This window comes from Ascaphus truei, chromosome 20 (assembly GCF_040206685.1).
Source record: "Ascaphus truei isolate aAscTru1 chromosome 20, aAscTru1.hap1, whole genome shotgun sequence".
Classification (NCBI taxonomy): domain Eukaryota; kingdom Metazoa; phylum Chordata; class Amphibia; order Anura; family Ascaphidae; genus Ascaphus; species Ascaphus truei.
Window position 1 is genome coordinate 14471807 of NC_134502.1, and position 72089 is coordinate 14543895.

At 45.8% G+C, this 72089-nt stretch overlaps 1 protein-coding gene across 1 annotated transcript; it reads left to right on the plus strand.

Moving 5' to 3' along the window:
• Nucleotides 1-9549: 9549 nt before the first annotated feature.
• LOC142470688 (uncharacterized) lies at nt 9550-54564 on the plus strand. The gene is made up of 7 exons (XM_075577310.1): nt 9550-9580; nt 20429-20667; nt 38668-41684; nt 42271-42365; nt 48572-48698; nt 48902-49021; nt 50729-54564. The coding sequence occupies exons 4-7, from the start codon at nt 42363-42365 to the stop codon at nt 52150-52152; spliced, it is 1674 nt and encodes a 557-aa protein (XP_075433425.1). The 5' UTR covers nt 9550-9580; nt 20429-20667; nt 38668-41684; nt 42271-42362; the 3' UTR covers nt 52153-54564.
• Nucleotides 54565-72089: the final 17525 nt, after the last annotated feature.

Sequence of the window (72089 nt, forward strand, 5' to 3'; positions counted from 1 at the left end):
ACGCCTATATATGGTAGCACTGGAGGTATATGGAGCACCCAATTAAGGGAGTTTCCCTTATCCACTGATTGCTCTCAGCCTGGTGCAGCCCTGACATTGGCTGTCACTCCCTTATATGCTCAGCCTTCCCTCTTCCAAGTTGGCTGAGCATAACCATTGCTTTGTGACGATATGCATGCCTCATGCATCGTGCTGTTTCCTTGCCCTGCGCATCCTGCCTGTTATCTGCCTCTGACCTCTGCCTTCTCTGAACCTTGACCTCGGCTTGATTTTTGGATTCCAACCTTCTATATCCCTAGACCCTGCTACGCACAATGACCATCTGACTTCTCCAACCCCAGACCACAGTGAGTATTACAACTGCTCTGACCTCTCCTACCCTGACCCGGCTACACTACTACTCTGCAATCTGGACGCGGTTGTAGATCGGTGTATTCTGACATCCCCACCTCAGCCTTCCAGTCCCTTACTGTTTCTGGTGAGCACCCATTACACAGACAGTGATAAATCTTCCAAATATAACATTGTAATGCGTAGCTCACCACAAACTAAATGTGACCGTGGTGCTGAGGTAGGGAATTGAGAAAAGCCAACCCACAGCCACGCGGGCGCTCCTAGGATGTAGATTAGTCTTTCAAGCTGGGTCAGGAGAACGGAAGGTAGAGTAAACGTTATACTTGTCAGGTCTGGATTGGAGAGCAGCGGATCGTTGGAGTACTTTAACAAAGTCAGGATTGGAGAGTAGCGGATCGTTGGGGTACTTTGCCAAGGTCAGGATTGTAGAAGACAGGATGAATGCAGCAAGGCACGGCGTCACACAAGGTTATGCTCAGCAATGATAGTCTAGGCTGAGCAGGTATTTAAGGAACCTCCCTCCAATGGGAATTGGGCGGAACCAGAGAGAACGTGCTGATAGGCTGCTGGGTCGCGCAGGTGCGCACTATTGTGCAGCCTAATTCAGTCTAGGGGCGGAGCTACATCCCGCGCTCATCACCAACGATAGGGGTTGGCGATCAGATCACGTGCCACTCACACACCAAGCATGCCCATCATCCGAATAGGAACGACGCCTGAAGGCTGTAACGCGTAGCTCACCACAAACGAAGCGTGACCACGGTGCTGAGGCAGGGAATTGAGATAGCTGACCCACAGCCATGCGGGCGCGCCTAGAGTGTAGAGTAGTCATTCAGACCAGGTCAGGACTATAGATATTAGAGTAGTTCAGGTACTTGCCAGGTGCAGGAGTGGTGAGTTGTGGATCGTCAGTGTGCATAGCCAGGTTCAGGATTGGAGAGTATCGGATGGTTGGGGTACATAGCCAGGTGCAGGATAGGAGATAGTCGGATCGTAGGAGTACTTCAGCCAAGGTCAGGACATGAGCCAGGAGAAAGGTCAACAAGCCGGATCAGGAGTAGAGAGAGTCGAAGTCCAAGGTACAAGCAGGGTTCAGGCAACGGGAGGTTAACAGAAACAAGGTCAGGCAAGGCAAGGTTCAGGAACTAGAAATGGCAAGGCACGGCATCACAACGACTATGCTCAGCAAAGGTAAGCTGTAAGTGAAGGGTATATAAAGGAGGAGGCTCCAATAGCAAGCAGGGGAGTAACCAGGAAGTGAAACCTAATAGGCTGCTGGTGCACGCAGGTGTGCCCGATGATGCAGCCTGAACAGGTACAGTAGGAGGTTGCTTGCAGGCTGCGCGTGTCACAGATTTCAGAGGGCAGGGTTTAGAGAGAGTGCTACTCCCACGCCGATTCTGCGAGACGTGAGAGCGGGGGCGGAGCCTAGAATGCGCGTCACTGCCACGCTTGTTCTGTTGATCAACAGAGCGGGGGCAGAGTTTATCGCGTGTGTCAGCGGGAAGGCTGGATGAGCGCCCGCGTCGCAAGAGGGGCGGGATCAGGATCCGCAGATGCCAGAGCAGACTGCGCAAGGTCCGCGCGCACGCACGTCACAGGACCAGCACGATGCGCATCTTGAGTGTCTGTCACCGGAGGGCCAGTAAGGTGAGGAGATGGTCCTTGAACGCCAGGATGGTGAATCCTCACAAAGGCGGGTCCAGGGGAAGCCTGTCTTCCGTTCGTCACTGACATCAAGGGATGGCGACTCGATCTCACGCCATGTCCATCTTCGGAGCAGGGGCAGAGACTGTGTATGGATCTGGGTGGACAGGCTGACCGAGCGTCGCGCGCTTGCAGTGGAACCGCTGTGGGAACGCAATACTTGAGTGCCAGATGTAGAAGGCTGAATAGGTGCGTTCCGGCCATCAGGATGGCGAATCCTCACAAACATATCCATAGATAATTTACACAGAGATCATATGTTTTCTGTTTTTGAATTTCTTGTAAATAGACCACAAGTCGGGGCATTGATCTTCCAGTATATTATACACTCTGATAGTTTAGCAAATTTTTTAAAATGTAATTATTATTATATGCTTTTTCCATAAAGATAAACATGGGGCACAGGTTTTATCATTGCGGCAAAATATTACACCTTTCAATACATATGGTGTTATCTATTGTTTATTATACAGGTGGATAGTTAGCTATAAATTATGTCAGGCTGTGATTAGTATTTATTTAGTGACCCATTGTTAATAATAATAATAGCATGTTCTTGTATAGCGCTGCTAGTTTTACGTAGCGCTTTACAGAGACATTTTGCAGACAGTCCCTGCCCCGTGGAGCTTACAATCTATGTTTTTGGTGCCTGAGTCTGACCCAGCGTCTTGTTGCTGGTTGGAAATTGAGGCCTCCTACGTCTCTCCCCTCTCTCTCGGGGCAATCCTTTGGTCTGGAAGGGGCGGGGAGATAATGTCGGGCAGAACAGGCCTGGGAGTCATGAGATGCACGTGGAATATATGGTCTAAAAGCCAAGATAGACATGGTTTGACGTCTTCCAATTCCAATTCCGGGAGTCAAACTTAAAAACAGCTTCAGACCTATTGAACAAGGGGTCCATGATCCCATTCCTGGAACTGCATGAAAAACAATAACCGGAACATTTCCTCTTTTCGGGTTCCTCCAGATCAGACACTTCCTCTGGGCAATATCCCATAAGTCTAAGTTTAGTGGCCCAACGTCCTTCGAAGGGATCTGTGCAGTTGGCACATACCGGAGGGGTCTGATCCCGAGGATCTACTCGGAGCTAGCACGGTCCATGATTCCTGACAACAACAAATACATCATGAAATGGGCTGAGGACCTCAATCTAGATATAGATAGAGAAGACTGGGAGGACATATGGGAAGTAGCAGCTAAAACCTCTATTTGCACTTCCATTAAGGAAAACACCTACAAAATTCTATTCCAATGGTACCTGTCCCCGAGTAGGCTGAGCCAGATCTTCCCTGGCCTTCCCGATCTCTGCTGGAGGGGGTGTGGCCAGTGAGGAGATCTGGCGCACATATTGTGGACATGCCCTGGAATCCAGGTATTCTGGAGCATGGTCCGCTCTCTAATAGAGGAGTTGACTGAAGTCGAGGTCCGCTTGGATCCGCTGGTGTTCCTCTTGGCGAAACCTGTCGAAGAGGCCTCGGCCCCCCTTAAAAAATTGATCTAACTCGTCCTCACTGCGGCCCGCTGCTCACTAACCGCTAATTGGAAAAAGCTTAGGCGCATAACGGGTAATGTCAAACTAATGGAATACCTGTCGGCTCTTCTGAGTCAGAAAATCGATCAGTTCAATAGGGTTTGGGAAGTCTGGTCATACAACTAAAAGCGTACAAATCTGGCTTGTAAGAGATTCTGAAAGGCCTCGCCTCCGGCACGTCGAATCTTGGGGCTGTTTTCCGGCCTGGAAGGGGGTCGCTGGTGGGGTGGGGGACACTACCCCCTTCTCATCTCTGTCCCTCTTCTTAACTACACCACCCCTCCCTCCCACTCTCCTCTCTTCTCCCCCCCCTCTTTTTCCTTCTGTCCTTTTTTTACCATCTCTGAGGAGTTAGACGGGTGATTCTCTCAAGTTGGATATCAACCTGGCTGGGTTCACAAAGGAACGTCACACATTGTCCCGTTTGCACTCGAGGTCGCCATAGACAATGAGCCGTTCATATGCTTCTGTTCGTATACCTGTCATACCTTACTGTTTATGTTTTGGAATTTTTGACTCCTGTACATGTTGTGTACAATTGGCTCTGTATCATCCTGTTACTGCTCACAGAAAAACAATAAAAACGTTTGTTATAAAAAAAGAAATTCCCCACTCTGAGTTTTTTAGATACCTCTAAATCAGAGCCCTCCATACAAAAATGTACCCTTTACCCCCATTAACACATTTTGAGACGCTCTGTCTTTTGAGAACAGACACATGTGGACTCACATCTCAACTGTATAAGGAAGTAATCTGTTCTGGTCCTGAATATGCATGTCCGTTACAGTTTGTCACACAGTGAGAAAGGAAACTAGGGGAAACATTAGATGCAGAGGAATGGGATGAGATATTTACGGCTGTGGCAAAGAGTTCAATCTGCACGACACTGAAGGAGAATGCATATAAAGTTATGATGAGATGGTATCTCACCCCACTAAAACTAACAAAATTTGTGTAAGGGCCATTGTGTCCTAAACAATTCAGTGAGCAAGCAGACTTGTTACACATGCTGTGGTCTTGCCCTTGGATTTGGCCCCTCTGGCAGAAAATTCACATTTGGCTACAGAGGATTTTAGACCTCAAGTTACCGTTTGATCCGTGGCTGTTCCTGCTAAACAGGCCAGCACAACAGTTGTCCAGAGAACAGAACAAACTTATTGCACATTTTGCAATGGCAACGAGGTCCGAGATCGCAGCATTGTGGAAACAAAGGGATTCTCCAGTAACTAAAAAAATTAGAAACAGAATTTGGTTAATTTGTCAGATGGAGAAACTTACAAGCCTAGTGAATAATACTGGCGCTAAATTCCAAAAGGTATGGCTCCCATGGTTAGTTCAATCGTTTATATCAGGGGTGGACATAACCTCAATTATGCTCTGATAGAGTTAGGTGCATTCTCATCTATTAGCGGATAGAAGAGGATACTGGTGGTTGTTATTATGGTGCTTACATGGACACTAAGTGGGCAGTCCCAGGTGTTCAGAGGAACGGATGCAGGAATGCAGCATGTGCGTGTGGGAATTTAGCCAGGGTCTGGGGTTAGAAGGGCGAGAATGGCAGAGAGAAAGCGGGGCATGTAGATAAAGAGAGGATAGGGCAAAGATGTCGTTCATGACCAGGTTGTCAGGGTCTGAAGCATGGCTGAGAGAGGAGAAGGAGGAGCGTAAAGTGGAATCAGAAGCTGGTAGGTTAATAGAGTGCAGGTCTCTGCAGAAACGAGGGGAAGATGGAGGCAAGACCGCCAACAGGGGGAGCAGCCAGAATTGATGTCCCGGGCCCACCCAGTCAATGGGCCCGGCCTCGGCAACACTACTGTTTCCATTCTGTGCAGGCAAGCCGGGCCCTCCCCAATTCCTGGCTTCTGCCCTCCTCCTTTCTCTCCTGTAGTACTGCAGGGCCCTCCCCTCTCAGCACCGACTCCCTGTAAGGATTCTGCTAGATCCGCGCCAGGTTTTCACTACGGTTCAGGTTTTCTGTCTCTCCTGACCTTTCTGCTCTCTGTGGTCAATTTGGGTACTGGCAGCCTGCTTTATGAGGCTACAGTTACCATGGGGAGTCACCGAGCAAAGTTCTGTGTGTTTGCAGCTCCTGTCGGTCTTTGCAGTTACGCCTTACCTTCTTGCCTGTTTTGAATTCCTGTTGCTGACCCTGGACCGTGACCCCGACCTCGCTGCCTTCTGCCTGTCTCCTGGACTCCTGAGCCTTCCATGTGGCTTGCCTATTGCTGTGACGTGCCTATCCCTGTGGCTTCCCTGTTCATTGTATTTCCCAGTTGCTGACCCCGGACCGTGACCTCGCTGCCTTCCACCTGCACTAATCTCTGCCTGTCTGTACTTTGCAACTCTGCTGCCAGCCCTGACCCCTGCTTCCATATCGACAACGGATACTCTTACAGGACTCAGTCCCTGGGATGTGGTCGGTTCATTTGTATCCCTACCTCAGCCCTGCGGGTCCATCTCCTGATTTAAGACGAGCACCGTCAAACTCCCTCCCTTCTCTACTGCAATACTGCAGGGCCCTCCCCTTCCCTCAGCACTGCCTCCCTCCCTTCTCTCCTGCAGTACTCTCCCCTTTCCTCAGCACCGCCCTCCCCTCAGCACCGCCTCCCTTCTCTCCTGCAGGACTGCAGGGCCCACCCCTTCACTCTGCACTTCCCCTCTATCCCTCCTTCCCCAGGCCACCACGGGCCTGCTGGGCTCTCCTGTGCACCGGCCATGTGGCTCCAGCAAGCCCATCCACGGGCCTCAAGTAAATCCACATGACCCAGGCCCCCTTTATACCACCCTTTCCAGGCACCTTACCCACCTCAAGGCGGGAGAGGACTTATTTTTATGTGTGTGTTTGGGGAAGGGGGCTTATTGTGTGTGAGTCACTGTCTGTGTGTGGGTCACTGTCTGTGTGTGTGGGGGTCACTGTCTGTGTGTCTCACTGTATGTCTGTCACTATGTGTGTTGTGTCACTGTCTGTGTGCGTGCGTCAATGTTTGTGTGTGTGACACTGTGTGTTTCACTGTCTGTGTGTGTGCGTCACTCTATGTGTTTGTTCGTGTGTCACTGTGCGTGTGCGTATATTGGGGAGGGAGGCTATTGAGGGTGGAGAGGGGGGAAAAATACATGGGAGTGGGAGAGATGGGGGTGTAAGGGGAGTGTAAGGCCCATAATATAGTGCGCGTGCTTGCTCCGCTGTGCGCTCGGCACTTATAATTGGCTGTTCTATACTAGGGAGGCGCACAAGTATATTTTCGCACTTCTGCCCAATGCACGTTACACACTATTACCCAATTAGAGTGAGGCTGCAATTTCATTGGCAAGTTCATTATATGTGTGTGTGTGTGTGTGTGTGTGTGTGTGTGTATATATATATATATATCTATAGCAAATGGAAATATTCCTGTATGCTCATTTACATGTCTTAGGCTAAGGCCCCGCTCCCTCCGTCAGCGCTCCCGTACTGCAGACAGGCGGGGCGCTGACATACACAGACCGCGATATGCGGTCTGTAGGGAGCGGGAGCCGGAGCGGGAGGTGGGCAGGAGTGGGAGGCCTGAGCGGGAGGGGGGCGTGGCTTGAGCGGAGGGACCCGCTACTCTCCCTCCCCTCCCTCCCTCCACGGGCTCAGGCTGGAGCTGCTGATGGAAGTAATCACAAGCAACACACACACTCATACACACACGCAGGCACTCATACACACACGCAGGCACTCTCTCACACACACGCACGCAGGCAGGCACTCATACACATACACACACACACACACAGGCAAGCAAGCACTCACGCACTCAGGCACACACATACACAAATACAGATAGGCACTGAGACACGCACTCACGCTGCTTTCCCTCCACACTCCTCCCCGCTCCCCGAAGCATCTCCTCGTCCCGAAGCCTCCCCTCCTCATTGGCTCACAGCCACACCACGTGACGCGTCGAAGCTAGGGATCACAATTCTCTTGTATCCCGTAACGGCTGACGCGCCACAGCGTGTAGTGAGCTGTGCAGCCAGGGGGGACCGGGACCGGCTCGGGAGGATTCCCCTGCTGGTGGGGAAAGCCCGTGCAGCCGCCCGCGCCGCCGGGCGCAGCGGGTCCCAGCCCTTACACAGGTCTGCATAATATGATATAATGATGAATAAGGTGATCACCTTGACAAAGGTCCCGTTTGAGGAACGAAACGTTGGATATGATGTTTTGTTGAATAATACAGGATTTTTTATATTCATTTGGAGTGCTGCCTCTGATATTCGTCCACGTAGGGTATCGTATTGCCTATTTATTTGTACAGGATTTGCACCCATTTTTTCTATTCAGACGGAGTGCCTATGGTTCTTTATTACTTGCTATATATATATATATATGAATCTTCTTCCCCTGAAATAGGTGATCTCTGAAGAAGACCCAGGACATGGCACAATCGTAACTATGTTATGGTTTCAGGGACCTGTGCAGGGAAATGGTTACACAATTATTCAATACACCGATGGAGTGAGGATATAGATAAGCAAATGAAAAAAAGATGGCACTGTCCATGACTGCACCCTGCTTATTTATATGTATTTGCTACACTAGGATTGAGCATTTATTAAATGGGTGAAAAAAAATAATTCCAGGCGAAAACCAGTACATGAATAATTAATGTAACATTCCCCAGAGGTCAGCAGAGACACAGAAACCTCCTCAGTCTCTTTAGTGTCACAAGGCGAACATCTCAGTACCGACTTTCTAATGCCCAAATGCAGTACAGGCGTCATGGCCACGCCTACCTGTGCGCTTCATAGCCACGTCCACCTGTCGCTCAAAGCAGACCTGTACACACAAAGTGTGCTTCACGTGCACGAGCATTGACGTACGCCAACTAAAAAACAAGCCTAAGGCCTCGTCCAGGGTGGCGCTGTGCGGGTGCGCTCACGATGGACATGTTGCGACAATGCACGTGGCCTGCGGGAGCGGGCGAGCCTGCTCGGCGCTCAGCCACTTGCCGAGCAAGCAAAATTGATTTTGCTGCTCGCAAGCGCGTCACGTGAGCGGTTCGCCCAATGAGGGCGAACCAGCTGCGTGACGTCGGGGTCGCGCCCCCAGACGCTTGCGCACCTAGCTGGCCAGGAAAAGCACGGGCGAGCAAGGCGCAGCGCTGGAGCGCCAGTTTCCACCCTGGGCAAGGCCTAAGGCTACAGCCAGACAGGGAGCGGGCGTGTTGCCGCACGTGCGCCGCGCTCTGCTCGGCCAGGCGATTTGTGACGCGCTTGAAGCCGTAAAATCAAATTTGCTTGCTTCTAAGCGCCAAGCAGGCCACACACATTGCCTCAATGTGTTTAATAACGGCCAGCATGAGCACGACCACCCGCCTGCTCAGCACCACCCTGCCGAGGCCTAAGAAGGGGGGTGAAAGGCTGCCGACACGTGGGGTTCGCAAGGCAGCCGACACGTGGACCCGGTAAAGCTGTCTGCGGCCCTGGATGGAGGTGGAGAAGGGGAGAAGCGAGTCAGAGAGAGAAAGGGGGGAAATGGAGAAATCAGAGAGAGATTTATTATGTCAGTATTACACAGTAAATAAACATCAACATCACCTCCTGCCTTGGGGAGAGAGAGGATAAACCTCTGCTCCGATTGGCTGGTCTCTGGTGTTACGGGGTTTCACTCTAAGGACTCTGGGAGATATAGTCCTCCTGCTTCAGCAGTTAGAGCTTTGAATAAGAAGCAGGACTACAGCTTACAAAAGCCAAGGGGAAGAAGGAAAGTAAATCACATGGCATACAGCAGCCAATGAATGTAGTCACTCTGAGCATCTACCGATTGGTGGCTACCTTTCATGTGATTATTTTCCTTCTCAGCATTGTTTTCTGGGAGTTGTAGTCCTGCTTCTGATTCTATGTTGTAACTCTGAATGCAGTTAGACTACAAAACCCATAATACATTGGGAGACCAGACATCACTCAAAGCTCAGCCAATCAGAGTACATGGTCCCTCCCCATCCCCCACATGCTGCAGCCCAGGTAGGGTGTGATGTATTGTTGCTTATTTGTATGTAATTTAGTTATACAGAAGCTCTGATTACATTAAGCTTCTGTTACACTGTGTGCAGAAACCTGATTATTACATGGGATGGATGGGGGGGGGGAGGAGAGTTCACCTCACATGAGAATTGCTTCTGCTGCTCCTCCTAAATATGCTAGGTTGCAGAGAAGGATGGGAAGCCGTGTAATACATAGGGGATATGTTTCAAGATTTCAAAGGTTCATTAGATATACCGAGTTGTGATAACAGTTTGCAATGTGCGCAGACTCCCCTCCCCTACCCCCCTCCCACCGCCTGGTCGTGCAGACTCCCCCCCCCCCCACCCCCTGGTCATGCAGCCTCCCCCCCCCCCACCCCCTGGTCATGCAGCCTCCCCCCCCCCACCCCCTGGTCATGCAGCCTCCCCCCCCACCCCCTGGTCATGCAGACTCTTCCCCCACCCCCTGGTCATGCAGACTCTTTCCCCCCCCCCCCCACCCCTGGTCGTGCAGACTCACCCCCCCCCCCACCCCCTGGTCGTGCAGACTCACCCCCCCCCCACCCCCTGGTCGTGCAGACTCACCCCCCCCCCCCACCCCCTGGTCGTGCAGACTCACCCCCCCCCCCCACCCCCTGGTCGTGCAGACTCAACCCCCCTCCCCACCCCACCCCCTGGTCGTGCAGACTCTTACCCCCCCCCCCACCCCTGGTCGTGCAGACTCACCCCCCCCCACCCCCTGGTCGTGCAGACTCACCCCCCCCCCCACCCCCTGGTCGTGCAGACTCACCCCCCCCCCCACCCCCTGGTCGTGCAGACTCAACCCCCCTCCCCACCCCACCCCCTGGTCGTGCAGACTCTTACCCCCCCCCCCACCCCTGGTCGTGCAGACTCACCCCCCCCCACCCCCTGGTCGTGCAGACTCAACCCCCCACCCCACCCCCTGGTCGTGCAGACTCAACTCACCCCCCCCCCACCCCTTGGTCGTGCAGACTCAACCCACCCCCCCCCCACCCCTTGGTCGTGCAGACTCAACCCACCCCCCCCCCCCCACCCCTTGGTCGTGCAGACTCAACCCCCCCCCCCACCCCTTGGTCGTGCAGACTCAACCCCCCCCCCCCACCCCTTGGTCGTGCAGACTCACCCCCCCCCCACCCCTTGGTCGTGCATACTCAACCCCCCCCCACCCCTTGGTCGTGCATACTCAACCCCCCCCCCACCCCTTGGTCGTGCATACTCAACCCCCACCCCCCACCCCTTGGTCGTGCATACTCAACCCCCACCCCCCACCCCTTGGTCGTGCAGACTCAACCCCCCCCCCCCACCCCTTGGTCGTGCAGACTCAACCCCCCCCCCCACCCCTTGGTCGTGCAGACTCAACCCCCCCCCCCCCACCCCTTGGTCGTGCAGACTCAACCCCCCCCCCCCACCCCTTGGTCGTGCAGACTCAACCCCCCCCCCCACCCCTTGGTCGTGCAGACTCAACCCCCCCCCCCACCCCTTGGTCGTGCAGACTCAACCCCCCCCCCCCACCCCTTGGTCGTGCAGACTCAACCCCCCCCCCCCACCCCTTGGTCGTGCAGACTCAACCCCCCCCCCACCCCTTGGTCGTGCAGACTCAACCCCCCCCACCCCTTGGTCGTGCAGACTCAACCCCCCCCCCCACCCCTTGGTCGTGCAGACTCAACCCCCCCCCCACCCCTTGGTCGTGCAGACTCAACCCCCCCCCCCACCCCTTGGTCGTGCAGACTCAACCCCCCCCCCCACCCCTTGGTCGTGCAGACTCAACCCCCCCCCCCACCCCTTGGTCGTGCAGACTCAACCCCCCCCCCCACCCCTTGGTCGTGCAGACTCAACCCCCCCCCCCCACCCCTTGGTCGTGCAGACTCAACCCCCCCCCACCCCTTGGTCGTGCAGACTCAACCCCCCCCCCACCCCTTGGTCGTGCAGACTCAACCCCCCCCCCCCCACCCCTTGGTCGTGCAGACTCAACCCCCCCCCCACCCCTTGGTCGTGCAGACTCAACCCCCCCCCCCCACCCCTTGGTCGTGCAGACTCAACCCCCCCCCCCCACCCCTTGGTCGTGCAGACTCAACCCCCCCCCCCCACCCCTTGGTCGTGCAGACTCAACCCCCCCCCCCCCCCACCCCTTGGTCGTGCAGACTCAACCCCCCCCCCCCACCCCTTGGTCGTGCAGACTCAACCCCCCCCCCCCACCCCTTGGTCGTGCAGACTCAACCCCCCCCCCCCACCCCTTGGTCGTGCAGACTCAAACCCCCCCCCCCCCCACCCCTTGGTTGTGCAGACTCAACCCCCCACCCCTTGGTTGTGCAGACTCAACCCCCACCCCTTGGTTGTGCAGACTCAACCCCCACCCCTTGGTCGTGCATACTCAACCCCCACCCCCCACCCCCTGGTCGTGCAGACTCAAACCTGGTCGTGCAGACTCAACCCCCCCCCCTCCACCCCCTGGTCGTGCAGACTCAACCCCCCCCCTCCACCCCCTGGTCGTGCAGACTCAACCCCCCCCCTCCACCCCCTGGTCGTGCAGACTCAACCCCCCCCCCACCCCCTGGTCGTGCAGACTCAACCCCCCCCCACCCCCTGGTCGTGCAGACTCAACCCTGGTAGTGCAGACTCAAACCCCCCCCCCCCACCCCCTGGTCGTGCAGACTCAACCCACCCCCCCCACCCCTTGGTCGTGCAGACTCAACCCACCCCCCCCACCCCTTGGTCGTGCAGACTCAACCCACCCCCCCACCCCTTGGTCGTGCAGAGGTCCCCCCCCCACGGTCGCGCAGAGTTCCCCCCCCCCACGGTCGCGCAGAGTTCCCCCCCCCCACGGTCGCGCAGAGTTCCCCCCCCCCCCCACGGTCGCGCAGAGTTCCCCCCCCCCCCCACGGTCGCGCAGAGTTCCCCCCCCCCCCCCACGGTCGCGCAGAGTTCCCCCCCCCCCCACGGTCGCGCAGAGTTCCCCCCCCCCCACGGTCGCGCAGAGTTCCCCCCCCCCCCACGGTCGCGCAGAGTTCCCCCCCCCCCCACGGTCGCGCAGAGTTCCCCCCCCCCCACGGTCGCGCAGAGTTCCCCCCCCCCCACGGTCGCGCAGAGTTCCCCCCCCCCCACGGTCGCGCAGAGTTCCCCCCCCCCACGGTCGCGCAGAGTTCCCCCCCCCCCACGGTCGCGCAGAGTTCCCCCCCCCCCACGGTCGCGCAGAGTTCCCCCCCCCCCACGGTCGCGCAGAGTTCCCCCCCCCCCACGGTCGCGCAGAGTTCCCCCCCCCCACGGTCGCGCAGAGTTCCCCCCCCCCCACGGTCGCGCAGAGTTCCCCCCTCCCCACGGTCGCGCAGAGTTCCCCCCCCCCACGGTCGCGCAGAGTTCCCCCCCCCCACGGTCGCGCAGAGTTCCCCCCCCCCCCACGGTCGCGCAGAGTTCCCCCCACGGTCGCGCAGAGTTCCCCCCCCCCACGGTCGCGCAGAGTTCCCCCCCCAGACCTGGGTGACCTGACTGGGTGACTGGGTGACCTGACTTACCTGACCTGGGTGACCTGACTGACCTGACTGACTGGGTGACCTTACTGACTGGGTGACCTGACTGACTGGGTGACCTGACTGACTGGGTGACCTGACTGACTGGGTGACCTGACTGACCTGGGTGACCTGACTGACCTGGGTGACCTGACTGACCTGGGTGACCTGACTGACCTGGGTGACCTGACTGACCTGGGTGACCTGACTGACCTGGGTGACCTGACTGACCTGGGTGACCTGACTGACCTGACTGACCTGGCTGACCTGGCTGACCTGACTGACCTGGCTGACCTGACTGACCTGGCTGACCTGACTGACCTGGCTGACCTGACTGACCTGACTGACCTGACTGACCTGGCTGACCTGACGGTGGGTGGGTGACCTGACGGTGGGTGGGTGACCTGACGGTGGGTGGGTGACTTGACGGTGGGTGGGTGACTTGACGGTGGGTGGGTGACTTGACGGTGGGTGGGTGACTTGACGGTGGGTGGGTGACTTGACGGTGGGTGGGTGACTTGACGGTGGGTGGGTGACTTGACGGTGGGTGGGTGACTTGACGGTGGGTGGGTGACTTGACGGTGGGTGGGTGACTTGACGGTGGGTGGGTGACTTGACGGTGGGTGGGTGACTTGACGGTGGGTGGGTGACTTGACGGTGGGTGGGTGACTTGACGGTGGGTGGGTGACTTGACGGTGGGTGGGTGACTTGACGGTGGGTGGGTGACTTGACGGTGGGTGGGTGACTTGACGGTGGGTGGGTGACTTGACGGTGGGTGGGTGACTTGACTTTACGGTGGGTGGGTGACTTGACTTTACGGTGGGTGGGTGACTTGACTTTACTGTGGGTGGGTGACTTGACGGTGGGTGGGTGGGTGACCTGACTTTACTGGGTGGGTGACTTGACTGACACTGGGTGGGTGACTTGACTGACACTGGGTGGGTGACTTGACTTGACTGACGCTGGGTGGGTGACTTGACTTGACTGACGCTGGGTGGGTGACTTGACTTGACTTTACTGTGGGTGGGTGACTTGACGGTGGGTGAGTGGGTGGCTGACTTGACGCGGGTGGGTGACTTGACGGCGGGTGGGTGACCTGACTTTACTGGGTGGGTGACCTGACTTTACTGGGTGGGTGACCTGACTTTACTGGGTGGGTGACCTGACTTTACTGGGTGGGTGACCTGACTTTACTGGGTGGGTGACCTGACTTGACTGGGTGGGTGACCTGACTTGACTGGGTGGGTGACCTGACTTGACTGGGTGGGTGACCTGACTTGACTGGGTGGGTGACCTGACTTGACTGGGTGGGTGACCTGACTTGACTGGGTGGGTGACCTGACTTGACTGGGTGGGTGACCTGACTTGACTGGGTGGGTGACTTGACTTGACTGACACTGGGTGGGTGACTTGACTTGACTGACACTGGGTGGGTGACTTGACTTGACTGACGGTGGGTGGGTGACTTGACTTGACTGACGGTGGGTGGGTGACTTGACTTGACTGACTGTGGGTGACCTGACTGTGGGTGACTTGACTTGACTGACTGAGCAGAGTTTGTCCAGACTGCTTGCTTGCTTGTCCTGCACATGCGGCCGGGCAGGAGGTCGGGATGCCAGGCGAGCCAGTGCCAGACTCCAATCACTTCAGCTCCCGACCTTCGCAGTGTCTTGTGCTCCCCAGCATCAGAAGAGGCTGCCTCCTCAGCTCCTTGACGCTGCGTGACGTCATGAGCGTCATGTTGGCATGGCAATGTGGCATCATTTGACACGGCGCGGCCATTGCAGTTGGAGGAGGAAAATAAGGACCATAGAAGCTGCAACACGCTGCTGAAGCACCCCGCCAGCGGCTAAAATGCGGTCGCCCATTTGTCGAGGACTGTACATAATTATAAAATTATTACAAAATTCCGACGTAGTCTTCATCCAGTAATATCCACTCCAATCTGATGCAGTGTCACCAAATAGACAAGAGAAAAAGACAATTAATATGTTATACCAGTTTAAATCATAAATACAAAGGCCAGGCATAAACATTCAATTAGTGTAGATTGGCTACAATTCAACCAACCAAATGGTTCACTGAAAAAACATAATATTGGGGAGATTCTTAAAGTGCATAACTAATTACATAATATATTTTTATACATTAAACAATTTTGTTTACAGTTCAGGCTCCATTGGGATTAGAAATGTTACCAATATACATACAAAGAAATAGTGGAAAATATTATGACATGTTGAACTTACTGTGTTTTACTTATTTGTACCATGTAAGCAAAGGTTGATAGACAGACACAAATTAAACTAGAAACACTCCTAACTCAATATCTGCATTACTTCCCTTTTGGAATCCGAGTTTTTAATTTATGTACAGATAGGAAGAAATGCAGGCACTCAAATAATAATGGTAGTGGAATGGTACTTTTAGCTGCCGGTGCTCTGTATCAAAGGGAGTCCAGGGGTCCCAGGAGAAGCTAGGTATGCAGAAAAGAAGCAGGCACACAGGCTTAAGCCTGCGATCTTGCTTCTTTTCTGCATTTTTAATTTATGTATCCAGTATGTCTCTTTTTTTAGTTAGGTCTGTGACGGGCAAGGGTAACTGGCTTTATAATAAAGGTTAAGCCCTCTGGTTGCCTGGGGGTCCCTAGCAGCTATCCAGCACTATAAGACAGGGACCAGGGATCTTTATATGCAAAGTTAATGTGTCCCTGCTTTTTTCACTTTCCATGTTCCCTTTGTCCCAGACTCCGTAAACTTGCTGTGTGTAAGTTTTAGGTGGAATATTGGGGTAAGAACACAATTATTTTGTTTGCAGGAGTTCGGGGGCTGGAGCTACCGTTGGTACCTTAATTCTACCTGGCGAGCAGGCATGTTTTGCCGGTATGCTAGTAGAATTACACCGGGGCTGTCCAGCGTCCCCCAGACTCCTGGCTTTTGAGCCCCGGTATCTCAGTCCTAAGTCCCTTGCAGTCATGAGTCTCCCCATGTATTAAAATATGTTTTCCAATGTTGGATACATTTATTATAAGGCTCTATGCAGTCTTCCTGAACATAGTTACATAGTAGATGAGGTTGAAAAAGACATATGTCCATCAAGTTCAACCTATGCTAAATTTAGACTTGACTAATTTAGACAACAGATACTTTATCCTATATCTATACTTCCTTCCAAAAAACCCCAATGTCATATCATCCAAAGATATCTCATAAGGGGAAAAATAAATTCCTTCCTGACTCCAATTATTCCCTGGATCAACATTCTTCCCATGTTTACTTATTAGGTATATCCCTGTATACCTTTCGTTTATAAAAAGATGTCCAACCTTTTTTGTGAAGATAACCAAATAAGAAATGCAATCCCCAGCGCAATAATGATATAAATACCAGATCCCACTGTCCATAAAGATGAATCAAGTCCCAAAATGTTCAATCATTTGCTGTAATTCAGATGCGACTTCCCCAGGTAAACTTAAATGTTTATATAGTCCTAAACATCCACGACCTCATGCACTATTAACAATACCGCACTTTTCTGTTTCTCAATCTCTGGGGAACTGTTTTGGTGCATGGTGGCTGATACTTATCTGAAGGAGCTGGTCAGAGCAGATCGAACACAGCCGGAGTACCAAGTGGGGTTCGTGAATCTCGGGGTGAAGTCGTTGATCAAAGCACAGCTCATATCCACTGCATGTATCAAGAGTATTTCTTGAGGATTACCATTGACCACGAAGTCACATCTGAATTACAGCAAAGGATTGAACATTTTGGGACTTGATTCATCTTTATGGACAGTGGGATCTGATATTTATACAATTTTTTGCGCCGGGGATTGCATTTCTTGTTTGGTCATTGTTTTGTAACAAGTTCCCTGAGAGAACTTGTATATGAAAATCCCCTTGGCAGCCATTCCTATTTTATTCACCCATCATAATGAATTTCTTCTGTACACATTCTTTTATATAATCACACGATTGATGTGCACTAGACACTGTTTTTTCACCTTTAAAGGTTTACTATTTAGGTTAAGCGCTTGTTGTAAGATTTAGTTAGTGGTTCTGTTTTTTTGTGAAAATATCTATTGTATCTGCCATCACAGGCTCCATGGGTAATGAATTCCACATTTTAACTGCCCTTACTGTAAAAAACACTTTCCTTTGTTGCTGGTGAAATCTCCTTTCTTCCTTCTTAAGGGATGGCCCCGAGTCCTTTGTACTGCCCTTGGAATGAATAGTTCTTTTCAAAGCTCCCTGTGCTGACCCCGAATATATTTGTATATAGTTATCATATCCCCTCTTGGACGCCTCTTTTCTAATGTAAATAAATCTAATTTAGCTAGCCTCTCCTCATAAGTTAGATTGTCCATCCCCTTTATTAATTTGGTGGCTCTTCTCTGCACTCTCTCTAGTTCCATAATGTCTTTTCTAAGGAGTGGGGACAAAAATTGTACTCCATATTCTAGGTGTGGTCTTACTAATGCTTTGTAAAGGGGCATACTTATGTTTACTTCCCTTCCATCCATTGGCGTTTGATGCAAGATAAGATCGTGTTTGCCTTTGCAGCTACTGCATGACTTTGGGCACTATTGCTAAGCCTGCTGTCTACAAGCACTCCTAAATCCTTCTCCATCAAGGATTCCCCCAATTTATTCCCATTTAATTTGTAAGTCGCCTTTTTATTCTTGCTTCCCAAATGCATAACCTTGCATTTATCTGTATTAAACCTCATCTGCCATTTACCTGCCCACGTTTCCAGTCTCTCCAAATCCTTCTGGAGAGAAATGACATCCTGCTCTGATTCTACTACCTTACACAATTTAGTATCATCAGCAAAGATGGAGACTTTGCTCTCGATACCAACCTCAAGGTCATTAATAAACAAGTTAAAAAGCAGTGGTCCCATTACCGATCCCTGAGGTACTCCAGTCAGGACCTTAGACCAACCTGAAAAAGTTCAATTTATTAAACCCTCTGTGGTTTATCCTTCAACCACTTTTCAATCCAGGTGCATATATTGTTACTGAGTCCCATTTGCTTTATTTTGTACTCCAACCTCTTTTGTGGAACCGTATGAAAAGCCTTTGCAAAATCTAAGTAAACCACATCAACTGCATTACCCTGGTCTAAATTCCTACTTACCTCCTCAAAGAAACAAATAAGGTTAGTTTAGCATGATCTATCCTTCATAAATCCATGTTGACTATTACTAATGATTTTGTTTTCCATTAGGTCTTCCTGAATATTATCCGTATTAAACCTTCAAGTAGTTCCCCACTATTGAAATCAGGCTTACAGGTCTGTAATTCCCCAGTTGTGATCTAGCTCCCTTTTTAAATATAGGCACCACATCTACTAAGTCGAGTCTAGTTTCACCTTTTGTTGTTTCTACTCTTGTTTTTTCTTCCCTATCTTTTTTTGGGTAGTGTCTTGGTTCTCTGGATGTATGTTCTTTTTTTTTTTTTCTTAAAATTTTGATAATGCCATTCATTTGTTTTTCTTTAGTGTCTCTCAGGAGACTATCTGTCATAATTTCTCTCTTGTCTATATGTGACCTATACCTGTTCGGTATATATGACGGATGATCATGCCATTTCGGGCGTGTATCCTAGATAGGAGACAAAATATGTTGAGATATATTTCTCAACTTCCTTTTTTCTTCTAATTTCTTTTTATGAACCCCCCTTTGTGTAATCCTCTTCATCACTTTTAAACGTTTTAGTTTTGGAGGCAATGATTCCTTTATCTAATGAGTCAATTTTCTTTTGTAAAGTCCCTGTTTTTAAAATCTACAGTTTGATCTATGTAAGTTTATGTAACTGTATTTGTAACATGTATTATTTGTCTTAACTCTGTGCCCAGGACATACTTGAAAACGAGAGGTAACTCTCAATGTATTACTTCCTGGTAAAATATTTTATAAATAAATAAATGATCTAGTGGGCTGATTTTTATCTTTGATCTCATTAATTTTAGTATCCAATTTCAATAGGTTTTTCTTATGTTGTTTTATAAGGGCTTGCGAGCTTCTCTCTAGAATATTGTACCACTCTTTTGGAAAGTCCTCATCCTCCAGATAAAAAGAGGGATCTTTCTAGAGTTTGATGATGTTTTAATTGTATGGAAAGGAGACTCAGAGCTTTCAGCATTTCATGAGGCAGATTAACACTAATAATGTTATTTTAAGATTCACACAACAATTTCGCTATAAGTCAATCGACTTTCTGGATCTTACCATTTATGCAGAGGACGGGAAGTTAAAGAGTAAGACATTCTTCAAGCCTGTAGAAACAAATAATTTTATCCTTAAGAGTAGTTGTCACCACACGAAATGGGTTGACTGCGTACCCTATTGCCAGTTTAGGAGGCAAAAAAGAAATTGCTCAGACAAAGGATTTGTTAGTCTACTTTTTTTTTTTTAAACAAAGGTTCTTGGATCGTGCCCATACGCATGAAAAATTAGACGAAGCTCTAAATAGGACATGCCAAATAGAAAGAAAAGATCTGATCAAAACAAAATCAAAAACAAAATTTGAAAAAGCTGAAAAGAGTTTTGAGTGGGCCTTTCTCACCAACTACAACAAGGATGCTTTGAAGGTGAAACAAATAGTGAGAAAACACTGGCATAACATTAAAAATGATCCATGTTCCTGACATGCTAGGGGTTATATTCAGAAAATCGAAGAATATAAAAAACCAATTAGCACCAAGCGTCCTTGTGAGCACAGAGAATAAGGACAACTGGTTGAATCCAACAAAAAGGGTTTTATGGGTTTTTTTCATGCAAAGCATGCACGTTTAAAACATTAGTGAAACCCCATTTTTTAAATCAAACCCAGGCGAAATTTTCCAAATTAAGAGTCATATAATGCGTGTATCAGACTTGTTTACATATTGGAGTGCCCTTGCCCCCCAATATGTTGGGAAAACCTCCAGACCCCTCAAAGTAAGAATACTAGAACATCTGAGCAACATAAAAAGAAAAGTAGCAACACATAGCCTGTCAAGACATTTCGATCTTTGTCACCAAGCGGATACCACAGGTTTCAAGTACCAAGGGCTTTAAACAGATAAAGAAACATTGGGGAGGAGGGAACAGAGACACGGACCTAACTAAAAGAGACATACTGGATACATAAATTAAAAATGCAGAAAAGAAGCAGGCACACAGGCTTAAGATTAAGGTTCATCCCACTGGGTTACCCCTGATCAGTGTGTTGAGGTCCTAGACCTAGAGAGTCAGCTCTTGGACCTAGATGTCGGAAATGCATTGCTGTGACTGTGCAAATGATGCGACATTAAAGGTTTTTGTGTGTTTTGCCTTTCTCAGGGTGCTGGGACCAGGAGATTTCTAGGCTGTAAGTTTCAGGGTGGGTTTGCCGGAGAAAGTCTTTACAGAATGTAGCTATATATCGGGGTTCCAAAGTTACAGGATACTCCAAATATGTATCTGGGAATCAAGTGAGATTCTCAGATATAGCAAAGCACATTGCTCCGGGCAAACTACTACCCTGGAAACGTTCTTGCGACTCACCGCCAGGATTCCTGCTGCAGTATAATCCAGACGAGGTAAACGGGGAATGAAGGGGTTAATGTATACCTGCAACATACAGGGGGTCCCTAGTGTAAAGAGTGATGCCCAGGTATCCTGAACATAGTATAACGGTTCAGAGGTGCTCCAGCTATATGATAAAGCTGTGAGTGGTTTTTGTGTGTAAAAAGTTTAAAGTCATTTCTAGAGTGTGGCAAGAATAAGGCTAGTGAGTGTAGGCAGTATATCCCCTTACTCCCACCTGACACCAGAATGGGACTTAAACATTTTTTTATCACACAAGATACAGGACACAGTATATTTGATTAAAGAGTTATGTTTAATCTGTACATTATATACTGATAACCTGTCAATGAACTGTGGGATTTCCAAGTGACCATATTGCTACTAAGTTTGGTGTCTGTGGGTCTGTGCGGTGTCTGGACTTGAAAGCCTCAGGGATGCCAAGGTGTTAGAACAGGTGGGGTACTGTAGTTACACTTGAGTACCTCCGTCTTGGGCTAACAGGGCTTTCCGGCCACCATTTTCCAGAGCCCAGACACTGTTGAGCCTGGAGCCATGGAGGGCTCAATATGCTAAGAGGCAGAGGTGCCAGGTTGGCGCATGCCTTTTAGCAGAATGAAAAACGGTACCCACCCTGCTTTACCATACCGGCAAATCGGTGATTGGCTGGCAGGGAATTCCCACACTCTGATAGGCTTGTGAATGGGAAACTGACAACCATAAGAAACCTCGCAGCCACGCAGGAGTGGAAATTCCAAGCGCCAAACCATCCGTGGCAAATTCAAAGATTTTGAGTGAGAAACGTTTCTAGGTCCCACTTTTCGAGAGCATAGTGGTCGTGACTGGCATTGCATGTCGTAATCCGTTCCAGGACTTTCGTGAGTACCTACCGGTCATAGGAAAGGGCTCCTACAGAGGTCATGTTTGAGAATTTAGTTTAAAGGACAATTTTATTCGTTGGCTCCGTTCCCTGTAAGTGTGTTAACTGTAACGTGTATTACATTGTGTGTGTCTTTTCCTGAAATAAATTACAATTTAATTTACCTCCTTGCGTTACTCAATCAATGATCCCGGTATATAAAGGTGTTGAAAAACCTGGTCTTCCGTGACAGGCTTATTTACTGGTGGCAGTGGTTGGATCGGTTGAGCTTGTGTTCTAAAATCTTGCAGGGTCTTATAACAGCGGGAAACTCGAAGATTGCGAGCTCCCAAAATAAGTGGTAATGTACACATGTTTCACAAGGCACAGAAAACACAGGTTCTCTTTTCCCTTAGCTTAGTGCCTGCGGGCGAACATGGACAAGCGATTAGGTCCGTACCGGTCATGGGACCGAGCCAAGATTGTTTCCCATTGTGACAGCTATGGGCTACAGATGGTCAGTCAAAGACACAGCTGGAGGAGGACTTGGAGTTTCACGAAGCCAGTATTGCTTCACCAGAGTGAAATGTCACGAAGCCAGTATTGCTTCACCAGAGTGAAATGGCCCATCCAAGAAAAAACAAAAATAAAGTGCGCCAAATGGGAAGTAACTATGAATATGGGCTATGTACAAGAACAAAAAACAAAAGAACAAAAAACATGTGACATGAACCAGTCCGGCGCGTATAGGGTCTTGCTAACAAACATAGATGAGTAAGATAACCACAACCCAATGAATGACGCAGCTTCTTATAACAGGGAACCACAATCCCTGATAAGATCGTTACAGCAAAGACAAAAAAAGTTAGAAGCGCAGTCAAAATTGGGTAGTGGTAAAATTAGACACTTTTATTAAAAATCCTGTCCCAGGGATCACCCTCTAGGACAACAAAAACATAATGATCAATATATAGACAATAAAGTTTAAAAACTGTGCAGATGAAGCTGTTGTGCAATTGCATTCAATGGGTCTCCAAGGGGTTAAAAACGGGGAAATCCCGGTATAGAGTCAGAGTCCTGTAACGAGCATTGCTTCAACCCTGGGGTACCCCTCTATATTATAATTTGCCCGGGCAGCACACAGTTTACAGGACTCTGACTCTATACCGGGATTTTCCCGTTTTTAACCCCTTGGAGACCCATTGAGTGCAATTGCACAACAGCTTCATCTGCACAGTTTTTAAACTTTATTGTCTATATATTGATCATTATGTTTTTGTTGTCCTAGAGGGTGATCCCTGGGACAGGATTTTTAATAAAAGTGTCTAGTTTTACCACTACCCAATTTTGACTGCGCTTCTAACTTTTTTTCTCTTTGCTGAAATGGCCCATCATCTGCAGTTGCAGTGGTCACAAGTTAACCCGGGGTGCTGGAGGTTACTCCAGCCCCGGTGGAGAGTGAGGAGAGTGAGCGGCCACCCACAGGGATAATGGTGGAGGATTGATTCCTGGGAGTGTGGCAGTGTTATTCCCTGTGGCTACCGGACACCTCTGGCATCACCGCACTCCTTGCCTCATGGGTAGTGGGGGCTACCACAGATGAGTGGATTTGGATGCTTGCAGCAGTCCACAGAACAGCATCCCCCACCTCCCACCCGATCAACCGGGAGCAAGACTCCTCCCGAGTGGACTACCACAGTTTTAATAAATTTGTTGATGGCACCGGCAAGATCGACGGGTTTTTGAGAGACTTTGAGATCCAATGTCGACTGTACCGAGTGCCACAATGGGTTTTGCGATTAAACCCCTTATTATCCGGTGTGGCCAAAGAAACTCAGCAGGGTATCCCTCCTTAGGATGGTGATGATTGATTATAGCCATGTCAAAGCTATGTTGCTCACATAATATTCCCTCACCCCAGAAGTGTACCGGGGCATGTTCTGGGTGGGCGAGAAGTACCACCAGGAGTCCAAAGTCCGGTACGGGGCCTGCATGGCATTGCATGGGACCCAGTGGGTCGAGGGTTGTGGTTTCACCAAGTTCCACACACTATTGGACTTGATCTTCCAGGAGCAACTTTTGCAGCAGTGTCCCTCGAACGTGAGGGCATGGTTTTTTGACCGAAAACCTAAAACCCATGTGGAAGCTGCTAAAATGGCTGATGAATTTGTGACCAGTCGGGCTTTGATCGACAAAAAGGGGGCTACCAAAGACATGGCCACACCGGCCCGAGGAGCCAAAACTACACCTCAGTGGACGAACAAGACTGCAGCACAGGGCAGTGCACCCAAGGCTTCAGCGTTCAAGCAGGAGAGGAGGTGTTACTTGTGTAACAAAGTGGGTCACATCAGACCAGACTGTCCGGGCCGTGCAAAGTCCTGTGGACCCCAGCAGGGGCAACGCTCTCCAGCTGCGAGGCCGGGTGCCTGTATGCGACTGGCACACACACACACAGGAGCCAAGTACAGCCACCGGACCAGTCCAGAGAGGGACTTCCACGGAGAGACCGAGGGACATCAGATTGCTGCAGGCAGGATGCAGTCCAACGAAGTCCAGCAGAAGCATCTATGCACAGTGACCATCGGAGATCGCCAAGCAGCCGGCTTGCTTGACTCCGGTGCCACTGTTACCCTGGCCAACCTAATATGGTCCAGCCAGAGGATTTGCGTCCGGGCACCGGGATGCAAGTGACCATACCAGACGGTGGACCGCAGTCCATCCAGGTTGCCCAGGTCTTTCTTGATTGGGGTGCCGGACGTGGCATCAAGGAGGTGGGGGTATTGCCCGTGTTAGATCACGAGGTTCTCCTTTGCAATGACTTGAGCATGTAACATGCATTTTAATGCAGAGCTGGCTCCTGTTGCAGCAATTTACCAGGAGTCAGTCATCAGGCGTTGCACCTCAAGGATCCACCTCCCCCCTGAATTTGGGACCAAAAGTTTCCGGGGTCTCTGAGGAGACCAGGCCGGTATGCCAGGCGCGACAGTGTACTGACTTACCTTCCCCTTTACCTGCTCCCCTTCTCCCTGACTTAGAGACTAAGGATGGGTGGCCAGAATTAGGGGAACAGTTTAGGGATGCTGTGAGGTCCGATCCAAGCTTGGAGAGCATGAGGCTTCGGGCATCCGAGTCCAACTCATGCAATGGGTCAGAACGTTTCTCATATCACCGTGGGCTCTTATACAGAGGGCAGATGGCTATGGGTTTAGATAGGGTCTGTACCGGTAGGCGACAGCTAGTGGTACAGAGGGAGTATAGGCAACAGTTGTTACAGGTATAGAAAAGAAAAAGTAGCGCCAACCAACTACCAAGGTACACAACAATAAAAATGTAGAAAATATATATTATTACAGAATGATCCAGTGTCTGAAGAGTCCTGCTGCTAGTCCAGGGAGGTGATTCCAACACCTCCAAAATAACTTGTATAGAAAAAGGGAGATTCTCCAGCGCATAGGCTCAGTTCACCATCCCAAGCGGGTATATGCGGGAGAAAACAGACAGACACACAGAACAAAACAAAAGGTATAATATCAGTATGAACTATCAAAATACTGCAGAACCTCACTAACTAACAGACTCACACTTACATGGTGAGTAATTATACAATTCTAACGTACTCTTCATTAAGTAATATCACCAAATAGACAAGAGAAACAGACAATTGGTGTAGATTGAAATGTAGCCAACCAAATGGTTCACTGAAAAACCATAATGATATTGGGGAGATGTCACGGGAGACCAGGTTTGATCAACACCTTTTTATACCGGGATCATATGATTGAGCAAAGCAAGGAAGTAAAATAAATTATAATTTATTTCAGGAAAAGACATACACACAATGCAACACAATTTGCATGTAACTGCTCAGGTATAACACCGGGTGCTCTCCCTCCTCCCCCACTTGACTAAAAACAGCACCGATAATCGAAGGCATCGGTCTGCAACAAAATTTCTTTGAATAATACGGGGCAGCCAGGATCGGTGCACTGGCCAGCGCTGCCTTGAGAGCCTGAAAAGCTGTTTCACAGGCAGGAGTCCAGGCCACCAGAACTGGGAGTCGCTTCTGTGTCAGGTCTAACAAGGGTTTAACCACGGCGCTATATTGTGGAACACACTTCCTATAGTACCCAGCGGTGCCTTTTGAGGACTGGCCACTGCACTATAGCCTCAACGTTATCTGGTTCAGGCTTGAGGTGACCTCTGCCCACCCTGTGCCCTAGATACAAGACCTTTGCCATACCTATTAAACACTTGGTGGGTTTCAGTGGGAGCCCTGCTTCCCTAATTCTGCTCAGCACCACTGCGACATGAACTAGGTAACTGTCCCATGTCTCGCTAAACATTGCAATGTTGTCCAGGTATGCCCTTGCAAAACTCTGCATCCCTTCCAGTAACCTATTGGAAAGTAGCCGGGACATTCTTCATCCCAAATGGCATCACTAAAAATTCATAGAGGCCACTTGGAGTAATGAATGCTGACTTCTCCTTAGCCTCCTGGGTCAGCGGGATCTGCCAATACCCTTTGCTCAGATCCATGGTGGTCAGATACTTTGCCCCGTGAGCTCATCTAATAGCTCGTCCCATGTGGAGCATGGGATAAGCATCTGACACTGTTCCCGCATTGAGCTGCTGGTGGTCCACACAGAATCGTGTGGTTCCATCCTTCTTAAGCACTAGGACAACCGGACAAGACCAAGGGCTCTGAGACGGTACAATTACCCCTAGTGATGTGTTCTGCCCGGCTTGTCCGTGAACAGAACCCTATACTGCTCTAACATAGACCTCACTGTACCTTCTGCTGCTCACTGAGCTGCGACCCTATCTTAACCTGCTCTACTGTGCCCCCTGCCTAGATTCCCCTAGCAGGTCAGGCAGAGCATTGCTCGCTGGGTCCCCCATTGGTGGGCTGCAAATAGCCAGCACTGATGCCACACTCCATGCAAAATACTCCTTAAGCATATTGATGTGATAGGTCTTATTTCTTCCTGTCTCTCCATCTAACTGCACAACATAGTTGCACTTTCATCTTTCTGAGAACCGTGTACAGTCCAGACCAGGCAGCCATTAATTTGTTCTGCCGAGTGGGCTTTAGAAGAATTACTTGCTATCCTGGGATGAATGATCTGCTACGGGCATTCTGGTCATACCAAGCTTTCTGCTTGGTCTGAGCCTCCCTGAGATTAGCCTGTGCCAACCCCATTAGCATTCCTAGCCGGTCTGAAGCATCCGTATTAGTAGTCTTCCCTTCCCAACCCTCACGGAATAAGTCAAGGGGTCCCCGTAGCCTGCGACCATATAGCAGCTCAAAGGGAGAGAGCCCGGTAGATTCTTGCTGTACCTCTCGGTATGCAAACAGTAAGTGCTGTAGGTGAATCTCCCAGTCCTTCCCTTCAGCTTCCATAAAAGCTTGCGGCATTTACTTCAGGGTACCATTGAACCTCTCACATAGCCCGTTGGTCTTGGGGTGTGTAACAGGGACTTATCCCTGTTAAAGAAACTTGCCTCTAATCCAGCAGTGTGCTGGTTAATTGCATACCAGCAATTAACCAACTCCACCTGGCTGATTAGAGCTCTCTCAGAAAAAGCCTGTTCCAAGAAACAGGAAGAAGATTTTCTTTAGTCCACACTGGACTGACCAGAGGCACAGATGTCTTGAGCTGCAGAAGGACTGGACTATATGCTGATAGCAAGACAAGGGGACTAGCAAATCTAGAGATACCTGGACAGACATTGCCTTAGCACACAAGGGTGCTGACCCAGGAGAGCAGAGAGGCTTTCCCCTACAGCTACATGAAACAGATAAGACTTTCTTATGAGACTGTTATATATCTGTATATATGTATATATATTTGGGCTGGTAATTAGCTTAGCTAACCACCCAGTTAGAGAGGGCTGGACTACATGTGTAGATATTCTCCAAAGTGGAGTAGGTTTTTTTTTGCTTGGAGGTTTTTGCTGTGTTAAAGGGACAGGCGCCATAAAGCCTAATTTTAGTTTCACTTTAAACGGTCTCTATTGCGTACCTCTGAACATGTCTCTTACAGGGTGATAAGGGGTCGTGTGCTGGTGCTTCACCCCGCACGCATCCCAGAGACCCTGTAGAAATTCACTCATGAATTGTAATCCTTGATCGGTTAGAATCTCACTTGGGAAACCTACTCTAGTGAATATGACTAACAATGCTTTTGCTACTGCACTGGCATCGATGGTGGCAAGGGCTATAGTCTCAAGGTACCGGGTGGCAAAATCCACCACCATATGTAACGCTTGTCAGACCAACTGGGGTTCATGAGGGGTCCCACTATGTCCATAGCTACCCTCTGGAAAGTTCCCAGACTACCTGTTGTGGGTTCAGAGGTGCCCTCACAAGATCACCCGCCTTACCTACTCGCTGGCAGGCATCACAGGACCAACAGAAATCTGCCACAGCCCCATATGCCCCTGGCCAGTAGTAACACTGTAACAGCCGTGCTCTCATCCGAATGACCACCTGATGCCCCGCTAGTGGAATGGAGTGGGCTACCTGTAACAACTTGTATAGAAAAAGGGAAGTCCTCCAGCGCATAAGCTCACTTCACCATCCCAAGCAGGTATATGTTGGAGAAAACAGACAGACATACACTGGCGACACACTTTATTCGAGCTTGGCTAGTCCCACGAATTCGGGTATACCCGGGTGTATTGAGGTTTGTGACTGTTTTCTGCCCGAGTGCATTGAGGTATTTTCCAAGCAGGGATTGAAGCATTTTATTCCCGCTGGCTGCAATAATGCACAGTATATATATATATATACTGCATTACAATTCATGAATTTATGCCATCTGGTAGACACGCGAAGCATTGCAGCCTATTAAATCCTAATCATTATCATTTAACAGATCAGCCGCCCATCAGCCAGGCATGAACCCAGGCTGGGAAGGCAAATGCAACGGGGCTTGTCAGAGGTGAGGAGTGGCGCATTCCAGGTATCTGCCAGGTACATACCGGGTATTTGCTCGAATAAAGTGTGTCGGTGCAGTACAGAACCAAACAAAAAGGTATAATATCAGAGTGTACTCTCAAAATACTGCAGAACCTCACTAACTAACAAACTCACACATACATGTGCAGAACCACACTAGAGTTGTGGTAGCGATACACTACTACTGGCACAGTTCCAGTTATCTGACACATTAGTGTCATGACCAATTTTTATCCTCTTCTATGCACAATTTATTTTAATAGTAAATTTGAATAAAAATAATTTTAACAATTACATATACCACTAGCGATAATTGAGTGCTACTTTAACTGAGTTATTTTTCTTTTGGTTCATTATCAATACAATTCTCATTCAAGCACCTTATCCATATTACTATATACTTACCTTTTAGTTGAGCAGGGGTTCATTTACCTTCCCTTTCCCTCCCTCACCTTTCCCACGGTAAATATAGTACTTAATTATGCATTCCTTTGTTAATTTGTCATAATATAAATGTATAATTATATCCTTTGGTGATCTCCCCCATGTCAGAAGAGGGGTTTATAGTGCTCTTTCTATAAGATGGGTATATATTTGTATTGTTATGCATGATCCACTATATAGATTTGTAGACTCTATTTACCATACAGTAGGGACTGTCATTTTTTTTTACAGAGGGAGAATCTCATGAATCATTTATTGTGGTGAGAGATTTGGTTTTTAATTTTAATTGATCTGAATTTGAATCAGCCAATAGGGAGTCAGGAACTCATTTATTAGTATTATGCGATGTGGATAATGGCAGAACCCCATGACGAAGCTTGAATCTATGAGCGAAACGCGTAGAGTCCAGAGCAGGAGAGGAACATCCGGTCAGAGAGGGAACTCTGCTAAGGGTGACTGTTGTTTCCGGGTGGCTGTATTAGGAAGCAACACCAGCCAGCATCAAGGAGCTGCTCTGATCGGCACTGGAGAGGTGGTGAGACTGCCACCATTCTGCACTGTTTTATTCATTATTATTTGCCTTCAAAGAATGGACACCTTGTAAGTGCACATTCTGGAGGAGTGTTTTTACTGTTTAGAAACCGTGAGTTCAGATACAGTATCTTGTGAAAAAGAGAAGCGCAAAAATAAAAAAACAAATGACAATAAGGCTTCTCTGTGCTGCTTTACATAAACAGTCTCTAAAAAACCTTGTACAAGTGTTGATAAGTGGAAAAAAATAAAGCGCAATAGAGTAATAACCACACAAAATACCAAATATGAAAAAATCCCAGTGAATTTGTATTTAAGTGAATTAGTGAACAAATCACTCACATTGATGTTTACAGGAGAAAGTCTGATCACGTTTCACTCTCTCTTCAAAAAATCATAAAGAGGACATAGCGTGATACAGTTTATTGCACATGCAATTAAAATGAAATGGGGTTAGGACACACTCACATTCTCCCAAACTTTTAAGCGCAATGTGTGCTTTAAGGGCACACTCTCGCCTCTCTGGGGCTCCCGAAATCCTCCGGAATGGGAGGTCCTGATTTATAGTCTCGCGCCTCAGACTTGGATCCTCTGATCCTCGTGGTCAAAGGCGCCGTCATCAGCACTTCCGCGTCTGCACACGCAGCAGGTTCGGTGGCTTGCAAGTGACAGGGCTCTTCCTCATTGGCTACGGGATCCTCAGAGTGTAAAAAAAAAACCCTATGCGTTTCGCCTTTCATTCCAGTACGGCTTCTTCAGGGGTTGTGGATGCTTCTACTATGCTCTTGCAGTATATATAGGCACACTAATGAATATTTATCCAATAGTAAAAGGCGCTGAGGGTGTTGTTCTACTGATCCCTTGATTGGATCTTATTCTGTTCATATGACTAACAAACACACAAATGCTTATCGCTCTCCGACTATTCAATGTGTAGTATATTATAACTCATGGTGCATAGGGTAAAAAATAATGGATACATAAATCCAAAGGGGGGGGGGGTTTAGGCCCCCAGTGGAGCAAGAAACCCAGGGCTGCACTCACGAGAGAGTAGGAGGGACCACACAATATGTCCCGGGCCAATAGCCCTGAGCTACGCAACGCAAAACAAAAAAGGTTTATTATATATATATATATATACAAGGGAAAGGAAACATCAGGGGGTGTAGGGTAAATGGGTAAAGAGAAGTGCGTTAAAACATGAGGTGGGTAAGTGACCAGGGCAAAACAAAATCTCATATATCAGGTATACTAAAGGTACATTTGTATTCCCAGTATATATGACGCTGGAAGTACTGACTGATAAGAGGCTTGAATGGCCAGAGGAGCAGAGTATGTACCTTTGTAACAGCTAGCAATCAGGTAAGGTACATGGGGGTAGTCTAAGCACTTCTCTTTACCCATTTACCCTACACCCCCTGATGTTTCCTTTCCCTTGTATATATATATATATAATAAACCTTTTTTGTTTTGCGTTGCGTAGCTCAGGGCTATTGGCCCAGGACATATTGTGTGGTCCCTCCTACTCTCTCTCGTGAGTGCAGCCCTGGGTTTCTTGCTCCACTGGGGGCCTAAACCCCCCCCCCCCCCCCTTGGATTTATGTATCCATCTGTTCATATGACAACAGAAATTCTAAAACGTTAAGGGAACTGGATTCAAACTTTAAACTAATAACTTTAATACAGTGAATTTAAATAAATAAACAATGTAATAGATTAAAATAATCCATATAAACTACCTAAACATAATAAGTTCATCATAATATGTCACTAAAATACAAAAGAAACAAATATTAGAGACATGCATACATCAATGCAGTACCAAATAGCAGCTTGAACCAATGGATAAAAACATTAAAAATAGTTAGAGGAGCGCAAAAAAGGCCTTTCACCTCTCTGTTTTGAAAATAATTTACTTTAAGAAACAATTTAAAAATACTTATACTAAAAAATCAGAATTTAACTTTATAAAAAGAATTAAATTTAAGCTGTTTGTTAAACAGCCATACTGTATATTAACAGGAAACAAATTTATTCTAAAAATTAGCTACTGTAAGTTCAAAATCAATGTTAAGACCCAATGGTTTTAAAGTTTTAAGTCTGTATATCCATATGGTTTCTCTTCTGGACAGATCTTTCTCTCTATTTCCCCCTCTCCAATTTTTTGAGACAGTCTATGCCCTTGAAAAGCAAACCCCCTGAATTAGACTTATGATATAATTTAAAATGTAAGGAGACATTGTGTTTCAAGACCTATACTGATATTATGTAGATGTTGTTCTAACATCCTAATTTTTAATGTTTTACATATTGTACGACGCACGGACATTCCAATTGATATATGATAAAATTGGAATTACAATTTATCAAATGTCTAATTGGAAAAGTCTCCTTAGTTACATGGGAACAAAACTCTTTAGCTCGATTTATCCCATTTGGACAAGCTTTACAGAGTAGACTTGTAAAGAAACCTTTTGGGTTAGTATCTAACCACATATCTTTAGCCCCATTATTTTCACAATTATCCTGCTTTGTTTTAACGACACTGGGAGCTAATTTATCTTTTAAATTAGGGGCTTTTGAAAATATTAGTTGAGGTTTTAAGGGTAAGAACTTTCCTAACAAAGGATCCCACTGTAAAATATTCCAATGTTTGTTGAGAATATCTTTTTATTTTCCCAGACTGTGTACTTACTATATTGTGTTACAAATGGGACCCAATTTTCTTTAAATTTTTCTTGTTTTCTCTTTTTAAATTCCTTATTTGTGGAGGGTATCTCTTCTCTTTTTAGGTTACTGACTCTTTTCATTGCGCAGTTTAGAAGTTCAGGATTATATCCCTTCTCTAAAAATCGATCTTTTAAAAGGGAAGATTGCTCTTCACATATCTGGTCAGATGTACAGTTTCTCCTAACTCGTCTTAGCTGTACATAGGGGATGTTGTTTAACCAATCCCTATGATGACAGCTTGTACGATCCACATATACATATGTTGCAATTTATAGATTTAAAATAAGTTTTGCACTTGACCTTTTGATTCTCAACATATAAGTGCAAATCTAAAAATTGAATGTAGTCTCTACTTACAGTATGTGTGAAGTGCAGATTCCAAACATGGCGTTTCCTTCTTTCTCTTCCTAAAGATCATCCACACGCATCGCTTATTACTGGATGCTACCATCATCTTACACATTGATTGTGACATGCTTATTATACTCATGTCCATGTGAGTCTAATGATTGCAGGTTTTTTCTATTCTCTCTCTTTTTTTTTTTTTTCAATATGCCTTGCTCCCTCATCCTCTTGCATTGCTATTTGTGAGACACTGGAACACTGGTTCTTTTGGAGGTCGAGTCGAAGGCAGACTATTTGATTTGTATATTTATTGAATTTATTTCACTTGGTCTGTGTTATTTTTACATTGATCCCTAACATACCCAGGACATACTTGAAAACGAGAGGTAACTCTCAATGTATTACTTCCTGGTAAAATATTTTATAAATAAATAACATTGTTTTATTAAGGAGCATTCCCACTTACCACTGGATGGGAGTATTACTCCGTTTATGTTATCACTTATACACATTGTCACTTTGGAGGTAAATATATAGTTTACTGAGGCGGGGGGTGAGGGACTGAGTGCTTTGCTGCTGGCAGGGGGGTGGCGGCGATGCGGCGGCCTGGGTGTAAGCGGCTGGAGGGGAGGCGGGGCGGGCCGGGTGTAGTTGTGTTGCGGCGAAGGGAGGGACTGAGTGCGGTGCAGCTGGAGGGGAGGCGAGGGGCCGGCGGCGGCGGGCCTCCCTGTACCTCACATCACAGTACCCCCCTGCATGACCCCCTGGTCCTCGTTTCCCCCCCCGGTCCTCGCCTCCTCCCCCCCAGGTCCTCATTCCCCTCCCCGTTACCCACCTTTCCTTGGTCCCTAGCACTCCCGCGGGTAAGGCGGTGAGTCGGGAGACAGTGCGGCGGCTATGTGTTAGGTGGCAGGTGATGCGGGAACCGGCACTCTTTCCCCCCCTCCCGTCCCTCGTTCCCCCCCCTCCCGTCCCTCGTTCCCCCCCTCCCATCTCTCATTCCCCCCCTCCCATCCCTCGTTTCCCTCCTCGTTCCCCCCTCCCGTCCCTCGTCCCCCCCCCCCCATCCCTCCCGTCCCTGTTTCTCACCCTCCCTCCCTTTTGGGTTAGTATCTAACCACATATCTTTAGCCCCATTATTTTCACAATTATCCTGCTTTATTTTAAGGACACTGGGAGCTAATTTCTCTTTTAAATTAGGGGCTTTTGAAAATATTAGCTGAGGTTTTAAGGGTAAGAACTTTCCTAACAAAGGATCCCGCTGTAAAATATTCCAATGTTTGTTGAGAATATTTTTTTTTTCCCAGACTGTGTACTTACTATATTGTGTTACAAATGGGACCCAATTTTCTTTACATTTTTCTTGGTTTTTCTTTTTAATTTCCTTATTTGTGGAGGGTATCTCTTCTCTTTTTAGGTTACTGACTCTTTTCATTGCGCAGTTTAGAAGTTCAGGATTATATCCCTTCTCTAAAAATCTTGTTTCCCCCCCTCCCGTCCCTGGTACCCCCCCCTCCCGTCCCTCGTTCCCCCCTCCCGTCCCTCGTTTTTCCCCCTCCCGTCCCTCGTTACCCCCCTCTCGTCCCTCGTTCTCACCCTCCTGTCCCTCATTCACCCCCTCCCGTCCTTGTTCCCTCCCCCCGTCCCATCCCTTGTTCCTCCCCCCTCCCGTCCCTTGTTCCCCCCTCCCATCACTCGTTCCCCCCCTCCCGTCCCTCGTTCCCCCCCCTCCCGTTCTTCGTTCCCCCCCCCCCTCCTGTCCCCCCCTCACTCCCATCCCTCATTCCCCCCTCACTCCCGTTCCTTGTTCCCCCCCTCCATCCCTCGTTCCTCCCTCCCGTCCCTCGTTACCCCCCTCCCGTCCCTCGTTACCCCCCTCCCATCCCTCGTTCCCCCTCCCTCCCGTCCCTCGTTCCCCCTCTCTCCCGTCCCTCGTTCCCCCTCTCTCCCGTCCCTCGTTCCCCCTCTCTCCCGTCCCTCGTTCCCCCTCTCTCCCGTCCCTCGTTCCCCCTCTCTCCCGTCCCTCGTTCCCCCTCTCTCCCGTCCCTCGTTCCCCCTCTCTCCCGTCCCTCATTCCCGCCCTCCCGTCCCTCGTTCCCCCCCTCCCGTCCCTCGTTCCCCCCCTCCTGTCCCTCGTTCCCCCCTCCCGTCCCTTGTTCCCTCCCTCCCGTCCCTCATTCCCGTCCCTCGTTCTCCCATCCCTCGTTCTCCCGTCCCTCGTTCCCGTCCCTCGTTTTCCCATCCCTCGTTCCTGTCCCTCGTTCCCCCCCCCTCACTGCCGTCCCTCGTTCCCCGCCCCTCGTTCCTGTCCCTTGTTTCCCCCCTAACTCCCGTCCCTCATTCCCCCCTCGTTCCCCCCCCTCACTCCTGTCCCTCGTTCCCTCCCTCCTGTCCCTCGTTCCCCCCCTCCCATCCCTCGTTCCCGTCCCTCGTTCCCATCTCTCGTTCCCGTCCCTCCTTCTCCCGTCCCTCCTTCTTCCGTCCTTCATTCCCCCCCCCTCCCGTCCCCCCCTCACTCCCATCCCTCATTCCCCCCCCTCACTCCTGTCCCTCGTTCCCCCCCTCCCATCCCTCGTTCCCCCCTCCCGTCCCTCGTTCCCCCCTCCCGTCCCTCGTTCCCCCTCCCTGCCCTCGTTCCCCCTCCCTCCCGTCCCTCGTTCCCCCTCCCTCCCGTCCCTCGTTCCCCCTCTCTCCCATCCCTCGTTCCCCCCCTCCCGTCCCTCGTTCCCCCCCTCCCGTCCCTCGTTCCCCCCCCTCCCGTCCCTCGTTCCCGTCCCTCGTTCCCCCCCTCCCGTCCCTCGTTCCCTCACTCCTGTCCCTCGTTCCCTCCCTCCCGTCCCTCGTTCCCCCCCTCCCATCCAACGTTCCCGTCCCTCGTTCTCCCGTCCCACGTTCCCGTCCCTCGTTCCCGTCCCTCGTTCTTCCGTCCTTCGTTCTCCCGTCCCTCGTTCTCCCATCCCTCGTTTTCCCATCCCTCGTTCCCCCCCCTCACTGCCGTCCCTCGTTCCCTGCCCCTCGTTCCTGTCCCTTGTTCCCCCCCTCACTCCCGTCCCTCATTCCCCCCCCTCACTCCTGTCCCTCGTTCCCCCCTCCCATCCCTCGTTCCCTCCCGTCCCTCGTTCCCCCCCTCCCATCCCTCGTTCCCGTCCCTCCTATCCCTTGTTCCCGTCCCTCGTTCCCATCCCTCGTTCCCGTCCCTCCTTCTCCCGTCCTTCGTTCCCCCCCCTCCCGTCCCCCCCTGACTCCCATCCCTCACTCCTGTCCCTCGTTCCCCCCCTCCCATCCCTCGTTCCCCCCTCCCATCCCTCGTTCCCCCCTCCCATCCCTCGTTCCCCTTTCCCGTCCCTCGTTCCCCTTTCCCGTCCCTCGTTCCCCCCTCCTGTCCCTCGTTCCCCCTCCCTCCCGTCCCTCGTTCCCCCTCCCTCCCGTCCCTCGTTCCCCCTCCCGTCCCTCGTTCCCCCTCCCGTCCCTCGTTCCCCCTCCCTCCCGTCCCTCGTTCCCCCTCCCTCCCGTCCCTCGCTCCCCCTCCCTCCCGTCCCTCGTTCCCCCTCCCTCCCGTCCCTCGTTCCCCCTCTCTCCCGTCCCTCGTTCCCCCTCTCTCCCGTCCCTCGTTCCCCCCCTCCCGTCCCTCGTTCCCCCCTCCCGTCCCTCGTTCCCTTCCTCCCGTCCCTCGTTCCCTTCCTCCCGTCCCTCGTTCCCTCCCTCCCGTCCCTCGTTCTCCCCCTCCCATCCCTCGTTCCCGTCCCTCGTTCCCGTCCCTCGTTCTCCCGTCCCACGTTCCCGTCCCTCGTTCCCGTCCCTCGTTCTTCCGTCCCTCGTTCTTCCGTCCCTCGTTCTCCCGTCCCTCGTTCTCCCATCCCTCGTTTTCCCATCCCTCGTTCCCCCCCTCACTTCCGTCCCTCGTTCCCTGCCCCTCGTTCCTGTCCCTTGTTCCCCCCCCTCACTCCCGTCCCTCGTTCCCCCCCCTCACTCCCGTCCCTCGTTCCCCCCCCTCACTCCTGTCCCTTGTTCCCCCCCCCTCACTCCCGTCCCTCGTTCCCCCCCCCACTCCCGTCCCTCGTTCCCCCCCCCACTCCCGTCCCTCGTTCCCCACCCTCACTCCCATCCCTCGTTCCCCCCCTCACTCCCGTCCCTTGTCCCCCCCCACTCCAGTCCCTCGTCCCCCTCCCATCCCTCGTTCCCCCCCTCCCATCCCTCGTTCCCCCCTCCCTCCCGTCCCTCGTTCCCCCCCTCCCTCCCGTCCCTTGTTCCCCCCTCCCTCCCGTCCCTCGTTCCCCCCTCCCTCCCGTCCCTCATTCCCCCTCTCCCTCCCGTCCCTCGTTCCCCCCTCCCTCCCATCCCTCCCCCCTCCCATCCCTCCCTCCCTCCCTCCCGTCCCTCGTTCCCCCCCCTCCCTCCTGTCCCTCGTTCCCCCTCTCCCTCCCATCCCTCGTTCCCCCCTCCCTCCTGTCCCTCGTTCCCCCTCTCCCTCCCGTCCCTCGTTCCCCCCTCCTTCCCTTCCCTCGTTCCCCCCCCACCCTCTCGTCCCTCGTCCCTCCCCCCACCCTCCCATCCCTCGTTCCCCCCCCCCCACCCTCCCATCCCTCGTTCCCCCCCCCACCCTCCCATCCCTCGTTCCCCCCCCCCACCCTCCCGTCCCTCGTTCCCCCCCACCCTCCCGTCCCTCGTCCCCCCCCCACACTCCCGTCCCGTTAAAGTGGATAAATAGAGATGAAGGGAGAGGACATGAGGGGAAGGGAGGGGGGTGGAATGTGGGAGAGGAGGGGGCAGTTTTGGAGAGAGGTGGGGGGGAAGAGGATCCTTGGTAAAGAGAGAGAGTGGTGGTCCAGAGGGAGGACCAAAAGGAGGAGGAAATAGGAAAGGGACGGGAGCAAATAACCAACCCCACCCCCTCCACCCAGCCCCCACATAGACCAGCCCAAACCGTGCCATCTTCAGCAGCCTAATATTTTTATTATCCGGTTAAGAACCTTTATCCTCTATTAGTTTACACCTGTTTCTAAGGAACCTTTATCCTCTATTAGGCTGCGCTTATAGTGCTGGCGACAGCGACGCCGCGTCAAAACAAATGCATTGCCGCCATCGCGTGCACTTATAGTAAGTGCGATGTGAAGGCTGGTTGCGATCGCTGAAAGTCATCTCAATTTGATTTTTCCAGCGACCACAGCCTGACGTCACCGTCGCGTCGCCATCACTATAAGCGTAGCCTTGGTTTACACCTGTTTCTAATCTGGAGCCAGAGCTCCCAGATTTTGTAGGACTGGTCGGTGGACTGTTTTTACTGGGCTGTTAATTTTTCCATTGTCATGACCTCATTTATTCTTATAGTGAGAGTTCTTCTTGAAGGGGGGTTTGTTTTTTTCCAAGCCGCCGCTAGCAGCGGTTAGGATAAAAGAGATCAATCACCCCATGGGAGCTGAAAGATTTTCTATAGGTTTTGCTATCAGAAAAGTCAACAGGTCTATAGGAATTCTCAGTTCAGATACCTCCTGGATTATATTCTGGACCGTAGTCCAGAAATTCTGGATTATCGGGCATGTCCACCATACAGTATGTGAGCCATGTCTTCTCTTAGGCCACACCCTCTCCTACATATATCAGGTAATCCAGGAAATATCTGACTCGGCCTACTAGGAGTTAGGTACCATTGAAATAGGATTTTATAAATATTTTCCTTTATTGTGCAAATTGAAGTTTTAGCTCCCGTCTCCCAGATATCCTCCCAGTCCTCCCTATCTATCTCCACAATGAGGTCTTCCACCCATTTTAGCATGTAATTATGATCTGGTGTATCCTCTGGCGATTCTATTCCTAAATATATTCCCAATATCAGGCCCCTCTGATAGGTGCCATTTTGCAATATGTTTCGAATGTGGAAAGCTCACTCTATGAGAAATTGCTAAAAGAAAGTGTCTAATCTGCAGAAAATTAAAAAGCTGAAGGCCTTGCGTTTGATATTTGTTTTGGAGCTCCTGGAAGGACATGATCCTCCCCTTTTCCACCAAGTCAGCTGCTGTCTTGATATTAAGATTTTTAAGTTGGAAGAATTGCATTTGAGAGCATCCTGGGGGGGATCTGGATTATTGAATATGAGTGTTATCTGGGATGGCATGGATGCTAATGCAAATTTCTTCTTATTTTTAGACCACATGTTCCACTTGCACCTCATCGATCCCAAATCAAACCTTCGAACATGCGTCTCCCTGGATACTGTGGACCACAGAGCCGCTGTTAGAGACAGAGGCCTTGCATAGTAAGCTTCAATTCCTAGCCAGTGGCATGTAGTTTGGATCATTATCCCATATCGCTACTTGTTTTAATTGGGTTGCTTGGTAATATTTAATGATATTCGGGACCCCCAAGCCGCCTCTTGCTCTTGATACTAGCATTAACGATCTTCCCACTCTCTGCCTTTTTATTTTTCCAGATGAAATGAAATATCTTATTTTTAATATGTTTTAGCTCAAGCATGAAGATATTTATCGAGTGGGGTTGAAAATAATATAAAAGTCTGGGGAGGATGTTCATTTTGGTGGAAATAATTCTCCCCATCCAAGAGATCTGGAGTTTATTCCATGTCTGTGTAAATCTTTTTTAATTTTATCAAAGAGGGGGCGAAAGTTATACTGGTATAAGTGTTTGCAATCTTGACTCCTAGATACTTGATATAAGTAGAGCTCCATTTATAATTAAAATTTGATTGCAAAAGTTTAATTTCTTGTGGTGGGAGTGATATGTTTAGGGCTTCAGATTTATCATTGTTAATTTTGTAGCCCAAGATTTTACCGAATTGGTCTAGTTTGAGTTGGAGATTTGGAAGGGTAGTTAATAGATTGGCTGCAGTTAATATAACATCATCCACAAATAGGGAGATCTTATAGTTTATTCCATCAATTGGGATTCCTTGTATATTGACCTCCTCCCTGATTATGGCCGCTAGGGGTTCAATCAATAAGGCAAAGAGAAGCGGGGACAAGGGGCATCCCTGTCTGGTTCAATTTTTGATTATGATAGGGTCTGAGTCTCCTCCGAGAAGTTTGACATATACTGTTGGGGACTGATATAGGGCTCTAACACCCTCTAGAAACTGGCCCTTGAATCCAAATTTTAGCATGGTTTGGTCCAAGAATGACCATTGTATTCTATCGAACGCTTTTTCGGCGTCCAGGCTTAATATTATGGCTTTTGTAACGGTCAGGTGCACGTGGTCGATGATGCTTATGATATTCCAGGTGTTGTCTGAGGCTTGTCTGCCCATGACAAAACCTACTTGGTCAATATGTATTAGCCTTGGTAGAATCGGGTTCAACCTGTTCGCCAGGATCTTACTATAGATTTTCAGGTCAGAATGAACTAATGATATTGGTCTATAGTTACCACATTGTGTTGGGTCCCAACCCTCCTTATGAATGATGGCTAAATTGGCCCTTGACATTGAGGCTGGGATTGCTGCACCTGCCAGAAAATAATTGAATGTTTCAAGAACATACAGGGATAGAATCGCCTGGAATTTCTTATAATAGAGGTTTGAAAAAACATCCGGGCCTGGGGTCTTATTTAGCTTTAAAGTTTTGTTTGCCTCAAACAGTTCTTTTTGCGTAATTTTCATTTGCATTGTTTTAGGTATTGGGATATCACCTCGGTGTCTGCAAAGGAACCTTTTGGGGAATCTAGATTTATATAATTTGGATTAGAATTTTGTGAATTCTTGAGCTACTGCTGCAGCCCCTTTTCACCTCCAACATCCCCGAGTTTTTTCGGGGATGTTCTCCGTATGCCACGCACTCTCACGCGTTCAGCGCTGAACGGCTAGACAGCGCTAATAGCGCTAAACTCGTGTGAAAACCGCCTGCGGCGCCTAAAATGACCGGAACATGCTGCATCTGCCCGCAAGTTTAAATTTTGCGCCGAAACTGCCGCAGGAGGCTAAAGGCGGCCGCCACTGTATATATTTTTCATTATAAGAAATTTCACTGTTCTAGTTCGAATCGCGGAGATTTGGGATTCAACTCTCAGACCTCTGAGTTTACTTGCTAATAACCTGTCTGCTTTATTGCCCTTATCGTAGTATCGTTCGTTTGTCCATCTTAATGCTCTCTCCACCTGGTCTAGTTGAAGCTGTTTAAGCTCTGTTCTGGTTTTATCTAACAATTTGTAAAGTTTTTTTTGAGGGGTTATTTTTATGTTGTTGTTCTAGAGTAACTAATTTGTCCGAAACTTCCTTAAATTGTTTCTGTTTGACTTTTTTTCCCCCCTTTATGAGGCTATGGATAGAGGTCTCATCTAATTTATGCTTTGTGAGCTTCCCACAGCATAGCGGGGATTGATGCAGTGCACTTGTTTATAGAAAAGTAATCTGATAATTTTTGTTTCATTGTATTCTCTATATCTGGGCAATTCAACAGAGCATTATTACATTTCTATTTATATGGATTATTTTTGACGAAGGGAAGAGAGAGGACCAACTCTATGGGGGCATGGTGAGACCAGGGTATTGGGACTATGTTCGACTGAGAAGATGCCTGTAGAATATTTTTAGTACCCAGAAAATAATCAATCCTTGAGTAGGTCTGATGTGGGACTGAGAAAAAGGTATAGTCCCACTGACCCTGATGCTGTGCTCTCCAAATATCCATTAAGGAGAAGTCTTTCATCATCTCCTTAAAAAAAAAAAAAAAAACCAACACAACTATTGGAAAACGTAATAAATGTGTGTATATATATATATATATATATATATATATATATATATATATATATATATATATATATTGGCACTCAGAGATCAATTTATGAGCACCTTATTTGTGTGTTAAAGTGCACTGTGTGCCAACATTAAGGGGTTAAGATCTGACCATAATCCCATACACGAAGGGTGTATCCGATTATAAGTGCTAATGGTTAATGGGTCGGCCGCATGATAATTTCACAATCTGAAGTTAATCATCGTTAGGTATCCACATCCAATTCCAACTATCTGTTCACAGCGGTATTCTTGTTACTTGCACTGTATGATACTATACACTGTTTTCTTTTTTTTTTTCTCTTGTATACTGCACGGAGTGAAGAACAGCGCCAAGGAGGACAATTCTTCTATAAGGATTATCGATATAGGATTTGGACGATTCTGGTGACCTCCCGCTGCAGGACTTCAGAATTAGGTGGGCATGCAACACTTATTGTTCATTATATTGTTTAATTGTATATATGCATTGTATTAAATTATTTGTAACATATAATTTACACATATGCCCTATTATCACTTTGGCTATAGCGCTGAAGTTGTGTACTTTTCCTTCTGAATAGGTGTCCTCAAACTAAGTGGTGACATGTTCATCACCTCTCTGTCATTCACAGGGGATATTTCAAGAATGTAAGGTTTTCTTTGAGGCTGACAGCCAGTGATCTGGGTATTGTCTACAGACTTCCAAACTTTCCACTTTTAGTGAGCCATCAGTGATAACCTCCAGGTTAAGCTCCCTTTAACATAGATCAACACCAAAACAGGAAGGGTCCTGACCTGTCATAGAAACAATTCTTGTATTTTGTTTAGACAATTGATAACCAATGTTAACCCCTTATTTGCAAAATTGATTTAACTACCCATTATCTTCTGCCATAAACATTAAACACCCTAAAGAACTTAGCAGCCCCTGGATAACAAGACTATTGGGAGAGAAAACCATGAGAAGCTGTAGGCAAAGAGCAGAGCTAATTTTGGACAATTCCAATGTTCTGTTTGGTCAGGGATCTTCACCAGAGCCCCCTATTGGACAGACGAGCTGGAATCAACTTTCTACTACATCTCCCTTTTCTACCAGCTCCTGAACCAGCTCCAGATGGTGAGTATTTAGTAAAATATATAACTTTTACCATTCATATTTTGAGGTTTTATTTATATTGAGTTAAATGCTCTGGACCGAACTTAGAAGTAAAGATTTAACATGTCCTGATCAACACCAGATTGTGCATAGATAGTGCACAAAATATAACTGCCGGTTGACCCAGTGGTGATGATATCGCCAGGGGTTATTTTAACCCTTCAGTGGTTCACCTCAAGTCTGAGCATATAGTCAGTAAGCTATATAACTCTTAGAATTCGGTATAGAAGTCATGTTAAATGATAGGAGCATTTATTAACTCGTGATTCTCTTACTCCCCACACACGATGGAGCAAATGTTTGCTATATGGAGAGTACAATTATACAAAGCCACAGGTATGTTAGTTTAGCCTTAGTTGGCAATGCTGCGGAGTTGTTTCCTTCTATCTCCGCCGCTCACTTAAAGTGGCCACTGTGTGACCACAATTGGAAGCAGGATATTGAGCTGTATACTTAAAGTGGCATATGTACAGTGCGATTAGTATAGGGAGACAGTTAAATGCTTAAAACCAAACTTAGAAGTAGAGATTTATCATGTCATGATCAACATGATCAATATAAGATTGCGCATAGATAGCAGATAAAGTGTAATATAACTGCCGTCTAACCCGACGTACGTTTCGTCGTTTAAAACGACTTTTTTGGGGGTGGGCATATGAGCCGTCCTGCCCCTTTATACCTCACGGTTGCCTTAGCAACCAGATGGACGCTTAGTGATACCGGTTCCCCTAGTGGTTCCTCCTTGGAACTGTTGGGGTAATGTAAATAGAGGATCTAAAAACTGATCATTGGTTAGTGTCTAAGTCCTGATCTGCTGAATATAATGGGCAATTTAGTGTATTGCTAAAGAGAATCCATTAGTAATCCGTTGATAAGAGGTCACTTTAGATGGTATAGTGTTTCAAAACCTTTATTGATAAATATAATTATTTAGAGAAATGAGGTATACATAAAACCTTCGTTCATACCTGATGGTGATTGGGTGTAGATCCATTTGGCTTCTCTTTGAAGCAGTTGTTTGTCCCAGTTCCCCTTGCGGATTGTCGGGACGATTTGATCAATGCCCTGGAAGTTTAATACCTTGGTATCACCGCCATGTTGTTCACAAACAAGTCTGCATACTGGGGTGTCTTGAGAATTTCTAATGGATCCTAGGTGTTCCAGGATACGTCGTCGTAGCTCGCGTTTAGTTTTCCCCACATATTTAGCCTGTTACCTTATGCTCACATGTATGAGCGGTCACCAATATTTGTTTATTTAATATTCATTGTGGCTCTGTGTTTTAGTCTGAGCATTGATGTGCAATTTTTATGCATCTCTTATACATTCTACTGCACACTGGATCGCTTTATTGAGCTATACCTTTACTACCTAGGTTATATATATATATATATATATATATATATATATATATATATATGCAAGATACAACTGCGCAAATTCCAAACACTTAGTTAGATGCAAAGATTATAAACAATACACCTTGCCAATCAATCAACTGAGAGGTAATTAACCCCTAAAATCACTAACCCTACAGAATGCTGCCACTTAGGTCCACGGCTCCACACCTGCCGCAAATTGGTATACAGAGAAGAATTGACCTAGGCGCAAATTGCAGGGAAAGGAAGAGAAGAAGGGGAGAAAAATATCATAGGGTAGTATGTCAGAACAATCAGGACTTAGGGGGTAAGATATGCAATTACCGTTTGTCAGCCATTATAAAGCCTTTAATCCACAATGGGACTCTGGAACTCTGCTACTGATGAACTTCAATTTCGTGGTATATTCTTAGACTGCACACGATTCTTCAAACAGCTATCACAGCTTCATCATCATTCCGCTGCTGGAGGGTATCTTTCCACGGGATGGATCTCACAAAGGGAGGGGAGGGGGGAGAGGGGGGGGGGAAGTAATATAGGAAAAAAGGAATATAGTGTAAAACCTTTAATAAAATTCCTATCTAAAAACAACAGTTGGTATCCCACTCACATGTGCTGAATCGAACAAGAGCAGTTGAGAGTTTAAACTGAGTCTCTCACACTCATAACACAGAGACGCCGGTCCACTGCACGGCTGATGTACCAGAGTCCTTCCGCATCACGTGTGTCGGCTCCAATTCTCGCGGGAGTTCGTCTTCCACGGTCCTCTGTCGCGGCTTCTGCTCCGGTGCCGAGGGTTTCTCTGCAGTAGGTCTCTGGCTGCTCCACCAATGCGCATGCCCTACGCGTTTCTCCACTTGGGCTTCGTCAGGGGCTACTAACCTTAACCTCTCCCTACCTGGGTATTTATATCTACCTCTCATGATTGATTGGCTTATGTCAGAATTGGTTAAACGACACCATAATCAGTCAATTTGGTCATGGCACCTATTATTCAAAGACAAATCACATGTGGATTACATACAGATTATACAAATTTAAACAATAACATATAGAGATTCCTAAAAATACATAGTTAATACATATTACCATAATGGACTTATTTAATTAATTAAATACATCTAACTAATCAATGATGATTTGCCCATTAATTCGCCCACTATTGTGAAGTACTTTTACTGGATACTTTATGGTATCTTCATGGCATTAGAGGATATCATAATTATACTAATTAAATTAATTAGATTGTTTAAGGAACATGAGATATCAAATCAGGATTTTGATATTGTATATTACAGACTAGATTTATTTTTGTTATCAAAGGGGGATGATAGATGTTCAAGGCAGAACATAATACTAAACTCCTTATATAGTAGATTATATTAATCCAATTAATTAACAGATTTAACTTGATTCATTTGGTAAGAGGTTGCTCACATCTTGAATCACTTATACTTAACATTCTCCACCATTATTAGTGTAAGAGGATTGGTAGGCTCTATATAAGAAACATAATAACTTATATGGCTTAAGGAACAACAGAAACTAGATACATAATGTCTAATTATATATTCGATGGTATAATACCAAAAGAGAGGAATATATACTGTAGTTACCAGCTAGTTTAGTAAATTTGCCAGATTTATCAAAATTATATGACAGTGTTAATTAATCATAAAGAATAAAGTGCATTGTGTTTTAGTTAAAAAATTAATTAATTAAGGTATAGTATCTTAATACAGAGACTAAATAATTTGTGATTCAATCCCAAATATAGAATATATTAAATAAATAAATTATTTTAGACGACAACTCGTGAAATTAGATTTAGATAAAAATAAAAGGATATATATATTAGTTAAGTGCCCAAAAGTTAATAATACATAATTATATTAAATCAACATTAGCAAATACTCTGATATCTCCACATGTTAGATTTACTAAACCACATAGAGAGACACATAATCACATATAATCACATATAATTCTATGATCAAAGTTCATATTAGACTCTTCAAAAAACCCCTATATAGTTAATAATTACAGACACAGTATACATACGATTAACATTCACATAAGATAGAAAATACTTCAATTTTCAATTACCACAAATTACAATTTATTACATAGATTCCCTAACATCTCATTATAGATATCCAAACAAAGAGGAAGTTGATGGAGATATTATACAAGTAAAAGGATATATAGAGAGAGGTTGTGTTATTATTATGTTTGATTTTAAATACTCCGATTCTCATTCAATATCTCCATATACTTGGGAGTACTTTAAATGTAGGACTACTTGGGAGTACTTTAGATGTAGGACTACGTGGACAACAATAGAATTCTAAACACATGTAACTTAGGATAGCAACATTACTGATCACAGCAATATAATGATAATAACGGTCACAGTTTATTTTACAGGAGCGGTATTGAGACATATTTTGGAATTCTATATACTTTTAATCCCTATTGATATATAGAGGATTTGATGAAAAAAGTGCAAACATAGGGTGCGCAATACATGATACAAGAGCTTCATTATTATCATCACCTCGTGTACATAGGGAAATGTGTTTTAATATATATAGCAGATAACCAATGGTACACAACTGTAGAGAAGGTTATATAATGAAATAATGATATTACTATTATTTCCTCCATTGTGTGATTTTGTGTGTGTTTTAACTTGTTTTAATGATTCACCATGTCTTATGTGTACATACACCTTCTCCCTGCCCGTAGTTTATGCTTGTACATGTTGATTGGCTACAGATAGTCACCCGAGCGGCCAATCGGCTCACAGCAATTGCCGTTATGTCATGCTGGGGGCGGGGGAAGGGACTACAAAGATGGATGCACACACAGTGTTGCTATATTCTCTCTGACGAAGTGCTAATCTTAGCGTGAAACGCGTAAGAGTTTTTTTGGACATGCTGCTACCTATCCATAAAGATGTTTTTAGCTTTATTCCTGTAGCCCCTTTACTTTTTTGCTGTTGCTGTGCTCCGTTTTTTCTCCACACTTGTACTAATTACGTTTGCTTGTTAATTTTTGGTTTTATGTATATCTTTATTTATATAGTGCCCACAGTGTACTCCGCACTTTACACAGACAATACAGGGAATTATAATACTATAAGCACAAAAAAGTCAGACAATATGAAAGAAAATCCCTGCCCCAAAGATCTTACAATCTACATGGTATGTTGGAAAATTTACAGAGACAGCTGGTGAGGGAATAAGTGCAGTAGATGGAAGTGCTTGGCCACAATTGTTGGTGGGAGTGACTGTGGGACAATTGCCATACGTCCAGGCTATTGGGATGCTTCATTTAAAAGGTGGGTTTTCAGGTTTGTCTTGAAGGTGGGGAGAGAAGCTGTCTGGTCGGGATAGAAGGTGCTTGGCGTATACGGTGTGTGAGGGAGTTCCACAGAAGTGCAGTGAAGGAAAAAGGTTTAAGCCAAGAGAAAGCTGTAGAGGTAAAAGGGGATGGGTATGGGTAGAGTGCAGAATAGCGAGAGAGAAAAGCTGATATGTAGGAAGGAGCAGATGAGTTGACAGCCTTGATGGTAAGGAAGAGAACTTTGTAGGGTATCCAAAATTTGTTGGGAAGCCAGGATTAGGATTTAAGGAGATGATGAGCAGAATACGGTTTTGGGAGAAAGTGATTCTATTAGCAGCTGAATTTTGGATTGATTGTAGGAGAGAAAGTTGTGAGACAGGAAGGTTTGTTAGCAGTATGTTACAATAATCCAGATGGGAGAGGATTTAGAGTTTTAATAGAAGAAAGGGCAAATCTTGGCAATATTACAGAGGAAGAAGTGACACATTTTGGTCATTCCATGAATGTGAATGGAGAAGGAAAGGGAGGAGTCAAATGTCACTCCTAGGCAAGGTGCTTTGTTGACAGGATATATGGATAGTACCGTTTACTGTGATGGAAAAGGGGAAGTATTAGGCCAGATTTAGGGGGAAATATCAGGAGGTCTGTTTTAGACGTTTAACATTTAAGATGGCAGAGTGCTACCCACAAGGATATAGCCAGGAGGCAATCCAAGACGTGGGACTGTATTGCAGGACTGTGGGTCGGGGTTGGATAAATATATCTGCATATCTTCTGCATAAAGATTAATTCTAAGGCCAAAAGAGTTGATGACGACGGTTTTATTCATCTTACTTTTCCTACATTACAATATACTGTAGTTTTAATATTATATACACATTTTTGTTTCAAATGAAATGTTAATCAGCGTTTACATAAAATTATCCATGTGAAACACCCATCATTTTATCAGTCATGACAAAAGTGCACAGAACTTGTGAATGTTTTATATTTGTTATATTTATTTTTATTTTTCTCTGTAAACTATTTTTTCATATTATATTTTTATTTTAGCAAAAATGTAAAAACACATTTTACAGCATTTTCCATTTGTATAACCTTTTTCTATTTGTATAACCTTATTAGTTTCACAACTTACAATGAATCATTATGTAGTATTTAAAAGCTTTTATGTAGACTGATTTTTATGTTGATACTATATTTTAGCATCACATTATGACTTTTTAGTAACCTACTGTGAAAGATACCCCTCTAATAGGACAGATAATGTAGTATGCCAGGGAATACACTAATGTACTGATTGCAGAGTCTGAGTGATGTCACAAGACATTCTTTATTGAACAGTAAAAGGCTCTCAGAAATTAAAGAGGCTGCTCTGATTCTGATGATTTTGTTGCGCTGCCAAACAAACAATGACAATTTAAGTTTTCTCTCTTTCAGGAACCAGTTGAGTTTGATAAAGTTGCAGTTTACTTCTCCAAGGATGAGTGGGATTATTTAAAAGAAGAGCAAAAGGAACTTTACATGGATGTGATGATGGAGAATTACCAGACCCTCAGGTCTTTAGGTAAGAAAATATTACCCTAAATGTCAAATTAATGGATATATATAAATTACAGGAGCTGTATGTATATGTTTATATAGCGCCATTCACATACCTAGCGCTTCACAGCAGTAATACAATACACTTGACATCATAATATAGCAGATAAAAGGAATAAGATCTATTTATGGTGCAAACACTAAATATATACGTGTCTCCCCTGCCAGATACAGGATGTATCAATGTGAAGCCTGAAATTGTGTCAATGATTGAGCAAGGAGAAGAGCCATATGTAAGTTGTCACCAGCCATTTAAGGAGAAGGAAAATCCTACAGATATCAGCACAGGTGAGTAATAAACACTTTAGTGGTGGGTGCTCTAGGAACAATCATTATATAACATATTTCATAAAAAGGAAACTTAATCACAAATAAGCATATCTGCCAATCATTTCTAATGTCCTTTAAGTATACTCTTCCCATAATAAAGTTGAAATTGATGTGGTACACAAGCTTCCTGATTTTCAGTTTTATTGTATATAACTCTGGAAAACAATATAGGACAGAAAGGTAAAGAAAAGCTCCCTATATGCCGCACAAGAGGACACCTATACCTATGTTAAAACTTACTATTTATTAATAAACCATTAAAATAAATTTATTGCAGCAAAAATGTGAACCAAAGTGATTAAAATAATTAAATTAAAAACGGAGAGGTTAACTGTGTGCCTAATTCAAACTTACAGTGTAGACCGGGAGTCACTATTATCAATCAAAGTATCCCACAACTATATAATTATACTAGAGGTGGTAGTGATTCCTATACAATTTGCTGTCGTTTGAAAACTACTCCTGAATGATGTGTAAAGGGTGTAACCTGACCTGATGTACTGTATGCGCTCAAAATAGGTTATGTTGAGCCAGGTAGATGCGATTTAAGTCAGATATACATACACATTTGTGCCAGACCGTCAGGATCAAAGTTTAGTGAGCCTGTGGGTCTGTCATGGTGAACAGTAACAGATTTCTCAAGATCACAAGGTATGTGTCTTGTACTTTGAACCCGATGAAGCCATTACAGGTGAAACATATGTAGGGCAGGCCAAGCGCTACCACCTAGTTCGCTGGCTATATCGGAGAGGTCTGCTGCCTTTTTTCATTCAGAGTGTTTCGGAGACTTCATTAGAAAGCACAACACTCTGATTACTCCTTATTTGTATGGTTCAAAGTACAAGACACATACCTTGTGATCTTGAGAAATCTGTTACTGTTCACCATGACAGACCCACAGGCTCACTAAACTTTGATCCTGACGGTCTGGCACAAATGTGTATGTATATCTGACCTAAATCGCATCTACCTGGCTCAACATAACCTATTTTGAGCGCATACATCAGGTCAGGTTACACCCTTTACACATCATTCAAGAGTAGTTTTCAAACGACAGCAAATTGTATAGGAATCACTACCACCTCTAGTATAATTATATAGTTGTGGGATACTTTGATTGATAATAGTGACTCCCGGTCTACACTGTAAGTTTGAATTAGGCACACAGTTAACCTCTCCGTTTTTAATTTAAGTATTTTAATCACTTTGGTTCACATTTTTGCTGCAATAAATTTATTTTAATGGTTTATTAATAAATAGTAAGTTTTAACATAGGTATAGGTGTCCTCTTGTGCGGCATATAGGGAGCTTTTCTTTACCTTTCTGTCCAACATTAACCCCTTCCCTGCCAGCACCACCTCCGCACTTTATTGCAGTTTTTGTTCCTATATTTCACAGGTTACACCATTTAGTTTTCCCTCCTTTCACATTGGTATAGTGCAAGGTGCACAGTTTATGACCTTTTAGGTCATTTCACCCCCCTTTTGGAAAACAATATACTCTCAAATAAAGTTTATTGCAATTGTGAATGCCTTTCTGCACTTCTAACTGGAATTTTACAATGTTTGTTGTGTCTCTTTACGATCTGAAACTAAATCGGACGTTTGAAAATCATTTTGTGTGTCAGATGTTAATGAATTTTTTTTACTCCCATTTTTCCCCCAGCTGATGGATTTGTGAGCAGGAATTCCCCTGAAGGATTTCCTATTTTGCACTGTTCACCAGATTGTGTAATGGAAGATGTCCATGCTACCCATATTTATCAAGGAGAAAATCACATTAGTCAAAATATACCAAGCCAGAGTCTGAGAAAATCTGTAAGAATTATGGCTAAAAAATCAATTTTACAGGAAAAACGAAATCTCACAGACTCACAAATTTATGCACTTCAAGAACATACAGGGAGAGAATTTACATGTACTCCTATTACAAACTGTAACAAAGGAACCACTAATGCAGGACAAGTTCCCACAAACCTGTCTGTAAATAGCTATACATGCTGTGAATGTGCTGAAAACTTTAATAATGAGTCGGCATATATAATTCACCAAAGAACACATGCCACAGAAATGCTGTATAACTGCTCTGAATGTCAGAAATGCTTTACTAGTAACTCAGATCTTGTTAAACATCTGAAAATTCACAAAGGAGAGATGTCTTGCTCTGAATGTGGGAATCGCTTCTCTTGTAAATCAAAGCTTATTGTACATCAGAGAATTCACACAGGAGAAAAACCATTTGTGTGTTCTGAATGTGGAAGATGTTTTTCCACGAACGGTAATCATGTTGCACATCAGAGAATTCACACGGGAGAAAAACCATTTGTTTGTTCTAAATGTGGGAAATGTTTTAACCAGAAAAGTTGTCTTGTTAAACATCAGAGAATTCACACAGGAGAAAATCCATTTGTATGTTCTGAATGTGGGAAATGTTATAACCGGAATGTTAGTCTTATTAAACATCAGAGAATTCATACAGGAGAAAAACCATTTGTATGTTCTGAATGTGGCAAATGTTTTAGTCGGAATGATAGTCTTGTTGAACATCGGAAAATTCATACAGGATTAAAACCATTTGTATGTTCTGAATGTGGGAAATGTTTTAACCAGAAAAGTAATCTAGTTAAACATCAGATAATTCACACAGGAGAAAAAACATTTGTATGTTCTGAATGTGGGAAATGTTTTAATCGGAGTGATAGTCTTGTTGATCATCAGAGAATTCACACAGGAGAAAATACATTTGTATGTTATGAATGTGGGAAATGTTTTACCCGGAAAAGTAGTCTTGTTAAACATCAGATAATTCATACAGGAGAAAAAAAATTTGTATGTTCTGAATGTGGCAAATGTTTTTATCGGAACGATACTCTTGTTGACCATCAGAGAATTCATACAGGAGAAACCCCATTTGTATGTTCTGAATGTGGGAAATGTTTTAAACAGAAAAGTTATCTAGTTAAACATCAAAGAATTCACACAGGAGAAAAAAGATTTGTATGTTCTGAATGTGGGAAATGTTTTAATCGGAATGCTAGGCTTGTTGAACATCAGAGAATTCATACAGCAGAAAAGCTATGTTTTCTCTAAATGTGGTAAATGTTTTGCATGCCAAAAAGTTTGCTTTTTAATATAACGGTCTGAAAAGTATGGGTTTGTTTTTTTAAAAAAAAATCTTTAAACTGTCATTAAAACATATCGCCTTTCTTGTAATTGTGTTGAATATTTAGCTTTTTATTATTACTTAACTTTAAAAAAAAAATCTAAGGCAAGTGTGGAATTTTTACTGTGTTTTTGTGTTAAAAAATGTACTATTGTTTGGAAATTCTTTTATACATTAGGATGTTTTTTTATTAATATTTTATAATATGCATCCAGTGTATTTCCATAAATTTGACTTCTAAAATGGGTGTCTGACATACCTTACAGTATGTGCTGTTTATTGTTAAGATTACATGCAATCAATAAAATAAAGTAACATGGGCTCTGTGACGAAAAGGGCAACAGGACTGTTAAAGTAAAGGTTAAGTGTGGTTCTGCCATCCCTTTCATCAGGGACACTGCAATGACCTAAGAGTTGTTGTGAGTCCCTGGGATTGCCTGTGAATGTATTTCCCAAAATGATGTAATATGTCAAATGTTATTTTATTTAAAGGTATTAGTACGATGTATATTATGAGTTAACACATGTGGGGCTGTGGTACCACCTTACTGGACATAGCGGTGCAGATCACTCCCCTTAGCACCAAGTTTCCCAGTACAATTGTCCTTTTTGGTGGGCAGCGTTATTGTCCTTAAATTGGTACCATTTATTTAGTTTAAAAAAAATGGGGAAACCCCTGTGCCGATGCTCTGGATACATGTAGGAGATTATGACAGTGGCTATAAATATGTCCTTAGTTGTAGTTGTCCATAATGTTGAACTTATTGTAGTCAGACAGGAGATAGAGGCTGTTAATGTGATGCTAGCAATGAGTATGTCTGTGCATCAATCAGACACATGGTGTAGGTAGAAGATAGAGGAATGGGAGGAGTGGAGAATCAAAGACCAAAAATTGACCCCGAGCTAGCCAGATAAGACAACCTCCATACCATCACCTGTCATCAAAATAGTCCTGCTATCCCATGGGCACCGAGATGAAGTAAAGATAAAGACTCACGTTCTTGGATTCCTCCGTGATCCCTTGATGGTACCGCAACCTCAGAGATACTCCAGTCAAATGCGTGCTCTAGCCTAAGCAAAATGGTGAAGAAAAAAAAGTGGAGCACTGCAAGTAGCAGCAGTGAGGAAGCGGGACAAAAATAGTCTGTAAAAAAAATCTATTAAGAATACCACATCCCTGCCGGCTGGTACAAAATGTGTCAGAGTGTCTGCAGGGATATGGTATTCTTAATAAACTTTTTTACTGGCTTTTTTTTTTGTCCAGCTTCCTCACTGCTGCCATTTTTATTTAGTAGGTAAGCTTTAAACACCTCGTTGTGAGGGGAAACCTCCCTAGCCTACCTTTAAGCTCTTTCTGTTATATATTTAGCCCTATCTATACTGGCACATGATCAGAAATCTAGATGTTTCAATAGATGCAATACCCAGGTTAGGGATTAAATGGTCACTTATTAAAAAATAATTGATTCTTAAAAAAGTAATGTATGGTGAGAAAAAATGGAGTACTTCCTCTATATAGGTTTTAATAACCTCCTGCAGTATGTCACCCCTAACACTTTCTGCAGAATCTTAATACTCTTCTGTCCTTGATTTAATAATAATAACATGTTCTTGTATACCGCTGCTAGTTTTACGTAGCGCTTTACAGATACATTTTGCAGGCACAGGTCCCTTCCCATTTTGAGGCACAGGGAGATAAAGTGACTTGCCCAAGGTCACAAGGAGCTGACACCAGGAATTGAACCAGGCTCCCCTGATTCAAACTCTCAATTCTAGTCAGTGTCTTACTCACTGAGCCACTTTTTCTCCTTGTCCTCCTCATTGAGTCCCGTCTGTTGTATATTTTGCCATGACTTGTCCAAAAATAGATCTTGAGCTAAATTGAAAACCCTGTCCACTATAGTATTACTAGTTTTGTATTTCAGGATTTTAAACACTGCTCTGAAAAAAGTTTTGACTATTCTCATTGGAGCCCTAAACATTGTAAATGTTTAACTCTTAATCTAAGAATACATAAAACCTCCCTGATGTGGCCCTTGAGGAAGTTATTTCCAGGGGCAGTGCTTTATTAATTAGTATTGCTTCCCTTCTTTCCCACTGCTGGGGAATAAATACATTCTCCCAGACAGTCCTCCTTTTAGTTTTTTTTTTACTTTTTTCTTCATTCATGTGGGTTTCCTGTGCTAGAGCAATATCTGCCTTTAATCTTTTCAGGTGTCTGAGAATTGTGTTTCTTTTTATTGGAGAATTTATGCCTTTTTATGTTCCAGGAGATTATGTTCATGTACATTATATTATATGTTTGTGATTAAATAATTGCTGTTCTCCAGCTACCTTTGTGGATATTTTTCTATCTCTCTTATAGCACGCTGTGCCTTGTCCTTTATGTTCTTTTGTTGCTGGAGACATTAAGTCCATGTACTGAAACACATCTTACACAACTATAACATATAGTTACATAGTAGATAAGGTTGAAAAAAGACATATGCCCATAAAGTTCAATCTATGCTAAATTTAGATGACCGATACTTTATCCTATATTTATACTCGTATATTGATCCAGAGGAAGGCAAACAGAAAATCCCAGTGACACATCATCTAATATATTATTTTCCCCCTTATGATTTTATTTCCTGACTCCAAATATTGGCTTACTCCCTGGATCAACATCTCTCCATGTTTACTTATTTGGTACATTATATCCCTGTATACCTTTCCTTTCTAAAAAGATGAAGAAGGTGTAATGGCAACGCACAGCACAAAATTTCAGATCTGGACTGCCGGTGCTACTAGCAAGAAAACTTTAATGGTACATACAAAAGGGAACGAGAACCACTGAAATGTATTTCGTGCCAGTTTTGGTGCTTTGTCAAAGAGTACGGGTTTAACTACTCATGGAGGGTTTAAATAGTCATATCACACATGGTCCACTGGTATCCGCAATCAAAGCACCTTAGGTACCTATAAGAACGACTAATGGGTATATGGGAAATGCTAACTCCCTTACAATATACAACTGTGGGACAGGTGTGATCCTGACCAATACAAATGAAAACAGTAAAAGTTAACCCATTAGATCATGGGCAACCCAAACATGATCGTGGTCACCATGGGAATAAAAACAACAACAACGTGACAATGAAAACATACAAAGGTTAAAAATAATAGTACTCTTCCAAACGTTTTTATCCTAAGATTAAATATACTCTGTATATATGAAATATGTTACCATATATATTGTCATATAACCAAAGCAGTACTCTGATACACCCAAATACTTGATGTAACTAAATTACATTTGAGAGTAAATTATCAAATATACAAAATGCTGAAGAACAGAAACGAGCAATAAAATATATTGTTAATCTATCAACATCTAGTGTAACACTGAATATGAAATGAAACATGGAACTAAATAATAAAACATATCATAATAAAAATTTAGAAGGAAAATAAAATATACAAAGTGTACAGGAGTAGTAATATAAATCACAATTAGTATCCATAGGTGTTTATGAAAGCCCAATTATTTGATCTCATATGAAATCATAATTCAATTAACATGATAATCATAAATTGGACTAATATAGGTAACCAAAACAATCTACAGATAAAAATATACCTTTAGAAATCTATACCACACATAAGCAATGTAATACACCCATTTGGATGATAGAGAACACTGTGTGACGGTGCTCTTCTCCAATCAGGAAGCTGACCCACAGGACTGAGGTAGGGATGCAAATAAACCGACCAGGGCCCCGGGACAGAGTCCTGTAAGAGTAACCGTTGTCGGTATGGAAGCAGGGGTCAGGGCTGGCAGCAGATTTGCAAAGTCCAGGAGACAGGCAGAGATCAGCGCAGATGAAAGACAGTGAGGTCAAGGTCACGGTCCGGGGTCAGCAACAGGGAAATCCAATGAACAGGGAAGCCACAGAGATAGGCATGCCACAATAATACGCAAGCCACATGGAAGGCTCAGGAATGGGGAAGGCTCAGGAACTAGAGCCCAGGGTGGCCAGGAACACAACTAAGCATATACAATGCTCAGGCGGGGACTGGGAGTCACTGGCTGCTATTTAAGCCCTGGAACAGGTGCATCCAATAACAGAGTTCACAGCAGCCAGGTAAGGGCAGGTTATAGACAAAGCAGAGCAGAGAAGCAGAGGGTAAAAACACACTGTGTACCGGTGAAGTGCTCTTACCTATCAGGATTTCGTACAGTGACTGTACCTATTATACCTCATGTGAGTGCATAGCCATATGTTTTATTTGTGATGATCTGCAATACATTTTAGGACGTTATTGCGCTATTTGGTGTTTCTTATTATTCCTGGGTATTCGTGCAGTGGTGGAGAGGAATTGAAAGGGGTCTACATCTGTGGATATCCAGTTTCATTGCTCTAATCAGAGAGAGGAGTGTCTCTGTAATGCCTTACTTATGAGAGGAAAATAGTGAGTGGATTACCTTTACAGTTGAAAGAAAGAGTTGAGACTGTACTACACTATGTTGCCTTTATTTTTCTTTTGCATATAACCACGTGAACATTTGGCACTCCCCTGAATCTTTGAGGAAATCTGCAATCAAAAAGACTAAGAGAACAGTCTTTACAAGGGTTTTGAGTAGCTTTTCTATTAGCACCTTTACACTGGGTGGTGGATTTAACACATTATTAACTAATAGATCACAGTTCACGTTATATTTTAAAGATATTATTTCTGTCATTTGCTTTAACACATTGTTATACATAGTTCACTTTTTTAGGACATTGTTATAAGTAAGCGCCGTTGCAATCATTTTTTTCACTACAGGTTATAGACAAAGCCTGGACTGGAACCCTTACAGTATCAACCCCTTCAGGAGAGACCTTTGGGCGATCAGGACTTGGCTTGATCAAAGATCTTGGTGACCTGGAATTATTGCAGAAACATTTTGGACGGATAGTAAATTTGAATCGTGTACCATCTCTGAGACAGAAAGTGGTTCTGCAAGTTTTGATATGCAGGATGTATCATAAGAAAACTCAGGAAACATGACAGGCATCATCAACACAAAGGCCAAGACCTGCTGCTCAGCAGTTTGCGCATACACAGACACCAGTTCATGATGAGAGTCAGAATCATAGGGCAAAAGTTCAGGTGGAGCAACTACATCCCTCGGATCAGCATGTAAACTTGTCTTGGACGTGAGAGCCTTGGAATCTTCTGTAGATACATCAGGCTCTACAAGTGAATCAATGTGTAGGAAACTTGTCTTGGACGTGGGACCCCCAGAATCCGCAGAAGAAGCACCAGTCACTGAAGGGCAATCCGAAAGAAGTACACCCATCCCACAGCAAGAGCACAGGAAATAGGAATGGATACATTTAGTTCTGCAGGGAAGTCCCATAAGGGTGCATTTGTATTTGTCAGTAAGGGGTACCTCAAACACTGTGGAAGAATCAGCAAGACTTAAACTTGCCTTTGGAGTGGGATAACCAAGACTTATGAAGGGTTACATAAGGTACTGTAGAACAGTCAGTGAAAGATATGATTGTCTCTGAAATGATTGTCTGAGAATCAGCCGTGGTTACACTAGGTACTGTAAAGGGACCAGATAAATATACGCTTGTCTCTGAAGTGGGTGTCTGAGGATCAACAATAGGTATACCAGATACTGTGGAGAATTGTATGGCAATAACCTTAGAAACAAAGATGGGTTTATTCAACATTGCATGGAACCCAGTAGTAGGGGTACTTGTCTTGGTTAAATAGGTCTAGTTCTGATTTTTCCATGTGGGGACATTGTTGAAAGGTCTGCTTGTCACTGAAGTGGGTGTCTGAGAATCCACATTGGGTATACCAGATATTATGGGAAACTTTAGGACACGAGCCTTAGAAACAGTCAAAGGAACCTCAGACATTGCAGGCGAATCAGAGAAGCTTGATTTTAAAACAGGAGTTTTAGCATTAACGATAGGTACTGTATATCAAATGTAGCCCAAGTCCCCCTCTTGGCTCCCCGTTGCCTTTTTCTTACCCCCACGTGGTCGGAGGGACTGCGGTGAGTGAGGATGCTGCTGGTGTCAGCGGCGGCCCCAGCGGTTAGGCAGGAAGGTGGGGGGCAGGATGTAGGGAGCGCTCCAGTGCTTTGGAGGCTCAGTGGCGCACCCGGCTAGTGGGGTCGTCATCATGGATTGCGGACGCATGCGCAGCGGCCATAAGGGAGCTTCGCGCATGTGCAGAAGCTGAAGTGCAGGGCGGCCATTAATCATAGAGATCCGAGGGGGAACTAAAGCCCCACGAATCCCAAGGGGCTACCGGCCAGGTGCTGTAGCCAGGCCAATAGGTGTATCGATCAAGGCCAATAGGGCTGCAAGGACTCACTGCATCAGGGATAGGTACATTTCCATGCACTTGGAGCAAGCCAGTCTACAGAGGGAGCTGAATCTGAGAGGTAGAGTCCAGGGAGCTTTGCTTCACTGGACTAGGCTTAGCTTAATCCCCTTAGGCCCAAGGTAGGCCCTGAGACCCACTAGATTGTGGCTGCTGCAGGGACAGGCCCCTTAGACCGGGACACTGCCCCATTAGCTTCTATAGTGATAGGAATATAGCCAGGACATGGATGCGCTGGCCTTAAGTGATCTGGGACCAGATCACCCATCTAATTCAAGAGACATTGTACATGGTGGTACAATTCAAGCGGGACCCACCCAACGTACATGCGGAGGTGTCGCAGTTACTCACTCCGGATCCATGGATCCCATCGTTACCATCTGCGCAAAGGTGTGAACACACCTGGCAGGTACCTCAATGCATCACGTGCACCAACTCAACACTTTAGTGAGGCAGCGCTGTCTCACACATTTGGGTGGGTTGGCTCTTGGGGGACACTGGGACGGTTCGATGCTAGGAGCACCTCGGTATATTGGGGTAAACACCAAAGAGGTGTGGACACGGTGTTGGAAAGGCACGGTGAGGGGTTATGGCCCTGCGAGGTCTGTGAGTGTGTATCTTATTATTATTATTAGTGCTATGAGGTGTATAGTAAAACTGTTATGCTTTACACGTGTGTATTCTTTATTGTCCTGTAATGGGGTAATTCCGCACAGCGGAATCCGTACAGGGGAGGCACTACCGATCACCAACTCAGGTACACCTCAGGTTCCCAGCAGCGGAGGCTCAGGTTTCCTGTGAGCCACAGGTATCACACCGCACCACATACACCGTAGTCACAAATCTCCAAGGAGGTGGGGGAAAGTGTGCTACATTTGGAGGCGCTGCTGAGATTCTCAGACCTGGGGTGCCCTACTCAGCAGTGAAATTTGTTCACCCAAAATCCACAGCATGTTCTCCCCATCCAAGTAACAAGTCTGTGACTGGGCCTTGGAGCTCAACGAGTCGCTCCGCCATATGGTCCCGGTGGGGGACATGCCATTTGACACCACCCCTCAAGATGTCATGAACAGCCTTTGGCCCCTTCCCAGGGTTCGCCCACATCTCACAGATAAGTCAGAAGTGGGACCCCACATTCCACTGGCACATCCTCATCTTGGCAACCCGCCACGAGGTACGTGAGGATGATACTCCCAGGGCCTTACACTTTCCGGGAGCCCTGCCCCCAGGCTGCCCGATCATCTTACCTGAACTGCCCCGCCAGTGGCGACTTCTAGTCCCAAACATTCCTACACGGGCCCCTACCAAGCGGAAACTCTGCATCCCTCCCACAACCCAGGGAAGTACAACGCTTTACTCATGGTGTGCTCACTACTTGATTCAGATATTCTCCTAACCAGAGTGATTTTCAGTCCCGGACCCCGCTGGAAGCACCCCCCCGAACCGAGGGTCTGCGACCATCAAAGTAACTGGCTCTACCAAGGATCTCAATCTCTACAGATGCCTGCGGAACATGTGCACAAGGCACGCAAAAGCACAATATTACTCTGACAATCTCCACCAAAATACATCAAACCCAGCTAACTTCTGGAAGGTTATCAACAATATATTCCAGCCTCCTAACCATCAACAACCAAGTAATATCACTAAGGGGGATATTACTCTGACAAACCCCACTGACATTGCAAATGCATTCAATGATTACTTTGTGGGGTGTGCCACTAACTTATTAGCGAAACGCAGCCCAAACCCCAAACCTGAATCTCATCCTGGGAGTACCCACATAGCCCCACCCCCTCCCAACACTGCCCACAATTTTCAATTTGGCCCAGTATAAAGAGGAGATTACACAAGCGCTCCTCAAACCAAAACTTAGCAGCCAATGCGGACCTGACTTACTACAATCTAGGTTCCTACGACTTGGTGCCCCAGCCATTGCCAAACCAATTGCTTCCATAGTCAACTATTGTATTGTATGTCTTTATTTATATAGCGCTATAAATGTACATAGCGCTTCACAGTAGTAATACATATCATATAAATAACAAATAATATAAATAACAGATCGTGGGAATAAGTGCTTCAGACATACTGTAAAAGTAACATTAAGGAAGGAGTCCCTGCTCCGAGGAGCTTACAATCTAATTGGTAGGTAGGGAGAACGTACAGAGACAGTAGGAGGGAATTCTAGTAAGTGTGTCTGCAGGGGGCCAAGCTTTATGTAGCATGTGTCCATGATTATCCAGTGCTATTCATATGCTTCTTTAAGCAGCTGTGTCTTAAGGTGAGTCTTAAAGGTGGATAGCGAGGGGGCTAGTCGGGTATTGAGGGAAAGGGCATTCCAGAGGTGTGGGGCAGAAAGTGAGAAAGGTTTAAGGCGGGAGAGAGCTTTAGATACAAAGGGGGTAGAAAGAAGACATCCTTGAGAAGAACGCAAGAGTCGGGATGGTGCATAGCGAGAAATTAGGGCTGAGATGTAAGGAGGGGCAGAAGAATGTAAAGCTTTAAAAGTGAGCAGGAGAATTGAGTGAGAGATACGGGATTTAATCGGAAGCCAGGAGAGGGATTTCAGGAGGGGAGATGCGGAGACAGATTTAGGAAAGAGTGGAGTGATTCTGGCAGCAGCGTTTAGGATAGATTGTAGGGGAGACAGGTGAGAGGCAGGAAGGCCGGAGAGCAGGAGGTTGCAGTAATCGAGACGTGAGAGAATGAGGGCCTGAGTCAGAGTTTTAGCAGTTGAGTAACAGAGGAAAGGGCGTATCTTTGTGATATTGCGGAGGAAAAAGCGACAAGTTTTAGAAACAATTTGAATATGAGAGGAGAATGAGAGAGAGGAATCAAGTGTAACCCCTAGGCAGCATGCTTGGCCTACTGGGTGAATGATCGTATTTCCAATAGCAATGTGGAAGGAGGTAGTAGGGCCAGGTTTGGGAGGAAGTATAAGGAGCTCTGTTTTTGCCATGTTAAGTTTCAGTCGGCGGATGGCCATCCAGGATGATATTCCAGAGAGGCATTCAGAAACTTTGGTCTGTATAGCAGGTGTAATGTCAGGGGTTGAAAGGTAAATTTGTGTGTCGCCAGCATAGAGGTGATATTTAAACCCAAAAGATGTGATTAGGTCACCTAGAGAGAGTGTGTAAAGAGAAAAGAGAAGGGGTCCCAGGACAGAGCCCTGGGGTACCCCCACAGAGAGATCAATAGAGGAGGAGGTGTTGGCAAAAGAGATACTGAAAGTACGATGGGAGAGGTAAGAGGAGATCCAGGATAAAGCTTTATTCCGAATACCTAGAGTATGGAGAATGTGAAGGAGAAGAGGGTGGTCCACGGTGTCGAATGCTGCAGAGAGGTCGAGTAATATGTGCAGAGTGTAATGACCTCTGTCATTGGCAGCATGGAGGTCGTCAGTTATTTTAGTGAGGGCTGTTTCAGTAGAGTGAGCAGTGCGGAAGCCAGATTGTAGAGGGTCTAGGAGAGAATAGGTGTTGAGAAAGTGTAGCAATCGAGAGAATACAAGACGTTCAAGGAGTTTGGAGGCAAAATGCAGGAGGGAGACAGGTCGATAGTTAGAAGGACAGGTAGGGTAAAGCTTGCTGTTTTTGAGTAATGGTATAACGGTTGCATGCTTGAAGGAGGATGGAAAGGTACCAGAGTAGAGGGAAGAGTTAAAGATCTGTGTGAGCATAGGGATTATAGAAGGAGCAAGAGGTTTTAGGAAATGGGAGGGAATGGGATCAAGAGGGCAAGTGTTAGAGGGAGAAGAGGAGATCAGCAGTGACACATCCTCCTCCGAGATAGCGGAAAAAGAGTCAAGAAAGGCAGGAGGTGAGTTGGGAAGAATTGTGGGATGGGAGGAGGCAACAGATGGGATGCTCTGCCGTATGGATTCCACCTTTTCCTTAAAAAAGTCAGCAAAGTCCTGAAGTGATATGGAGGAAGAAGAGGAGGCAGCTGAGGGTGGTCTGAGTAGAGAGTCAAAGACAGAAAAGAGACGGCGTGGGTTAGACTTGTGTGTGTTGATTAGTGATGAAAAGTAGGTTTGTTTAGCCTGAGAGAGGGCAGAGTTGAAACAGGATAGCATAAATTTGTAGTGAATGAAGTCTGCGAGCGTATGAGATTTCCTCCAGAGGCGTTCAGAGGAACGAGTGGAGGAACGCAGCATGCGCGTGTGGGAGTTTAGCCAGGGTCTGGGGTTAGAAGGGCGAGGATGGCAGAGAGAAAGCGGGGCATGAAGATCAAGAGAGGAAGATAAGGCAGAGTTGTAGTTCCTGACCAGGTTGTCAGGGTCTGAAGCAGAACTGAGAGAGGAGAGGGAGGAGCGTAAAGTGGAATCAAGAGCTGGTAGGTTAATAGAGCGCAGGTTTCTGCAAAAAACGAGGGCGAGGTGGAGATGGAGAGAAGCGAGAGAGTGAAAATGGGATGAGGTGATGGTCAGAGAGAGGAAAAGGGGAAATGGAGAAATCGGAGAGAGAGAAGTTTTTAGTGAAAACCAGGTCTAGGTAGTGTCCATCCTTGTGGGTGCTGGCTTCTGTCCACTGTTGAAGGCCAAAAGAAGAGGTTAGAGAAAGAAAGCGGGAAGCCCAAGGGAGAGAGGGGTCATCAATGTGGCAATTGAAGCCCCCAAGGAGAAGAACAGGGGAGTCTAAGGAGAGAAAGAAAGAGAGCCAGGATTCATAGTGAGAGAGAAAGGCAGAAGGGGGATGAGTATTGGAAGGTGGGCGATAGATGACCACCACATGGACCGGGAGAGGAGAGAAGATCTGGACTGTGTGAACCTCAAAGGAGGGAAAAGCAAGAGAGGGAGGAATAGGAACGGTTCGGTAGCGGCAGAGAGAGGAGAGCAGGAGCCCCACGCCTCCACCCCTGCCATCAGAGCGTGGAGTGTGGGAAAAGGAAAGGCCACCATAAGAGAGGGCAGCTTCCAGAGCAGAGTCAGACTGAGTGAGCCAGGTCTCAGTTATGGCAAATAGGAGCAGAGAGTGAGAGAGAAAGAAGTCATGCACAGAGAGGAACTTGTTAGAGAGGGAGCAAGCATTCCAAAGGGCACAGGAGAAAGGGAGAGAGGATGGGGGGTGGCAGTGGATGGGTATGAGGTTGGAGGGGTTTACACCAGAAGGAGTAGAAGTTGCATGTGGAAGGCGAGGACGAGAGCAAGTAGAAATAAGGCAGGGACCAGAATTGGGAGAGATATCCCCAGAAGCGAGGAGAAGCATGGACAGAAAGAGAATGTGTGAGGATGATTTGTAGGGGTGTGTTTCAGTGCAGGAGGTATAGCTGTGTGGTGACAGAGGGCGCAGGTAAGAGAGGAGTTCATGTGAACTGAGAAGTGGTGAAGTAAGGAGAGATGGCGAAATATGAACAGAGTTAGAGCCATGATGAGGCTGGTGGAAGGAAATGCATAATTTGAAAATAAGTGAGGTTACAGCAAATATAAAAAGTAAAGGCGGCATCACAGCAATATGTTGAGATGTGCAGTCTGGGATGATATACTCTTTTCCAGCGTAGTTAAAATGCAGGAATCAGAAGCAGTAGATGGGGTCCACTTGTTCCACTTCTTTTTGAACTTCCTTTTTTAAACTTCCACACTACTTTAAAGATTTCTACTTCAAAGCATTTCTGCTTAGAAGCAACTGCAGGCAGCAGTGCTCCCCCTGTGTCCCATCCCATGCTGCGTCGGGGGGGGGGGGGGGGTACCGTCTAGGCCACTTTTCCCTTCTCCGGCGGTGGAATTCGCGCACCCCCGCCGGAGGGGAGTCAAGGCACTTCCTGGTCTGCGTCTCTGGTTCGACATCACATCCGCCCCCGGATATCCGCCATTCCACGTGATCTCGGCTGCGTGCGCTGCGGAGTCGCGTCACTCGGAGGCAGGCTGTGGGCGTGTAAGGATGCTTCTGTGGGCGGGCTCGTGCTGCTCCTCACTCCGTCCCGCCAAACCTGCAGCCTCCATGGAGATTTTCCTGCCGGCCGTCCTTCTTCTACAGGTGAGTCCCGCAACGCCATTTTGTTTTCGAGTGTAGGTTTTCAGCTTTCCTTGATCTTCGTGCTGTGAAGGGGCTGTTTCGCCGCCGAGCTCCTGCTCTGCGTCTTTTGTGGCCCGGCCAGGACTATAGATCAGTCAATTCAGATCAGGCAGTAACATCAACTTATAACAGAACTTCTGGAACTGTGAGTGTCTGTGGTGTGTAGCCTTCGTCTTTTAGGGGTTACTGGGCTTCTGGGTCCGCTTTTTCTTTGCACCGTTCTGCCGATGTGGGCACTGTTTCCCATTCCGCGGGACGTGGTGGCCGTGCCTCCGGACTCCCCGGTTCTGCTGCTGCAGCTGCTATGCCCAGTTTTTTTAGAAAGTTTTTACCCTCCGTGAGGTGTTTTAACACATGTGAGCGGCCATTCCGAATGACCACCAGGGCGAACGGGAAAGCCCATCTGTAGCGGACTTCCCTGTCTCTCAGCACTTTCGTGACCGGTTGAAGGGCCCTTCTTCGTGCTAGAGTGATAGGGGAGAGTTCCTGGTATACTGCCATAGAGATTCCTTCAAAGGTCACCGTGGGAGTGGACCACGTGATTCTGCAAATCTCATCTTTGGTTCTATAATGGTGCGGAGGATCACGTCTTGGGGCGGGTTGTTAGGTGTGGGGCGCGACCGCAGGGCACGATGGCAGCGGTCCATCGATAATTCAGCCTCCGTCTAGCCTGGCATGATGGAGGTCATCCACCTGCTGAGCAGCTCCTCTGAGTCCAGGATCTCCTCTGGTATGCCCCTGATCCGCAGGTTGTTGCGCCTGCCTCGGTTCTCGCTGTCTTCCTGTCTGTCCTCCAGTTCCAGCACTCTGGCTTCCAGATCTCCCATCTTTTTATTTGTTTCCCCATGGCATCGTGCGCTTTCCTCCATTCTTTCCTCCAATTCATTTGTGCATGATCCAATTTTGCTGTATATCCTTGCGGAGGCTCTCCACCTCTCCCCTGAAAAACGCCTTTAAATCAATGCCGGGCTATTTCCTTTTTTATTACCCCCGTTTGCTCTGCCGATGTACCCTCCACCTCTGGGGTTGAATCAGAGTCTGAGGCCACCGGTATCTCCTCTGGCCTTGCCATACTCCCCCCCGGTGACGTAGGAGCGCACGTCCGTTTTGCGCTTGTTTTTCTGTCTGGTCGTCGCCATTGCCCCCTTTGTGTGGTATTTTCTTAATCTGTATATGTTCACGGCTTTGGTGCTATGTTTGGGTCCCGGGTCGCTGCGCCGAAAATGTCTTTATTTAGCTTATTATTGCCGATGGGTAGTGGAGCCTCTGTCTTACACCTCCTGCACCATACCCGCCGCGCATGCGTCCCAGCATTTGTTAGTTTTAAGTGTTTGTCAGTGGTGTCAATGTTTCCTTGTTTAATGTGATTTACTGTATTACACTATGTTTGTTTTTAATTCTTTTTCATGATTTGACCGCCTACACGAGGAGAGCTCTAGTGGACATCATCTTCCATCTGGCTGCTTATATCCTTTTATTTAGTGTGACTTGGGGCCAAGCGCCATAGATATAACATATTCTTTCCATAGAGTACTGGTGTAGTACTTTGCAGGGCCCTGGGCAGGTAGCCACTGACTGCTTTTAAAAGGAAGCGGCAGCTGTTAGCAATGAGAAAGTCAGAGAGAGACTTACTTCCTGTCAGGAGGAAAAGGGCAGGATTTGCCAGGAAGCAAGATGGCGTTGTTTGCTTCAGAATCCTTAAAGACACAGGATCTTGACTCGCAGCTAGAGGGCGGTGATCAGAAGTAACCATATAAGGAAGGAACATGCCGCAGGGGGCGTGTTCCACGCATCGTAACACCTTGTTGGTTGGATCAACCATGGTTCCCAGACTTTATAAAAAGTCGTTGTGGTTCTTTTCAGAAAGGCTGTCAGTTTTTCCACTAGCATTACTTCATGGATCCTTTTTTTCACTGTTTGCTTGGGGGAGGGGGGGATACCTTCTTCCATGAGGCAGCCACTGCGCACCTAGCCGCTGTAAGAATGAAGGAGATTAATTTTCTTACTAGACGGTCAATATTCTTCAATGGCCTGGCCAGTAAGTAGGTCAGCGGATCGATGGGTATTGTGAGGTCTGTGACCTCTTTTATTATAGTTTGTATGGTTAGCCAATATTTCTGAATCTCTGGACACGACCACCAAATGTTGGCCATGTCACCCTTTTGTCCGCAGCCTCTCCAGCATAAGTCGGAGGCCAGAGGGTAGATTTGTCTTAGTCTCACTGGGGTAAGATACCAGTGGAACAATATTTTATAAATATTTTCTTTCGTTGTGGTACATACGGAAGTTCCTGAGGCAGATTCCCATATATCTTCCCATTCCTCTCTGTCTATAACTGTATTCAATTCAGCTGCCCATTTGAGCATACATTCATGGATAGGGGGGTCTGCTGACATCTCCATTTCAGCGTATATTTTAGTTATTAGACCTTTTTGATGAGCAGTGTTACGACACAGCTTCTCAAAATTAGCGAGAGGTGGAAATTCCAATATGGGGGATATTTTCTGTGTAAAATGTCGAATTTGGAGATATTTGAACGCGTCCAATTCTGGAATTTCATATTTGTTTCTTAATCCTTGGTAGCTCAGGAACTTTCCTAGACTCAGCAGATCAGCGAACGCCCTGATACCTTTTGATTTAAATTGGTCAAATTGTCTGGGTTCACAACCAGGAGGGAATTTGGGGGTTTTGAAAATTGGAATGAGTTGGGAGTTAGTGGTTGTGAGCTTATATTTAAATTTAGATTTCAGCCATGTCTCCCACGTATATGCCTCATCGCTCCTAATTTAAATGTACAGATTTGTGTGTCTCCTCTGTTCAGGGACCAAAGGCATGTTGGCAGAGAAGGCGTGCCGGCGTATTGTGATTCTATATCTAATCAGCAGTATTGATCTGGATCGGCATTCCATACCACTGCCTGTCTTAATTGGGTGGCTTGATAATATCGTGTGATATCTGGGACTCCGAGGCCTCCCCTCCCCCTTTGATGAGAGCAGAACTGACCTAGCAATCCTGGATCGTTTACCCTGCCAAATAAAATGAAACAGTCGTTTCTGGATATTTTTCAATTCTGAGCCAGGTATGTGGACCGGGAGTGTCTGGAAGTAATATAACAATCTGGGGAGTATATTCATTTTGACCGAGATCATTCTCCCGATCCATGATATCTGATATCCTTCCCATTTATCTAGATCGTTTTTAATTTTCCTGAAATGGGCTAGATAATTGTTTTGGTATAGGGATTGGTAGTTCCTTGATACATTTACTCCCAAATATTTAATGTATCAGGAACTCCAGCGGTAATTAAAATTTAATTTAAGTAAATTCACCTCTGGCTCTGGTAAATTTAAGTTTAGGGCTTCAGATTTGTCGCTGTTGATTTTATACCCTGATATTTTGCCAAAGTCCAGTAATTCCTTTTGAAGGTTAAGAAGGGAAATTTGGGGTTTGGACAGAGTTAGAATTATATCATCAGCAAACAGGGATATCTTATACTTTTTATTCCCAATTTCTATCCCTTGGATGTCAACGTTGTCTCGTATTTTGGATGCTAGGGGTTCTATGGTCAGCGTAAAGAGATGGGGGGATAGAGGGCATCCTTGCCTTGTGCCATTTTTAATATTGAATCGTAGTAGACTGCCCCCTGGGAGTTTTACCATATCTGATGGGTCTTGGTAAAGCCTACGGACACCCTCTAGATATGTGTCTTTGAAGCCAAATTTTCGTAAGATGTTATCCAGAAATAACCAGTCAATCCTATCGAACGCCTTCTCTGCGTCCAGGCTTAGTAATATTGCTTTGGTTCCTGTGAGGTGCACATGGTCAACTATATTGATTATCTTGCGGGTGTTGTCTGAGGCTTGTCTGCCCGTGACAAACCCAACTTGATCTATATTTATTAGTCTGGGTAGTATAGGGTTCAGCCTATTTGCTAGGATTTTACTATATAATTTGAGGTCATTGTTCAGAAGGGAGATTGGACGATAGCTTCCACATTGCATCGGGTTTCTTCCATCTTTATGTATAATTGCTAAATTGGCTAGAGACATTGACGTAGGGATTGGGTTCCCTTCCATGAAAAAGTTAAACATTTTTAGTAGATGCGTGGAAAGTATTGGTAAGAATCTCTTATAGTAAATATTGGTGAACCCATCAGGGCCGGGGGTCTTGGACACTTTCAGCACTTTTATAGCCTCCTCCAGTTCCTCTTTTGATATTTCAGCGTTAAGTATTGCGTTTTCCTCTTCTGTCAATGTGGGAAGGTGGCAGTTGTCTAGATATTTTTCTATGGATTCCGATGCTGTTGGCTCGGGGTATCCATTTTGGGTTCTTAGTACAAAAATTATATATCAATGGCGCTCTGCACTAGTAAAATACAAACATATAATATATAGTAATGGAAATATACAACCAGTGGCGTGGATGTTTCTCTTGGGAATGGATGTTCCACATGTGATGGGAAAACATGTAAGGAAAAAAAATTACAACATAGTGTAATACTGTGAGACATACATACAAACATATAACATAAGACGGACGCTGGGAACAACAAGTGACCAATTACAAACACATTTAATAAAGCATCTCATTAAAAATACATAAAATACATAAAATAGAAACTGTTAGGGCACTCCAACTCAGGTGGGGGTACCTGCTTACCAAAAGTAAGAAGGTATCAGGCAGTGGATATATAAGAGTATCCCCTCTATGGATGGCTGCTGCTGCACCAGGCTGCTGGGCTCACACGTGTGTTGTTAGCCGTGGATAGTGCTTGCTCCCTCTGTTTGTAGCATAAGCCTCTGTGCGCCCTGGACACGGAAGATTCTTCCTGCTCGGCTGTTGAAAGCGCGCCAAACGGAGCTGTAGTGAACGCGGATGGATATCCGCCCGGATTCAGCAGCCAACGGGCATCTGCTAGCAAGTTTCAAGGGGGACTGGATTCACCACCGAGTCTGGAGGACCTCTTAGAAACACCCTACGCGTTTCGAAAGTCTAGCTTTCTTCCTCAGGGGTAAACGTAGTATAAAAAAGTAGTCCCTGTATGTCCCGATATATATAGTCCCGGATTAAAGGTGCAGTACATCAAAATAGACTTGCTCATGCGCAGATGTGTACTTTGGGACTATCAGCGTCTCGAACAAGAACATATATACAAAAACAAACATAAAACATAAAATGACAAGTGATACATATTAAATAATAATAATATATTTACACTGTCTAAAATAATGACAATGGAACATGAGAAATATATAGCCTAATCTGAATCATTATTGATATTATCAAACAACAGTTGTGAGCCCTAATATAAGAAGTATGTTGAGCAGAATTCATACTAACCTAAACAATAGATTATATATTTAATGAAACAAAAAACAATATGAAAATTATATATATATATACCCTTATAATGGGTGAAGGATGTGATGGTGCTGTGTGGGTATAAAAATATATGTTCCCATACATTGGGTGATAGGATGTGATAATATTGTATGAAAGTGGAAGTGAATGAGATATGTGTATATTTGATAAAACCCAAAATAATATTCACTAAAGCACCAAACATAGGCCAAAGGTTGGCCCCGAGCTGTCCACTCAGATCTAATAGTCGATTCCAAACAAATACAAATAAAAAAGTCACGAAAGGGTATTATACATGTAATACATGCACCGCATGTAGATTCAGCTCCAAACAAACCATTTTCACATCTACTCAAACTTCTAAACAATATATCATACAACAACACATTACATGTAATAGCACAAATATTATTTATCTCCTTGAATGTCCTTGCGGTCTGCAGTATGTGGGTATGACCACTAGACCGATCAAACGTCGGTTCTATGAACATATTTATAACATTAAAAAAGGCCTGGATACACATAGCGTGTCGAGCCATTTCCTCCAAGTGCATGACAAAAACCCCAAAGGTTTAAAATGTGTAGCGATAGAGGCAGTCACGACAAATTGGCGCGGTGGGAATAAGGCAGGGGCACTAGGTAAAAGAGAATCCTTTTGGATTTATGAACTGAAAACACTCACCCCTTTCGGGCTCAATATTGAATTTGACCTGAAACCTTTCCTTCTGGACAGATAAAGTATCCATCTAAATAATAGATTATTCTATCTTAATTACACAGGGCTCTGGTACAGCACACTACTAAATTTATTGAGTATCACAGGAGAACCACTCTATATATATATCTTATAAATATCGCATATAAGTTATATATGTAATAGGTTATTTGATTAATTTCTACTTAAAATCAATATTGTAGTAGTCACATATATTTCACTGATCATAGCATACATAATTATATGCATTTTAATTAACTCACATAATTACTTGGTCACCACTGCACAATTGTTTTTTATATTATATAAAATAATTTTCACAATTGACATATTTTATTAAGCTTATAATACTTCACATACATCAAATATACACATATCTCATTCACTTCCACTTTCATACAATATTATCACATCCTATCACCCAATGTATGGGAACATATATTTTTATACCCACACAGCACCATCACATCCTTCACCCATTATAAGGGTATATATATATATAATTTTCATATTGTTTTTTGTTTCATTAAATATATAATCTATTGTTTAGGTTAGTATGAATTCTGCTCAACATACTTCTTATATTAGGGCTCACAACTGTTGTTTGATAATATCAATAATGATTCAGATTAGGCTATATATTTCTCATGTTCCATTGTCATTATTTTAGACAGTGTAAATATATTATTATTATTTAATATGTATCACTTGTCATTTTATGTTTTATGTTTGTTTTTGTATATATGTTCTTGTTCGAGACGCTGATAGTCCCAAAGTACACATCTGCGCATGAGCAAGTCTATTTTGATGTACTGCACCTTTAATCCGGGACTATATATATCGGGACATACAGGGACTACTTTTTTATACTACGTTTACCCCTGAGGAAGAAAGCTAGACTTTCGAAACGCGTAGGGTGTTTCTAAGAGGTCCTCCAGACTCGGTGGTGAATCCAGTCCCCCTTGAAACTTGCTAGCAGATGCCCGTTGGCTGCTGAATCCGGGCGGATATCCATCCGCGTTCACTACAGCTCCGTTTGGCGCGCTTTCAACAGCCGAGCAGGAAGAATCTTCCGTGTCCAGGGCGCACAGAGGCTTATGCTACAAACAGAGGGAGAAAGCACTATCCACGGCTAACAACACACGTGTGAGCCCAGCAGTCCGGTGCAGCAGCAGCCATCCATAGAGGGGATACTCTTATATATCCACTGCCTGATACCTTCTTACTTTTGGTAAGCAGGTACCCCCACCTGAGTTGGAGTGCCCTAACAGTTTCTATTTTATGTATTTTATGTATTTTTAATGAGATGCTTTATTAAATGTGTTTGTAATTGGTCACTTGTTGTTCCCAGCGTCCGTCTTATGTTATATGTTTGTATGTATGTCTCACAGTATTA

Coding starts and splice junctions, on each gene's coding strand:
- LOC142470688 (XM_075577310.1), top strand. Junction 48,699..48,901: donor CCAGACCCTCAGGTCTTTAG/GTAAGAAAATAT, acceptor CTCCCCTGCCAG/ATACAGGATGTATCAATGTG. Junction 49,022..50,728: donor TCCTACAGATATCAGCACAG/GTGAGTAATAAA, acceptor TTTTTCCCCCAG/CTGATGGATTTGTGAGCAGG.